General features: G+C 40.7%; 3 protein-coding genes across 3 annotated transcripts in view; all 3 read right to left on the bottom strand.

Annotated features, from left to right (window-relative positions):
• Positions 1-1,656, bottom strand: part of LOC124146886 — a 10,039-nt gene extending 8,383 nt beyond the window's left edge. The window contains exon 1 of the mRNA XM_046517408.2: positions 1,564-1,656. The gene's annotated coding sequence lies outside the window, so the exon portion shown is untranslated. The remainder of the gene's footprint in view (positions 1-1,563) is intronic.
• An 11,616-nt stretch (positions 1,657-13,272) lies between these two features.
• On the bottom strand, positions 13,273-37,423 carry LOC124146852 (beta-1,3-galactosyltransferase 5-like). Its single transcript, XM_046517335.2, has 2 exons — positions 37,333-37,423; positions 13,273-14,953 (listed from the first exon to the last, which is right to left on the bottom strand). The coding sequence occupies exon 2, from the start codon at positions 14,942-14,944 to the stop codon at positions 13,805-13,807; it is 1,140 nt and encodes a 379-aa protein (XP_046373291.2). The 5' UTR covers positions 14,945-14,953; positions 37,333-37,423; the 3' UTR covers positions 13,273-13,804.
• A 4,491-nt stretch (positions 37,424-41,914) lies between these two features.
• Positions 41,915-67,908, bottom strand: LOC124146885 (sulfotransferase 1B1-like). Its single transcript, XM_048386723.1, has 6 exons — positions 67,813-67,908; positions 57,364-57,542; positions 53,377-53,706; positions 52,268-52,371; positions 48,304-48,466; positions 41,915-44,963 (listed from the first exon to the last, which is right to left on the bottom strand). The coding sequence occupies exons 2-6, from the start codon at positions 57,530-57,532 to the stop codon at positions 44,836-44,838; spliced, it is 894 nt and encodes a 297-aa protein (XP_048242680.1). The 5' UTR covers positions 57,533-57,542; positions 67,813-67,908; the 3' UTR covers positions 41,915-44,835.
• Between the last annotated feature and the right edge of the window lie 4,181 nt (positions 67,909-72,089).

Genomic DNA, 72,089 nt, shown 5'->3' with positions numbered 1-72,089 from the left:
AAAAATATGTCAACTTACTGTTACACTGAAACACTTTGAACACGCTTTGTTTTAAATATTGATATATTTGTCAAAATGGCAACACAAACCAATTAAGTTGCTCTGTGTATTTAGATAATCAAAAACAACAACGTCGTTCGGGTTTCAATTTCATTCGATGTGATTCGACTTGAGCACAAAAAACACAATTATGATGAAGAGTTATTATTGTGTGTCAGCATATGATATTAAAAGATTACTGTACTATCATCTGAATGAATACATAGGCGGATCAAGAGGGGTGGGTGGGGTTGGGTGAGGGTTGGGTTTGGGGAGTGTGGATATTTGATATTTTGGTCCCCTCCCTTTTGAAAAGGCTGGATCCGCCCTTGGAATAGTATGTGTATGACATCATTAGAGCTGTTAATAGTTCATACATTGCTTGGTGTAAAATGCGTTTTCAGGAAACCTTAAGATTTGTTTGTTTTTTAATATACATATCATTCATTTTTTATTTTGCTTTGGATGTATATTTTATCATGTTACAGATAAATAGACGAATCAAATACTTCGCACTAACTGTAAACAACACATGTGAAAACACTCAATTATTAATAATAATAATAATAATAATAATATAGTTTATTAATGTGTCATGTTTACATAATACACCTGGCCATTACTGGCCTAAACGACACCTAAAATTATACAATCAATAAAATACATAAATAAAATATTATAACTAACAATTTCTTCATATGTATACAGCAAACCCCATTATTGAGTGTGAGTTCCACTGATTCAAACACAATAATCATGTCACGTTAGTTGATATTTCGTTTGAAGAAAAAGTGTCTGTATAATATTATTTTCAAACGGGTTCGACTAAATGTGGGGTGTATGACCTCGCGCTCTCGACAATGACTGCACATGAGGGAATTCTCACATTCAAGCTCCGTATCACGCGAGGATGGAGATTTGATTACGGGCGTGAGCGGCTGGGCGTGACGGAACAGTCACCACACAAAGAACCGTCACTATTATCATTCCACTCACAACAAACTCCCTGTCCTTGCGCCAGTACAACGGACGAGCTGGCCTCACAGATTTCCAAGTGACCTTGACATTGGTCGGAAAATCAATAACCCGAGTACCACAGTTGATGGAGATAATACAGTTCTAACTCATCATATACATCTCACGCGTTGCACGTATCGTGTCGCAGATCACGTGACCAACACGCGTTCATTGTCAAAACAGACATATAAAATAATCGATAATTTCAATTTATAAAACTTTCAAAATTTCAAAAATGGTCATTATCCCTGATCCGACATAATAAAGGATTTTTATGAAAGGTTTGATACTGTTTGGGCCTTGGACGCTGCCTTACAGAATCCCTTATGATTGATAATCTCTGGACGAGGACGTGGTGTTTTTTTGCTATGCAAATTAAACTGTATATATACATATTTCTAAACAATGACCCTCACACACAAGCAGATGTACCTATATACGGTAATCAATATGGCCACGATCAGACTCGGAAACAAACTAAATCGATGAACGATCAATATATCTTACCGTGTGGATGATATATCAAAGATATACGTTTCTTAGTCCGATTATATGGATGACCCCCTTAGAACCATTAACTCCTCATCTGTGTAGAAAAACGCTCAGACTACTGCACATGCGCAGTGAGAACAGCAGCCGTTATCGATTTTCACATCGCCCGAGTTTACAGAACGCTCATTATGCCAGACAATCTATTTATAGCTCATAGAAGAAAGGGGGAAGTCTTTGAATCGATTTTCTGGTATTTCCTTCGGAGTGGCGTGTTCCTTCAAATAAACAAAAGCGAGAAAAAACATTTTTATAATTATATTAAATCTATTCTAAAAGCAGAGTCCATTTTATGGTTCCAACCTAATCAGGATTATGCGTTTAGGATCAGCGTTCCATTATCGAGTCATGTGACCTACTACAGCGTACGAGTCACGTGATCCGTCGTGACCTGTAATGGATTATTTTCATGTTGTTTTTATCTTGTCAGCTGAATGTTTTTATTTTATACTACTATTGCCCATTAATCGTTACAATTTACGTAATTCGAGTGATTAAATCTATTGTGGGTGTAACAAAAGCGAAAGTAAACAACGATTGATAGAACACTATCGTAGGACGCGATTAACATGGTAACAAGAGTTCTCTCCCTTCTCACAGTTTCAACAATGAGTTGGTTTCAGTAATGGCGATATTTCTACACACAGACGTGTCGTTGTCGTGGTTCACTCTGGTATACTTCTACTATGTGGTATGTGCATAAAATGTCCTTCTATCCTGTTTTGACGGTTATTATGTAATTTGGGCCGTAGGTTAGCCTTGTTGTGAAATGGTTGTGAAATGGAAATTGATCTTCAGCAACCCATGCTTGCCTAAAAGGCGACTAACGGGAGCGGGTGGTCAGGCTCGCTGACTTGGTTCATGCATGTCATTGTATCCCAACTGCGTGGATCGAGGCTCATGATGTCAACCACTGGATTGTCTGGTCCAACCTCGATTATTTACAGACCGCCGTCATATAGCTGGAATATTGCTGAGTGCGGCGTTAAACAACAATGTTGCTGAGTGCGGTGTTAAACAACAATGTTGCTGAATGAGGCGTTAAACAATAAACAACAACAACTAAATGGGTTCACTGTGAAACACCCGTTATTGACATTCACTAACTTTCCCCTCGTTCTCCTTACCTCCCTCCCTTACTCACCCACGAACCACTCACTCACTCACTCACTCACACACTCACTCAGTTGAATGCTTTCTCATCCAATCTATGAGTGAGTGAGTGAGTGAGTATGGTTTTACGCCGTTTTTTAGCAATATTCCAGCAATATCACGGCGGGGGACACCAGAAATGGGCTTCACACATTGTACCCATGTCGGGAATCGAACCCGGGTCTTCGGCGTGACGAGCGAACGCTTTAACCACTAGGCTACCCGACCGCCCCTCCAATCTATGTCTTTGTCAAGGGAGGAAGCAGCCGTTTCTTTGTAAAGGAGGAGTGAATGTTGTGCCCATATCTTTATTGAAGCAAATCATCAAATTAGTTACTTATAAATACAAAATACCTTTCGGGAAGTGGTCAAATGCAACAAATGTCATATTTCGGATAACATGTTCTTTGTAAACTTTTTTCAACTTCCGTCCGGGATTCGAATCCAAACACTCAGACTCAACCCAAAAAGGTACGAGAACTTGTACTTAACTAAGAAAGTGTTCAAACCCAGATATAAACCCTGGTATGCCAGTCCACGTGGCAATGTACAGGGTCATGTAAAGTCGTGGACAATTACCATGAATAAATGATGTCAAAAAAATAAAAAATAAATAAAACTAAGAAAGTGTAATCCCCAAAATAAGATCTGTTGAAATATAGTTAGTTATAGTTTTGTCATATGTTTACACTTATTTAGACACATAAATGACGTCACATGTTTCTAAATACCGATAAACACGAATTCACTCACTCATTCACTGACTCACGCATCATCTATCCAACACCCCGTGGCGGGATGTATATATATACATATTATACAGCTGTCTGCATTGACGTCACTGAGAATGGAGGGTCAAATCAGGGTCAAGCACTTGGCTATGGTAACTTCATGCATATTCATGATTATCCATGCATATTAATCGTCCATCCTCCAAACCAAATACGTTCAATTGGTAGATGCGTGTGTCCGCCCCACTTGATCTGTATCAACCAGAAGCCAGCTGTTGTCTTTAGCTAGCCAGACAGCTGTGTCGTTTTAGAAATATGCCTGATCGATTCAAGAATCATGCCTCATGACAGGCTTACCGCTAGTCACAAGAATTGGAACTCATATTGTCGGCAAAATTGGCCGACGTGAACATACAGAATATATTCAACCTCGCCACTTAGTGTAAATACGAAATCTTTTTACAGCAAAATACAAGATATTCTTATGGGAAAATATCTTATAAGCTGGCAGGAACTTTTATGGAGAAAGAAAGTTTATACTGGTACAAGCAAACTCGGTAGGTGTAGAATTTTTTAAGATTGTTTTTGCTGTGAAAATTAAGCCAAGAGCTGAAAACCTTGGATTTATCGTTCTTCCTTTGCTAAATATAGATGTGGCGGTGCACCTTTAAGAAACGAAACAGGCAGATATATAGACTTAAAACTTGAAGACAGAGTGTGTTTTTACTGTTAACATCTTATTAAAGATGAGGAATGTGTTTTACTGCAATGTCCCCTGTACCGTTATATTAGATTTACGGGGCGGTGGGGTAGCCTAGTGTTTAAAGCGTTCTCTCGTCATGCCGAAGACCCGGGTTCGATTCCCGACATGGGTACAATGTGTGAAGCCCATTTTTCTGGTGTCCCCCGCCGTGATATTGCTGGAATATTGCTAAAAGCGGTGTAAAACCATACTCACTCACTCACTCACTTACATTAAATTTACATTAATAATGAACATAACGGCTACAATGTCCAACCTATTAACCTGTCAAACAACGACATAGTGTGTGTCCTTTTAAACATAGGTTATATTTCACATATTTAATATTTTATTATATTTAGCATTTGTCAATTTGGTTAACCATTTGTATACGTGTATATCATTTAGTTTCGTATCGTCCCTCATTCCTTTATATGAGTGGTGCTGTATTATTATTTTAATGTATAAATTCCTATTTTATGCATGTTTTTATGCTGCCTGTCATACATCAGCAGACTAGTCTTTATCTGTCGGAAGCCAGCTGTTGTGTTTTTGTGAGGATTGTTAAAGGGGAAGTGTACACGCAAAAATCACTTTCTTTCTTTTTCTAAACAAAACGCAATTTTAGAATTAATTAGTATCTGTGTTTGAAAATATACACTCATTTTTTTCACAGTGAAAGTAGGAAGCTCACAATAGTGTGAAAATGATATGCCGTTATGAGGCCTTCGTTTTTCGAGCTAAACAGGCCTGAGTTATCCCCCTTAGATTATGACGTAATTGGTGCCAATTCAACTGGGTCCCTGTCTATTCTCAACGCAAAAGATATCAAGTACCAGTTTGCGGTAAAACAACATGGCCTACGACACACTCCGGCGCAGTGGTGACTCAGCATAACACTATGCTGGCTGGCATCTGAGGCGCTAGAATCACACACCTAGACCTACACCACGTGAAGCGGCTCTAACAAAGCATGATGACGTCATAATGTTTATCAATTGGCACCAATGACGTCATATTGCAAGGGGCATAAGCCATGGTGTTTTTGTTGTGGAAATAGAACACTTGGTAAATGTGAAAAATATAAATCGTTTTAATGCGAAAAATATGTTAATTAATTGTGATATTTTTATATTTTTGTCTATGACACTTCTAGGTTAACACTTTTAATGTGGAAAAAGTACAAGAAAAATAGGTTCATTTCCGTGTGAACTTGCCCTTTAATACAAATCGTCAAATAACTCGACCGGCTGTGTGATACTCGTCCAGTGCTGAACACACATTATGTATCCCAGATACGCTGTCAATAAACTTGTGCACTGAGAGTGCGTGAGTTACAATATTTCAGCCACATCGCGACGAGAACTTAAACATAATAAATATATTTACATGCATATGGGTGAATGAGTGAGTTAAAATTTAACGACGCATCGGCATTATTCAAGCCATATAGCGACGAGACCAAGTTAATATGTTAACAATTGAGTCATCTATGCAAAGTAATATTTAAAATCAATTCATGCATGCTATTTTAAAAACAATTTATGAAACATATTTGAGCATAACAATATAATACAGTTTTAAGACACGGGCTATAGGCCACTACATGCATATGGAATAAAAACCTGTCTGCGAAGGACGGTTGAGTAACTAGAGTATCGGAGTTTCGATTTTGAAACTAGTTGAGAGAATACATTTTCAATCAACAATACACTATTAAAATGGGCTATAGATCACCAGCAACCAAAGTTAGGCCAGCTTACTAGGGATGTTCACTGTGAATATTGAGTGGAAATGTCGTCACCCGACTCCTGATACACATGCATGTCACAATGGCTTCCGACCGCCTCCGTGGTCTAGTGGTAGAGCGTCCGCCCGGAGAGCAGAAGTTCCGGGGTTCGATCCCCAGCCGCGTCATACTAAAAGACGTTATAAGATGGTACTTGTTGTTACCCTGTCTGGCGCTCGGCATTAAGGGGCTAAACAAGGACTGGTCGGCTCGGAGTCAGTATACTGTGTCTGAGTGGGGTATTCATGTTAAACTGCGGCATGGTTTCTCAGTGTCAGTGGTGACGTCACAATCAAATGTCTTCACTAATTTGTTTACCATTGAAGCTGATAACCTGTATTTTTTACAATCAAGACACCGCAAAATTTGAAGAATGATTTTGGATGATAGGTATAATCTCACCATTGTATGACGAAGTTTTAAACTTTTGTCGACTCTTTTTGATTATGTTTCATGTCAAAAGACACTCGGGTGAGATTGTGTATTTACACAATTACCTTGTGGGCACAGGTGGCGCCCTCATCTCAAGGACTTGTTTGGTATCAAATGCCATGAACACCTTGTATAATACATTTTCTGTTAATTCACTATACATTGTGTTGTTAAATACACTGCATGGTATACGTACATTGCAAGATGTCTCATTATACATGGATCAGCGGAAGACATCAGTACAGTTCATTTTCAACGAGGAGGGTAACATACAGGAATGACAAATGTATTTTCCCCGAATTGCATTTGAAGCATTGCAAATCATAACAAAACGAAATTAATGTTCAATAGTGTTAGAGTTAAATAATTCACACCCTCGTAGTTCTCTTGGTTGCCGAATATATCCTCCTGTTTGTTTGGTTTTTTTTAATTTTGGTGTGAACTACATCTACAACTTGCAAGGGCTCCTCTAAAATTTAAAAAATCAAAATTTTAAGGTACAAGTCCGAGAAAATGGATTGTTTTTAAAGGGAACAATTATGGTTTTGGTGCCAGGTTGGAGCGCAGCGTGCCAGTCTTGCGCGTAAATCGCCTTCACACGAAATATGATTTTTGAGATAAAAGTTGAAGTAGTATGTGCAAAATGTTGCTACCATATCTAGTCAAATCCCACAGGAAAGATTAATATTTTTACTTTTAAAGCACAATTAATTGTAACAAACATGGACATTTTCAAAAGCATCACTCACACACACACACATACGCACGCACGCACGCACGCACGCACGCACGCACGCACAAACACACACACACACACACACACAAACAAACAAACACACACACACACACACACACCAACATCCCACGCTTTAGACAAACGTAACTTAATTCGGCTGTCTTTCGCCTCCAATTGGATAGGTTTTAGAATTACTGTGACTTAATAATACCATACATTATTTTACTGGTTTGAAGTGAAACATTTACAATATAATCGAATCGACCGTGCCATTGTCTTCAAAAAGAGAATATTTGTATTTAGAATTTTTCCGTGTTCAGATGTAATACCCCAAGTCATAGCTTTTGTTTTATCAAGATTTCAGTTAAACGGTAATCTATACAAAACTTTTCTGGTGTATAAACATGTTTCTATAAACCATATACAGAATCATAGATAAATATATACTATTCGTATAACGTGGAGAAAATCTTATATCATTGACAATAACAACATAAAAATTGGTCTTTCGTCTGAACAATGTTTTATCATAACACATGCAATGGCAAAACCTATAGCTCGTAACAGGACACAAAGCGACACGCCCGACAAGAGGTATCGTATAGCAACTCAATTAACAATGTGAATATCGGGTGTGACCTCCATTTGCGTTTGTACAGGCGAGGCAGCGGTGGCGCATCGGATGCATCAGATGGTTGAAAACAGCCAGGTGGATGTTGTTCCAAAGATTGATTAATATGAGCTGCTGGTTCTGGTCCTGTCGTAGGCGTCGACCATCTCATCCCGGACATGTTCTGTGGGGAGAGGTCTGGAGAAATGTGTTGTCATGTCAGTACAGCAATGTTATGCTTAATGAAAATGTCTGTTAAAACAAGTGCAACATGTCAGAGGGCGCTATCCTGCAGCAACGTCACGTTACGTCCGTGCTTTTGCACAAAGGGTAGAACATGACCTCTTATGATGTCGTCCATGTACCATACGCAATTGCAATTAACAATGATAAATTGTGTTCCTCAATGGCTTGAGATGCCAGTTCATACAATGACACCTCCACCTAAAAACTGACGACGTTGAGTAGCGTAAGAGTCGCTAAACCGTTCGCCTTGACACATATAGGCCCTTGCACCACCATCAGAGCTGTCCAGATGAAACATGGACTCATCTGGGAACAGTATGCTCTCCCAGTCTTGTCTTCTGAACCTCAGGTGCTGTCTACAGGCTAGGCATGCCTAACGATGACGTGGAAGCAAAATTGGGCGTATCGCTGGACGTCGGGGTCGGATGTTGTGCTCCCTCCACCGGTTGCATACATCGCTTTCATTAATTGGCCTCAACTCAGGAACTGTCCCAGCTGTTAATATGGCAGTTTAGTTTTAATTCCGTAGACGTCTTGTTGCCCTGATGTAGATATCGTCGCCTAGGATATATATGATATTGTGTTTCGATGAAACAATAAGTCTGGTAACTTCGTTTTACGCCATTCTTGTTTGCAGCAAACTCACGGCGCGTGACGTTGATTTTCAGCGTTGGCGGTGTTTACGGTTAAACAAAAGTGCCTTTATAAGCACATGATAGCTAATCAATCCTTGATCGCAGCGCATGAACATGCACGTGAAAATTGTGAATCACAATCTTAAAGTAGGGGAGATGTCTTGATGAATATGCATTGAAATATGCATTGTTTAATTTCATGATACATCTATTTTTATTAAACTTATATGAAGCACGTGTTAAGCGCATTTCTTGTTTTCCCCGCTGTGATGTTGCTAGAATATTGCTAAAAGCGGCGTAAAACCATACTCACTAACCCACTATATGAAGCACAGCTACCGTTTCCTATTACTATATGCCATCTTCAGCAAAGAGTTAAGGAAATAATTGCTGATACTAAGGAATAACGAACGAAAAACAACCAATGAAAATTAAGCCCGTTTATTACCCCAAAACTGTGTACAATATGTACAAACTACAGCTCCATCACACGTGCAGGTTTCACAATGAAATACAAACATTCAGTTATTGTACAATATAATATTACCCTGTTAAGGCAAAATCATATGTCAAAATATGACCTATTTACAAAATCAAAGGCTTTTTAAAAAAACACCAATGCAACAAAAAATCTCCCAATCTTTACAAACGCTGGATAAGTGCCAGCGAAATAAGTATATTATCAACGATGTTATAACTATATACCATTCTACAATTTTAGCACATGTATTTGTCCAGAACACAAATTGATTGACAATAGATGTGTATAATTTACAATGTACACCTACCAATTGTATGCCTCTCTATATATAAAAGGGGGGGGGGGGGGGGCACGGGTGGCCTAGTCGTCTAAGGCGCCGCGATTCGCTGTGCGTCCCGTTGGCACGCCAGAAATCTATGACTGTGGGTTCGAATCCCGGTTCGCCCTGATTATGTTTCTAGGTTTGTCAGCACCTTACCCGTGCTCGTCGGTTTCACCGAAGTAGTAAACGTCTGAGACCTGCATCACTTCGGGCTTTCCTCCCACATTAAGCTGACACGCCGTGACTAGAATAATGTTAAAAGCGACGTTAACTCAACTTACTCACTATATATAAAAGTAAGATGTTAAAGTCAGCACACAATGTAAAAAAGCCACCGAAAAAACTATGGTGTAGTCAACAAGGCTGGTTCCAACAAAAAGTATGAAAATTAAGTCGCAAATTCCTGCATGTGCTTCAACTCTTCCTTTTAATATGGAAATACCCAAAGTAGAGCAATGTTCTAATATTTTTTTAAGAAATGTATAGTTTTATCATAAGAGCATGAGCATTTTTATATTGTGCAAACGGATAGCCAAAATTTATCATATAATGGGTAGGATTCTCGGCAGGATAAAGCCAACGGATAAAAACGATATCCCTTGGGGTCACATGCGGATAGAGATTCCAATATCAAAGGTCAAGTAGGGACTACTTTCAGTGTTTATAAAGAAACATGGCGTCGCCCTAGTCATTCGGCAGTCAGAATTAACCATCGGGAATTTCGATAAACTACAGAGATAATTGCTATCATTATCAAAAGAACAGTCTAATATACTGAAAATCAGTGTCTAACTGTGACGTAGCCAAGGCATTTTATAAGTTTTTGCAACTTTGGCGATATAAATTTCGAAACAATTTTGCGAGGGCACTAGGCCTAGCCAAGCGGGATCAGTAGCCATATCTGTGCTTGTAGACCTCTGTGGCTTGAAACCTTTTCCACAAATTAAAATAGTTGGATTTGTCCGAAATATGTTTGAATTGTTACCTTGTTTCGTTTTTGGGGCTGTGTGTACATCTGACTACACTTCTTAACGTTGTGACAGGACAGACCGACTGTCAACAACGTCTGACCGTGCCCGTGACGTCGCATAGACTAGGGTTAGAGTAGCTTCCCTTTGACAAAGGGCAGTTGCTCTAGCGGACAGACCGATGGATTGCCGCGAAAGGCAAGTAAAAACAATTTTTGTTTTGCGTACATGTTGCTTCGCCACTGTATAAGAAACAGATTTCAGTTGAAACTATATTGGCTACTGTCACTGTCCGACTGACACATCACTTACCCTGTGACGTAATAAATATTAATGCGCGCATTCCAGGAAAACTCGCAAAGTTAAGGTAATGTTTGCGAGAGAGGGAAAGCGATTTCCAAGTACAGAATTAAAGAATGACATTATATGATAAAGAGGTTATCACGTTTGTGTGTTTGGGGATGGTAAAATTTACAATTCCCAAACACTGTCGCATGATAACCTCTATGTATGTTACCCAGTCTCCCTGCTATTTCGTCTTCTATAAAATCTTGTTCTGTTTTGGTCCATGCATTCAAGTCTCCACCAATCCCCAAACATACGTCACCAATCATTTGAAGGATATATACTGATAACTCTCTAAGCGAGGAGTTGCTCCACATATTGTCCCTCTATGGATATACCAAGTTGATAATTGTGGGTTTATATATCTACAAACGTAAAATAACAAACAAAGTATTTTTCACAAACATTTAACCATTTTTTAAGTAAACCAACTCTTGGTCTTTCAACTCTGAGTGTACTTCTTTGCTTGTGGGCTAAATCACTTGTGACTGCATGGTGCTTCGTGTTCGTGTTACAAGTTTCTGATTTCAAGTCTTGATCTAATGTCAACAAAACAAACAAACTGATTTAATCTCTCATAAACTCAGATTACACAGCAACAACATCAGCGTCGCCGTTTTTACCATTAGGTCCAGGGTTCTGTTGAACAACAGGAGGAAAGAGCTTGTTGCACAATTATTGAGACTGCGTTTACCGAGACTAGTCCGTAGCGCAGACTTACAAAGGCCATCACATCGCGTGCTGGATGTCGATCAAGCACCCATTTACCTTCTAGGTTACTGAAAACACCCACATCTGCTAGCCAATGGATCCCTTAGCGAGGACATTAAGTATGATAAGTAGTTTACACTTCAACCAGTACTGGGTCTGAATTCCCTGCTTCCTCGCAGGTGTAGAGGTCTGATGTTAAACTTAACGGTAGGGCTGTGAGTGAGTGAGTGAGTGAGTTGTGTTTAACGCCGCTTTTAACAGTATTCTAGTTATATCACGGCGTGTCAGCTCAATGTGGGAGGAAAGCCCCAAGAGATGCAGGTCTTAGACGTTTACTACTTCGGTGAAACCCACGAGCACGGGTATGGTGCTGACAAACCTAGAAACATAATCGGGGCGAACCGGGATTCGAACCCACAATCATAGGTTTCTGGCGTGCCCAAGGGACCTTAGACGACTGGGCCCCCCGTGCCCCCCGGTAGGGCTGTGAGCTCATGAGAAGATTTTACACGAAGTAAAAATTCAAACATGAAGCTTGCAATGTTGCTTGCAAATAGATGTGTCAATAACTTTCCAAGTCCAGTAGAGAACCAGCGTTTAACTGTTGCCGAGTTAGTCGTACCGTTATCTAACATTAATAAGTTGTGACATTTGTTTTTACTTACACCTGCTGTCATCACTGACTTTTAGTGACCATGCATATAGTTTCCACACCTGTTTTGCCTTAATGAGTTTGTTTCGGCGGAAAATCCAGATACAGTATACTACATTTATAACGAACACGCTTCTAACGAACTGACGGATATAACGAAAGGTGTTTTGATCACCTCCATTTGCTGAATATATGCTGTATATATGCTTATAACAAACTACGGTTATAACGAACTAAAATTAGTGGTCCCTTTGAGTTCGTTATAACCGTAGTTTACTGTGTTCTCATTCATTCAAGGGGCGGTCGGGTAGCCTAGTAGTTAAAGCGTTCGTTCGTCACGCCGAAGACCCGGGTTCGATTCCCGACAATATTTATGGAACAATATTTAAGGGAACCCCCAAATATTTTCAGAAATCATTGTGTAAAAAAAATATTTGTGTAATTACATCTTCATAGTAGAGTCATGGCCCGTGAACATCGAGCACCTTCTGGACATAATCTATATGAAACACCGGATTGTCTCCCATGGTATCCTTCGCCATTCTTCTCGTAAGGTCTGACCAAGCCGTTGAAAATTTTGGGGACGCTGAGGTCGGTTGCGAACCCTTTGGTCCAGAACATCCCAAAAGTGTTCTATCAGTTACATACATGTCTGGAAACTTGGCTAGTAATTACAACGTTGTGAAACCTTGCTGCTTTAGGCAGTCGACTACAACACGATATCTCTGGGATCATCCTGGAACTCAAAGCCACCATCATACATTTCGTGCTCTTGGACTGCTACGGGATAGTACCTCCCTCAGCGCCGCCTTCAAACACGATGTCTACCATTTTTAAAGCATAACGCAACCTCGATTGCTCAGAAACCATGGTGCATCTCAAGCGCCGCTGTTGTCGAACTCCAAACTGTTGTGCCCACTAGTGTCAAAATTCAGATTTCTGAGTCAGGCTTGTAGTTCTGGTGCAGACAAGAATCTATTCCCGGTGAGTACGTGTCGATCATTCCTGGTAGTGGGCTTTCTAGACCTTCCTCTACCCACCCTGATGTTTAACAAATACCCCACACCACACAATCCCCTCCCCACCCCACCCCACCCCTCCCCACCCCACCCCCGTTTAACGATATCGTTCCATCAGTCGAGATATCAGAAGTTAAGATTTACCAAAGTGTCTGGAAACTGAATCTTGTGATTGGCCAACTTCAATCATGCCTATTGCGCGCAATAGTTTCTCGTCGTCGTGTTGTATTTATCAGATTACCGAAAATCAGTGATGACACCAGGTGTCTGCGTAATCGGTAAGCCGGTAGCACCGGCCATTCACACAATTTGCTTAAAACAGTATGTGTCATCTTCCCGAGGTAAAAGAGTTGAGTTTCCAGTTTCCCTCCTTGCCGAACTAGGCTGGAAGTCTGGGCTCGATCGCAGCGCCACCATGTTGGTGCATTTTTAGCTACACGTTTGATTGGACTATGTATAGACTCGTGAGTCCAGCAAACTGTTACTCCATGATAACAGCCTAGTTCGGCAAGGGTGGAAACTGCACTTTGATATTCAGTTAACTCTCTTGCCTCGGGAAGATGAGTATGCGTTAGTTGCCTGACACTTCGCATCAGAAAGGTACATTAGTGTGACTCTCACATGTTCATCAACACTTTCTCTGTCCTAATATAATCTTCCAAATTTCCCTAGCCATATTTGGAGTCACCTTCTGCGATGCAAATTTGAATGGTTGGTTAAAATCACATATTCTGTTGAAAGGTCCCTGTGGCAGGTAGGCTGCTGGGGAAACACCAATATGTTTGCCCCCGATGACTTTCATTAGAATCCCCGTGATGAAGGCGTCCTCTATGGAGACATAGGGCATGTGTTCCGCTGCTTCCAGAACTCTGAATGCCAGTTCTGTCGGCATTACGTAAAAGTTCCCCTTCACATGCGGAGGATAGAAGTTGAAAGGATAACCCTCCTTGCCCAACTGATGCTTGCCTCCTCTTTCAACTGCTGCTGTTTCAAAATACGGTCCCATGACAGTGTTTTTCAAATCTAAAGTTCCCAGAATTTTCACAAGTGCGGCCATATTGATAAACGTGTCCTCGTCCACCTTGAGAATGTACTTTGCCGCAGGACAGAACTGTTTTGCCCATTTATATCCCATTAAAACTTTATAGGTCAGATTATAATAGGATTCTCTAAAGTCTGCTTCGACGATATCGTGGTGTACTTCATTCTCCTGACGAATGCGATCGGATTTTGAACTGTTGTCTGGATTTCCCAGCAAGAACAATATCATGGTATTTTCATGAATGTCCGCATCTCCCCATTTTTTGGTCTTGACAACGCTGCCCCACGTGTCACGAATTGCCTCCCTTTCTTCCACATGGTCGTGCATTGTCATCACCAGCACAAGCAGCAAAGGATAGGGGTTGCTATGGCAACCAGGTGACCCAGTAACAGTAAAATTAAAATCAAGATGGGTAATTTGTTTGGGGCTCTTGGCAAAATATTGTTCCTCACTAAGTACTTTGTCTTGGTGAACCTGTTTCTTTGGGTTAGCTGTTGTACTCGTGTGGGCAACAGCACCTGTATCTTTTGTTTTGACCTCTGGCTTCTTTGGCTGTTCTTGGATGTTTCCCGTGCGAGAACCTATTACGTTAGATCTCGTCAAATCCCGGTGAATGGTAGAGCTGGTGATGCCAGGTGACCGTGTGTATCGTACGACTGCCAATGTGAGGACAACGACGACCATAGCTATTCCAAACTGTCGGCGACGGCGAACAGCTACTGCCATCGTTAGGTTCTGAAACATTAACGGGATGGAGGTGAGTAAGTGAGTGAGTGAGTTGTGTTTAACGCCGCTTTTAACAATATTCCAGTTATATCGCGGCGTGTCAGCTTAATGTGGGAGGAAAGCCCGAAGTGATGCAGGTCTCAGAAGTTTACCACTTCGGTGAAACCCACGAGCACGGGTATGGTGCTGACAAACCTAGAAACATAATCGGGGCGAACCGGGATTCGAACCCACAATCATAGGTTTCCTGCGTTTCCAAGGGACACAACTCTGCACAGCGAATCGCGGCGCCTTAGACGACTGAGCCACCCGTGCCCCCCGGGATGGAGGTGAGTTTCTGTGATAGGGTCATCAATATTTCCATGCCTGTATGTGGAATCTACAATTGGCGTGTGTTAGTTTGTGTTTTGTTTGTTTGTTGTTTAACGCTGCACACAGCAATATTCCAACTATATGACGGCGGTCTGTAAATAATAGAGTCTGGACCAGACAATCCAGTGATTGACATCATGAGCATAAATCCACGCAATTGGGATACGATGTCATGCATGCATAAGACCTGCATCACATCGGACTGTCCTCCAACATTAAGCTGACCGCCGTGATACAACTGGAATACTGTCAAAAGCGGCGTTAAATCCAACTCACTCACTCACTCTTACACGTTTTATGGGGACTACACAGAGTGTATTTATGAAAAACGTTGTATTTTGGTACCATACATGTCCCCAGGTAACCCATCCTGCAACACGAGTATGGCAGAAACATTTAATACAGTACCAGGTGTATCTGTGAAACATCCCATCTCGTACCCGCTGTGTCTGTGCAACATCCCATATCGTACCAGGTGTATCTGTGAAACATCCCAACCCGTACCAGGTGTATCTGTGCAACATCCCATCCCGTACCAGGTGTATCTGTGCAACATCCCATCTCGTACCAGCTGTGTCTGTGCAACATCCCATCCCGTACCCGCTGTGTCTGTGCAACATCCCATCCCGTACCCGCTGTGTCTGTGCAACATCCCATCCCGTACCCGCTGTGTCTGTGCAACATCCCATCTCGTACCCGCTGTGTCTGTGCAACATCCCATCTCGTACCCGATGTGTATGTGCAACATCCCATCACGTACCCGCTGTGTCTGTGCAACATCCCATCTCGTACCCGATGTGTCTGTGCAACATCCCATCTCGTACCCGATGTGTATGTGCAACATCCCATCCCATACCCGCTGTGTCTGTGCAACATCCCATCCCGTACCCGCTGTGTCTGTGCAACATCCCATCTCGTACCCGCTGTGTCTCTGCAACATCCCATATCGTACCAGGTGTATCTGTAAAACATCCCATCTCGTACCCGCTGTGTCTGTGCCACATCCTATCCCGTACCCACTGTGTCTGTGCAACATCCCATCCCGTACCCGCTGTGTCTGTGCAACATTCAATCTCGTACCCGGTGTATCTGTAAAACATCCCATCCCGTACCAGTTGTATCTGTAAAACATCCCATCTCTTACCCGGTGTATATGTAAAACATCCCATCCCGTACCAGGTGTATCTGTGCAATATTCAATCTCATACCCGGTGTATCTGTAAAACATCCCATCACGTACCAGGTGTATCTGTAAAACATCCCATCTCGTACCCGGTGTATCTGTAAAACATCCCATCCCGTACCGGCAAGTGTATCTGTGCAACATTCAATCTCGTACCAGGTGTATCTATAAAACATCCCATTCCGTACCAGGTGTATCTGTAAAACACCCCATCTCGTACCCGATGTATCTATAAAACATCCAATCCCGTACCGGCAAGTGTATCTGTGCAACATTCAATCTCGTACCAGGTGTATCTATAAAACATCCCATCACGTACCAGGTGTATCTGTAAAACATCCCATCCCGTACCAGGTGAATCTGTAAAACATCCCATCCCGTACCAGCAAGTGTATCTGTGCAACATTCAATCTCGTACCCGGTGTATCTGTAAAACATCCCATCCCGTAAAAGGTGTATCTGTTAAACATCCCATCCCGTACCAGGGGAATCTGTAAAACATCCCATCCCGTACCAGGTGAATCTCAAAAACATCCCATCCCGTACCAGGTGAATCTGTAAAACGACCCATCCCGTAACAGGTGAATCTGTAAAACATCCCATCCCGTAACAGGTGTATCGGTAAAACTTCCCATCCCGTATCAGGTGAATCTGTAAAACATCCCACCACGTAACAGGTGTATCTGTAAAACATCCCATCCACGTACCAGGTGTATCTGTAAAACATCCCACCACGTACCAGGTGTATCTATAAAACATCAAATCCTGTACCAGGTGTATCTATAAAACATCCAATCCCGTACCAGGTGTTTCTGTAAAACATCCCATCCCGTACCAGGTGTATCTGTCCAACATCTTATCTCGTATCCGGTGTGTCTTTAAAACATCCCATCTCGTACCAAGTGTATCTGTAAAATATCCCATCACGTACTCGGTCTATCTGTAAAACATCCCACCACGTACCAGGTGTATCTGTAAAACATCCCATCCCGTACCAGGTGTATCGGTAAAACATCCCACCACGTACCAGGTGTATCTGTAAAACATCCCATCTCGTACTCGGTCTATCTGTAAAATATCCCATCACGTACCAGGTGTATCTGTAAAACATCCCATCACGTACTCGGTCTATCTGTAAAACATCCCACCCCGTACCAGGTGTATCTGTAAAACATCCCATCACATACCAGGTGTATCTGTAAAACATCCAATCTCGTACTCGGTCTATCTGTAAAACATCCCATCACGTACCAGGTGTATCTGTAAAACATCCCATCTCGTACTCGGTCTATCTGTAAAATATCCCACCAGATACCAGGTCTATCTGTAAAACATCCCATCTCGTACCAGGTGTATCTGTAAAACATCCCATCACGTACAAGGTGTATCTGTAAAACATCCAATCTCGTACCAGGTGTATCAGTAAAACATCCCATCACGTACCAGGTGTATCTGTAAAACATCCCATCCCGTACCAGGTGTATCTGTAAAACACCCCATCTCGTACCCGATGTATCTATAAAACATCCAATCCCGTACCGGCAAGTGTATCTGTGCAACATTCAATCTCGTACCAGGTGTATCTGTAAAACATCCCATCCCGTAACAGGTGTATCTGTTAAACATCCCATCCCGTACCAGGGGAATCTGTAAAACATCCCATCCCGTACCAGCAAGTGTATCTGTGCAACATTCAATCTCGTACCCGGTGTATCTGTAAAACATCCCATCCCGTAAAAGGTGTATCTGTTAAACATCCCATCCCGTACCAGGGGAATCTGTAAAACATCCCATCCCGTACCAGGTGAATCTCAAAAACATCCCATCCCGCACCAGGTGAATCTGTAAAACGACCCATCCCGTAACAGGTGAATCTGTAAAACATCCCATCCCGTAACAGGTGTATCTGTAAAACTTCCCATCCCGTATCAGGTGAATCTGTAAAACATCCCACCACGTACCAGGTGTATCTGTAAAACATCCCATCCAGTACCAGGTGTATCTGTAAAACATCCCACCACGTACCAGGTGTATCTATAAAACATCCAATCCCGTACCAGGTGTTTCTGTAAAACATCCCATCCCGTACCAGGTGTATCTGTCCAACATCTTATCTCGTATCCGGTGTGTCTTTAAAACATCCCATCTCGTACCAGGTGTATCTGTAAAATATCCCATCACGTACTCGGTCTATCTGTAAAACATCCCACCACGTACCAGGTGTATCTGTAAAACATCCCATCCCGTACCAGGTATATCTGTAAAACATCCCACCACGTACTCGGTCTATCTGTAAAACATCCCACCCCGTACCAGGTGTATCTGAAAAACATCCCATCACATACCAGGTGTATCTGTAAAACATCCAATCTCGTACTCGGTCTATCTGTAAAACATCCCATCACGTACCAGGTGTATCTATAAATCATCCCATCTCGTACTCGGTCTATCTGTAAAACATCCCACCCCGTACCAGGTGTATCTGAAAAACATCCCATCACATACCAGGTGTATCTGTAAAACATCCAATCTCGTACTCGGTCTATCTGTAAAACATCCCATCACGTACCAGGTGTATCTATAAATCATCCCATCTCGTACTCGGTCTATCTGTAAAATATCCCACCAGGTACCAGGTCTATCAGTAAAACATCCCATCTCGTACCAGGTGTATCTGTAAAACATCCCATCACGTACCAGGTGTATCTGTAAAACATCCCATCACGTACTCGGTCTATCTGTAAAACATCCCACCCCGTACCAGGTGTATCTGAAAAACATCCCATCACATACCAGGTGTATCTGTAAAACATCCAATCTCGTACTCGGTCTATCTGTAAAACATCCCATCACGTACCAGGTGTATCTATAAATCATCCCATCTCGTACTCGGTCTATCTGTAAAATATCCCACCAGGTACCAGGTCTATCAGTAAAACATCCCATCTCGTACCAGGTGTATCTGTAAAACATCCCATCACGTACCAGGTGTATCTGTAAAACATCCAATCTCGTACCAGGTGTATCAGTAAAACATCCCATCACGTACCAGGTGTATCTGTAAAACATCCCATCACGTACCAGGTGTATCTGTAAAACATCCCATCACGTACCAGGTGTATCTGTAAAACATCCCATCACGTACCAGGTGTATCTGTAAAACATCCCATCACGTACCAGGTGTATCTGTAACACATCCCATCACGTACCAGGTGTATCTGTAAAACATCCCATCCCGTGCCAGGTGTATCTGTAAAACATCCCATCTCGTACTCGGTCTATCTGTAAAACATCCCACCACGTACCAGGTGTATCTGTAAAACATCCCATCTCGTACCAGGTGTATCTGTGAAACATCCCATCTCGTACTCGGTCTATCTCTAAAACATTCCACCACGTACCAGGTGTATCTGTAAAACATCCCATCACGTACCAGGTGTATCTGTAAAACATCCCATCATGTAATTGGTCTATCTGTAAAACATCCCACCACGTACCAGGTGTATCTGTAAAACATCCCACCACGTACCAAGTGTATCTATAAAACATCCAATCCTGTACTATGTGTATCTATAAAACATCCAATCCCGTACCAGGTGTTTCTGTAAAACATCCCATCCCGTACCAGGTGTATCTGTGCAACATCTTATCTCGTATCCGGTGTGTCTTTAAAACATCCCATCTCGTACCAGGTGTATCTGTAAAACATCCCATCACGTACTCGGTCTATCTGTAAAACATACCACCACGTACCAGGTGTATCTGTAAAACATCTCATCCCGTACCAGGTGTATCTGTAAAACATCCCATCACGTACCAGGTCTATCTGTAAAACATCCCATCTCGTACTCGGTCTATCCGTAAAACATCCCATCACGTACCAGGTGTATCTGTAAAACATCCCATCTCGTACTCGGTCTATCTGTAAAACATCCCACCCCGTACCAGGTGTATCTGTAAAACATCCCATCACATACTAGGTGTATCTGTAAAACATCCAATCTCGTACTCGGTCTATCTGTAAAACATCCCTACACGTACCAGGTGTATCTGTAAAACATCCCATCACGTACTCGGTCTATCTGTAAAACATCCCACCAGGTACCAGGTGTATCTGTAAAACATCCAATCACGTACTAGGTGTATCTGTAAAACATCCCATCTCGTATCAGGTGTATCTGTAAAACATCCCATCACGTACTCGGTCTATCTGTAAAACATCCCATCACGTACCAGGTGTATCTGTAAAACATCCCATCTCGTACTCGGTCTATCTGTAAAACATCCCACCAGGTACCAGGTCTATCTGTAAAACATCCCATCTCGTACCAGGTGTATCTGTAAAACATCCCATCACGTACCAGGTGTATCTGTAAAACATCCCATCACGTACCAGGTGTATCTGTAAAACATCCCATCACATACCAGGTGTATCTGTAAAACATCCCATCACGTACCAGGTGTATCTGTAAAACATCCCATCACGTACCAGGTGTATCTGTAAAACGTCCCATCACGTACCAGGTGTATCTGTAAAACATCCGATCCCGTACCAGGTGTATCTGTAAAACATCCCATCTCGTACTCGGTCTATCTGTAAAACATCCCACCACGTACCAGGTGTATCTGTAAAACATCCCATCACGTACCAGGTGTATCTGTAAAACATCCCATCACGTACTCGGTCTATCTGTAAAACATCCCATCTCGTACCAGGTGCATCTGTGAAACATCCCATCATGTACCAGGTGTATCTGTAAAACATCCCATCCCGTACCAGGTGTATCTGTAAAACATCCCATCACGTACTCGGTCTATCTGTAAAACATCCCATCACGTACCAGGTGTATCTGTAAAACATCCCATCACATACCAGGTGTATCTGTAAAACATCCCATCCCGTACTCGGTTTATCTGTAAAACATCCCACCACGTACCAGGTGTATCTGTAAAACATCCAATCCCGTACCAGGTGTATCTGTAAAACATCCAATCTCGTACCCGGTGTATCTGTAAAACATCCCACCACGTACCAGGTCTATCTGTAAAACATCCATTCCCGTACCAGGTGTATCTGTAAAACATCCAATCTCGTACCAGGTGTATCTGTAAAACATCCCTACACGTACCAGGTCTATCTGTAAAACATCCCATCTCGTACTCGGTCTATCTGTAAAACATCCCACCAGGTACCCGGTGTATCTGTAAAACATCCAATCACGTACCAGTTGTATCTGTAAAACATCCCACCACGTAACAGGTGTATCTGTAAAATATCCCATCACGTACCAGGTGTATCTTTAAAACATCCCATCTCGTACCAGGTGTATCTGTAAATCATCCCATCCCGTACCAGGTGTATCTGTGCAACATCCCACCCCGTAATAGGTGTATCTGTGCAACATCCCACCCCGTACCAGGTGTATCTATAAAACATCCAATCCTGTACCAGGTGTATCTATAAAACATCCAATCCCGTACCAGGTGTATCTGTGCAACATCCCACCCCGTAATAGGTGTATCTGTGCAACATTGCACCCCGTACCAGGTGTATCTATAAAACATCCCATCCCGTACCAGGTGTATCTGTCAGTCATATCGCATCCTGTGTCATGCTCGCGGCGACACATGACACCACGCGTTGGTGGGTATGAAGTAAAACCACAAAATCAAAATCCAAACAGCGTTGATAATAACACAAAACTTAAGATATCAACACGTTTTTAAATTCAAGCTGGAAAACAAGAGGACCAACCCCACGAAACTGCTATATTAAACTCATCCGTTACCAGAATTGATGTGAGTCAACCGTGGTTTCTAAAAGTATGCTCAATTGCGACAGCGTAAACGCAGCTCTCTAATCATGTTCTACACTCGCGTGCCCTCCGTCCGATTTAATATTTAGACGGACATTAATTATTTGTAAAATGTCTGGGGCATAATGAAATTTCCTAACTCATTACCATTTGCGAGCAGTACGCCTATCCCCATTGGTACCTGACTGGTGATGTCTGCCGGGGGTCATTAATTAATAAGAATCAGTTCTAGGTAGATGATGATGCAGAGGACAACGGAGAAATCTGGTGGCTTCAATATTATCCATATGATGCCCCTACAACATCTGGCAACTACCAGTCAAGCGTTGTCACTACTTCATATGTAAATAAGTGTATTAGATATATGGAACCTACTGAACATATCCTTATTCTTAGACCTGCTATGACCCATAGTTAACAGAAAGGTTGGGATTCTGGGGCAACTGCTAATGGGAATATGTTTATGAAATGGATTCACATCTGTGGACTGGTATTATATCTACCTATATACCACTTTATAGTGTCTCCGATCGCGGTATTTAAAGAAAACACGAGCTCAAAGTGAAGCCATTCTCAACAATGCCTCTATCAGAAGTGTTTGGCTTGTGTTGGGTCCGACTTGGCCTGGGCTGTCAATATCAACTTAGAGGGGCGGTCGGGTAGCCTAGTGGTTAAAGCGTTCGCTCATCACGCCGAAGACCCGGGTTCGATTCCCGACATGGGTACAGTGTGTGAAGCCCATTTCTGGTGTCCCCTGCCGTGATATTGCTGGAATATTGCTAAAAGCGGCGTAAAACATACTCACTCACTCACTCAACTTAGACCTCACAGATGCATCATCAAATGGATTTACATCTATAGACTAGTATTATAATTACTTAAAAAACACTTCTTGTTGATCTTTCCATGTTTTATATTCAAAAGCAAATTTCAAATAATTTAAATAACGAAAAGTTTAGATTTATTAAAATAGAAATATGCTACATGTACGAAAAAAAGTGGCACCATCAAGTTTTTGTAGATCTTGGAGAGGGTTTTCTGTCCTGGTATTCCCTAGGGCCATGTACGAGTATATAGCCCATCACTTTATGACATGCCGCTCTATGGTTGGGTATGATAATATAAGCGACAAAACCCATTCCAAATTCCTTGTTCCTATGAGAAAACACCGGAATCAAAATAGGGGTTGCATCGGACATCATTTTTGCAACTGATGCGTCAAATATGGAAATGTCCTCCACATGTCCACCATAAAAAAATATTGAAAACTGAGCCCTTGAAGGGATTTTTTCTTGATAAAGAAAAAGTCGTTCCACGTGCTTATAAATCTTCGAAGAAAGAGCATGCTTGATTGTACTTCAAGCACACAGCGGTTGTGAGGTGAGGTGAGGTGAGGTGAGGTGAAATGGGGTTTAACGTTGCGTCCAAGATTATTGCACTTATATAGCGACGTGCATGTACGTGTGTGTGTTTGTGTGGCTGCTTGTACTAGTCCGGTGGTGAGGTGAAATGGGGTTTAACGTCGCGTCCAAGATTATTGCACTTATATAGCGACGTGCATGTACGTGTGTGTGTTTGTGTGGCTGCTTGTACTAGTCCGGTGGTGAGGTGAAATGGGGTTTAACGTCGCGTCCAAGATTATTGCACTTATATAGCGACGTGCATGTACGTGTGTGTGTTTGTGTGGCTGCTTGTACTAGTCCGGTGGTGAGGTGAAATGGGGTTTAACGTCGCGTCCAAGATTATTGCACTTATATAGCGACGTGCATGTACGTGTGTGTGTTTGTGTGGCTGCTTGTACTAGTCCGGTGGTGAGGTGAAATGGGGTTTAACGTCGCGTCCAAGATTATTGCACTTATATAGCGACGTGCATGCACGTGTGTGTGTTTGTGTGGCTGCTTGTACTAGTCCGGTGGTGAGGTGAAATGGGGTTTAACGTCGCGTCCAAGATTATTGCACTTATATAGCGACGTGCATGTACGTGTGTGTGTTTGTGTGGCTGCTTGTACTAGTCCGGTGGTGAGGTGAAATGGGGTTTAACGTCGCGTCCAAGATTATTGCACTTATATAGCGACGTGCATGTACGTGTGTGTGTTTGTGTGGCTGCTTGTACTAGTCCGGTGGTGAGGTGAAATGGGGTTTAACGTCGCGTCCAAGATTATTGCACTTATATAGCGACGTGCATGCACGTGTGTGTGTTTGTGTGGCTGCTGGTACTAGTCCGGTGGTGAGGTGAAATGGGGTTTAACGTCGCGTCCAAGATTATTGCACTTATATAGCGACGTGCATGTACGTGTGTGTGTTTGTGTGGCTGCTTGTACTAGTCCGGTGGTGAGGTGAAATGGGGTTTAACGTCGCGTCCAAGATTATTGCACTTATATAGCGACGTGCATGCACGTGTGTGTGTTTGTGTGGCTGCTGGTACTAGTCCGGTGGTGAGGTGAAATGGGGTTTAACGTCGCGTCCAAGATTATTGCACTTATATAGCGACGTGCATGTACGTGTGTGTGTTTGAGTGGCTGCTTGTACTAGTCCGGTGGTGAGGTGAAATGGGGTTTAACGTCGCGTCCAAGATTATTGCACTTATATAGCGACGTGCATGTACGTGTGTGTGTTTGTGTGGCTGCTTGTACTAGTCCGGTGGTGAGGTGAAATGGGGTTTAACGTCGCGTCCAAGATTATTGCACTTATATAGCGACGTGCATGTACGTGTGTGTGTTTGTGTGGCTGCTTGTACTAGTCCGGTGGTGAGGTGAAATGGGGTTTAACGTCGCGTCCAAGATTATTGCACTTATATAGCGACGTGCATGCACGTGTGTGTGTTTGTGTGGCTGCTTGTACTAGTCCGGTGGTGAGGTGAAATGGGGTTTAACGTCGCGTCCAAGATTATTGCACTTATATAGCGACGTGCATGTACGTGTGTGTGTTTGTGTGGCTGCTTGTACTAGTCCGGTGGTGAGGTGAAATTGGGTTTAACGTCGCGTCCAAGATTATTGCACTTATATAGCGACGTGCATGTACGTGTGTGTGTTTGTGTGGCTGCTTGTACTAGTCCGGTGGTGAGGTGAAATGGGGTTTAACGTCGCGTCCAAGATTATTGCACTTATATAGCGACGTGCATGTACGTGTGTGTGTTTGTGTGGCTGCTTGTACTAGTCCGGGGGTGAGGTGAAATGGGGTTTAACGTCGCGTCCAAGATTATTGCACTTATATAGCGACGTGCATGCACGTGTGTGTGTTTGTGTGGCTGCTGGTACTAGTCCGGTGGTGAGGTGAAATGGGGTTTAACGTCGCGTCCAAGATTATTGCACTTATATAGCGACGTGCATGTACGTGTGTGTGTTTGTGTGGCTGCTTGTACTAGTCCGGTGGTGAGGTGAAATGGGGTTTAACGTCGCGTCCAAGATTATTGCACTTATATAGCGACGTGCATGTACGTGTGTGTGTTTGTGTGGCTGCTTGTACTAGTCCGGTGGTGAGGTGAAATGGGGTTTAACGTCGCGTCCAAGATTATTGCACTTATATAGCGACGTGCATGTACGTGTGTGTGTTTGTACGGCTGCTTGTACCTGTACTAGTCCGGATGTCGATTTATAGTGCTAGCTCACTGAGATACCATGCCGCAGTTTAACATAAATACCCCACTCAGACACAGTATACTGACTCCGAGCCGACCAGTCCTTGTTTTAGCCCCTCAATGCCGAGCGCCAGACAGGGTAACAACAAGTACCATCTTTTAACGTCTTTTGGTATGACGCGGCCGGGGATCGAACCCCGGACCTTCCGCTCTCCGGGCGGACGCTCTACCACTAGACCACGGAGGCGGTTGTGAAAAGAAAGCACTTTTGTTTCAATCATCCAGCATGCACATTCCATTATGCTGTTGCTGTTCACAGCTAATGGGGCTGTTAATCCAAACGTGTTTCATTGTTTCGCGTGAGAATGTACCGTTACAGATGTTTATCAACTTTAATTATCGCGTGACAATTAGTTGCCATGGAGATGACTATCCAATTAATCTCTCACGCCGGTAAATACATAATTAATCAGTACCGTTGCAATCAGATTACCTCGGTATAGTGAACACGGGACTGGGAAACTTCGTAACAGGCATTACCTTCCACAACAATACAAGGTTAATCTGACCCTAGGGTTGTTTTACTCGAACAATAGGTTTACCTCGTACTTAGCACTGTGTTGTTTAACTGTACTAGTGTACATGACAAATGGGAAGGACCTTCCACAATACATGCAGAATTACTCACTGAGGAATGTAGAATGTGACAGACAGATTGTTTATTTGAGTCTCACCTCACAAAAATATTTACAGATATACACATTACAGCAAATGCACCGAGCCACCTGTTAAGGGTTACACGCGACTTTAAATATATCACAGTATATACAACATAATTATATAACTTCTTTCAGTGGCATTTAGAAGTTGGTGTGATGAAGTAAGACAAGTTCTATGGATGAATAACTTCTTTATTACAATTAGAGCGACGTTTCGGTGTAGAAACGTTTGCTTGACAAAGGTGTTAGGATCTACACCGAAACGTCGCCCTAAATGTAATAAAGAAGTTGTTCATCCATAAAACTTGTCTTACTTCATAAATATATAAGTGTAAAGGAGTATTTAAACTGTACTCCTGTCACTAGCAATTTAAATTTTTTTCTTCGTTCGAGAATATAAAAGCAGGTTTTGGATGACCAAATATACATAATATGTAAAAAGTAAATTACGTTTATCAGTATTGCATAACTCTAGGAAGTTGGGATAACTTAAGCTGACCTGATGCGTGTGTCGATAGTAACACACCGGCTTTGAGCAATTCCATCACATTATGATTGAGCAATTCCATCACATTATGATTGAGCAATTCCATCACATTATGATTGAGCATTTCCATCACGTTATGATTGAGCATTTTTATCACATTATGATTGAGCAATTTCCATCACATTATGATTGAGCATTTCCATCACATTATGATTGAGCAATTCCATCACATTATGGTGGAGCATTTCCATCACATTATGATTGAGCATTTCCATCACATGATGTTGTCACTATTTCAAAAGTGCCATTCTAATAAACACGGAATGAGAGTCTTAAGGCGGCTTCCAATTCTAATTAACAAGGCTTTATGAAACATTTGATTACGGTACACACTCCAATTCGTTTGCAATTTCAAAATATGCTTGGAATTGGTGGAAGTGATAGGATTCCTGGATTCCTATGTCTGACTGTGCCTTCTCCTTTTGCAGTCCACAGTTATGGAAATCTTTGCCTTTGAATCTGAGAAACTCTGCTTCTAAGGAAACGTTTAAGTCTCTCCTCAAAACCCACTTCTTCACTTCAGCTTTTCAATAGATCTCCTGATATATGGCAAATGTACATAGACATTACTTTAAACTTTGTCACAGCTCCAGTGAGCAACTGTCGATGGATATTAGGCGCTTTACAAATCAATTATTATTATTTATATTATTATTATTATTATTATATTCATGTGCGACTACCCCTCAGAGGTAACGTTCAGAATGACCGTTCATTTCATGTTATCTTCACATATGAAAAGAAAGATCGATGTTTCGTTCACGGAATAGTATGATGTTTTGAAAAACAAATTGAATGCAACGGACATATCAAATTTTGATTTGAATTCGATACATGTTGAAGATAAATACTAATTATGGTGGAACTTTGACAGTTACATATTTACTTATTGAATACAATGATATGTTATTACTGTTACATCATAGAGATTATGACGCCACAAATACCACTGTTGTGCGTTGCCTAGGACTATTATGTAAGTTAAAATTTTCACGACACATGAAGTGTCGTTGAACGGCGAAAGATCTTGTATGGGTGAAGGAGTGTTGGCAAGTACGAATATCTGGACTATATATAATCATTCCTACAGAGAGACCGGTCCCTCTTTACAAGGCTACAACATAGGTGTGTTGTAATCAGTTTAAGTATTGTTGTGGTATTAAATAATATCTTAGTTTAAGTTCTTTACAAACACGCCGAAATAACCTAAATCACGAGCGACGTGGGTGTTTTGTATGGGAATATATTCATCAATGCGTAACAGAGACATAATCAGCGTAGATGTGCACGGAGTCACCAGTGCATGTACAAATGATAAAATGATATAAAAAAGTGTGTGTATATATTAAAAACATATGACTGAATATGACTGAAGCAAGATTGTCGAGGGTGGAAGGTAATCACTAACGAGACCACACAAATGAAAAACAAGCGCATATCACTTACCTCTGACTACTGTGGTGCTACCTGTAAAGGTGACCCAATGTGACTTTTACAATCCAATACAATTGTTCCAACATTCCCGATACCACCTGACTTTACTCGTCCTGCCTCAACGTGTATTACAACTCCAACAGCTCAACTTAATCCTTAATCCTGGATTAAAGCGTTAAACGTTGTTGTGGTACTTACTCCATCACTTCAGGCAGCGGGAATATACGCCCAAGAAGTATGGTCCGAAACTCTACATATAAATTATGAAAGGCTGGCAACGCGTCATTGTTCTGTACAGAGGAGGCAAAGACGTCTACCTCCGTTTCTAAAGGGTATGTGGAGGCAGAGATTGCACATATGGGGAACGTGGTTTCTGGGTGAACGGCTTCGCCTTGACTATTCACTGCCCCTTCACTCGCCTTCACTCGCCTTCACTCGCCTTCACTCGCCTTCACGTACAATAGCTCATTGGATCTCGGCAGTCGATAGTAGCCGATTCAGGGATAGGACATATGATCCCCCGGGTCCACATCGTAGGAACATGACAGCTACTGACACACATTATATAGTCTGTGTAAAACTTGGATGACTGCTTCTCCCTTCACCAGTTGACAAGGAATCTCATCAATGCCAGGTGCCTTCCCTTCTTTTGCATTCACAGCTATTTGGACTTCCTGGAAACAATTTCTTCATTAAAAGATAAATTCCTTGCCTTGCTTTGGTCGTATGTGAGAAGACAAGTTACACGGCCCACCATTGGCAATTCTAGCCTCTTGTCAGAAAGGTTACTGAGGTGTGGAGGCAAACTAATCTTAACAAGAGATGATTCAATGTTGCTCCTTCATAATATTGAAATTACAATAATTATGACTGCTGTATTTCTTAAATAATGCACATCTTTTCTATTGAAATGTTTGCGACAGAGGAGAGTGTTACGCTTGAATTGTTTAAACTTTGAACTTCACTTGGAATAGGAAGTTTACCTGACCCTGAAATATTATCATACACAACACCTGTTTGCAGATATAGAGTTAATATTAACGAACGAGCTACGAGGACTTATATGTCCCGGGTGAACTTAGCATTTACAGTCTCGAGCCTTGGGACCCGAGTTTCGAGTGATTTACACTCATTAATCAGTCTCGTTTATCCGACACAGTGATCAGCGTACTCCGTGGTCATCTGCCCGCGAGTACACAGCCCGTGTTTTGATGCGAGATGAGTCGGCTGGTAGCTGCATATTACAACGGCTGCAAAGATAAACTTGCTTTACAATAAACAATTAATGTTTTAAATAAACAAAACAGGATTAATCACATGCTTAGATTACCTCAATATCATTAAAATCAGATGCAAGTTCTCGCTACCGCTGAGGACATCCAATTACAGGTCACGCGCGCCAGAACGACCTTTCGTTTCGGTCGGCCTATTTTGCCGAAACACGTGAGGTTCTAGTTCTTTTGATTGGCTGAAAGCCTTTCCGACCATAAAAAAAACAACATGTTTATTCAGGCATATTTCTAAAACGACACCACTGTCAAGCTATTCACATCCACTGTCATCCACCCTGTATCCCCATTAAGAGCCAAATTAGGTGCATATATACCCACGCCAAGAAAAAAACTAATAGCACGGTGGTACGGTGTTCTGCATTAACAGCAGATACATCACGGTTACCCCCTACAGATGAGCCATAGCTAAGGACAGACCACACCATAGTGTCATACAAGTGCTAAAAGTGCTAAAGTGCATACCGCCTGTTGTCTTAAACTTGGAAATAAGTAGGCCTAACGCTCTGTTAGCTGATTTGGCCGCAGTTTTTGCCATTGTGTTATAATCAATATGCTCAGTCAACACTAAACCCAGGTAGCTGTGACCGTTAACAATATTTAAAGCCGAACTACCAATACAAAACTGTTGTGTAGTTCTTGGAACGCTAGGGTTTCTAAAATGTACAAAATGAGACTTATCAGCGTTAATACCAGCATCATTGGTTTCACACCAGTTATTCAATATTTGTAACAATTTTTTCAAGTCATCTTCAGATTCTGCAAATAATATAATATCATCAGCATACGCTAAGGCAGAAATAATAGTACCATCAATATTAATGCCACGTTTGGAATCAGTCATAACATTCAGCAAGTCATTGATGAAAAAATTAAACATTATAGGAGACAGTAAACACCCTTGTTTCAAGCCACGATTAACATCGAACAAGGACGTAAGCATACCATTTACAATCACACATTTGACATTGCGATAAAGTGACTGATACATCTTAATTTCGTTTATCACACTCATTAATCCGACATAATGCAACCAACCATGTCGGATTAAAGGTACTTGACTCTATATAGAGAGGTTATCACGCGAGTGTCTTTGGGGATGGTAAATATCCTGCATTAGGAATAAACATTGTATTAAGCGAGCCTTGGCGAGACAGCCACATCCAGACAATTCACCTCCGGAACCGCTTCGTCACGGCGACGTTAACGGCAGCGACGGCGACACAGGGTCACACGACAAACCGTGTACAGGAGAGCCCATGGTATCAGAGCACATCGACCCTACCGAAGAGTGTGTTGACACCTCCACATCGCCTCGACAGATTCATATTGGCCAGGAGACTTCAACGTTGGCAACTGCGTGACTGGGAACGTGTTACGTCATCCGACGTTTAAAGTCATCGGCCCGTCGACGTGCTCTTGCGTGCATTAATGATAAGGGTAACATACCTTGGACAGGACATCCCCCCCACCAATGTGTATTGCACATTTAATGCTGAGGTGCAACTAAAATATGCTTGTTATACTCTGGAATTCTCATTTTGCTGTCAGGAACCCGGAAGTAAGTGAACCGGCTGGTGCATTTCAGAAATAGATTGTACCAGAGGTGAAATGAGGTTTAACGTCGCGTCAAAGATTATTGCACTTATAAATAGTATGTGGCTGCTTGTACTAGTCCGAACTGATGCCGATTTATAGTGCTGAGATACCATGCCGTATAGTCTGTCTTAAAGACCCTGATACAAATATATATCAAATACAGCCCATGCAAGTCTATAATGTTTGGCAAGTCTAGATCACTGCAGTATCAGTATCTGAAAATGAAGAGAGTCACTGAGCTCCTTTTTATTATATTTTTATTAAGATAACTGAACAACTGTTTTTTTATGTACGATATGTTCATTTCAGAGACTAGATTTTAGTCTACCATGCCGTAGTTTAACATGAATACCCCACTCAAGCACACTGACACCGAGCCGACCAGTCGTTGTTTTAGCCCCTTAATGCCGAGCGCCAGACAGGGTAACAACAAGTACCATCTTTCAACGTTTTTTTGGTATGACGCGGCCGGGGATCGAAACCCGGACCTTCCGCTATCCGGGATGACGCACTACCACTAGTCCTCAGAGGCGGTCGATTGTATCATAACCTCGGCGGCATTTGTTTACACTGTGATAGTATATTCATTCATCTGAATGGTAAATCAGCCGCACTACATGAAACTCTTCCATGTATTTTGCTATTTCGGTATCACGAATGGCTCAGTGACGAACTCGGGATCGTCATGTTTATTTCTCGAGTTTTAAATTTGCTGCACCGCTCAATACAGTTTTGACATGAGGGCAGTAGACATAAGGCACTTTTCTGATATGGTGTTCATCCCAACATATTACGATGTGAATGAAAAAAGTGTACAAAATAACTCGTGTCTCAAACTATACTGATTGATAGTTTAGACAATATCATGCGCTAAATACATCGTTAACGCCTGAAGAAATACAGACTTGAGAATTGATACCTGTAACAGTTTCTGCACACAAACGAAAACATTTTGATTCCACTTATGCGCACGAAGTTGTTTCATATTTTAAAGTTCACCTGTGTCTGTTTAAAGTGAAAATGCACTTTTACAGACTGTTTTCAACCCAACATATACACACGTTCTTGGAAAGGTACTATATATCATAAATTCACTTCCATGTAGATTTAAAATATAAACAAAATATTTTATAAGAATTAGAAAACACACCGTAAAATATTACTGTTCAACAAGTTTGTGTACATTTTCTTAAACATAAACGATAAAACCTTCTCCATTATCATAATAAATCTCTGCTAAATCCACAGATGCTTCCTTCCACCTGACACATTTTGTGAGTGGCTGATGCTACCGACATAGCTGGACATGCTTCTGTGAGATTTGCTGATCTCACATTATTTCCCGGAACAATGCCTCCTGGATTATATTGATTTTTGTGTGTCTATAGCAGCAAACCAAACATATGCCTTATTTGTTACAAAACCTAGAATACCCGTTACTCGTGCAATATTTATAGCTCAACAAATTTTAGCAGCCGCAGGATATGATCAACACTTGTTCAAGAGTGACTCCTTTAGGATCGGGGCAGCCACATCTTACACTTTTCCTGTTTAATTGGCTACATGTCCCATTGGCTTCCACCTATGTGTTCTCTGTCCATCGTGTTGTGACAGTATTATCCTTCTGTTGTCAACACTTACTTATGTTATCCCACTCATGTACGCAATTTTTGTTACTGTTAATCCTCTACTGTTAATCCTCCACCTACACACACCTAACAACACCAACCACATACGCCTCCAATAAATTGAAGAATTTGTACACAAACATACCAGAACATAAAATCAAACACGTATATTTGCAATAGTAAGGCGAATGATTTGAAACCGGGTCCTTTTGGCCTACGAGGGTGGAGTGCTCTTAGCCTTGAAAGGGTGGGTGGGGTGACTTGATCCTAGGATCTAATACCCTTGATTGAGTGAGTGAGTGAGTTGGGTTTAACGCCGCTTTTAACAGTATTCCAGTTATATCGCGGCGTGTCAGCTTAATGTGGGAGGAAAGCCCGAAGTGATGCAGGTCTCAGACGTTTACCACTTCGGTGAAACCAACGAGCACGGGTATGGTGCTGACAAACCTAGAAACATAATCAGGGCGAACCGGGATTCGAACCCACAATCATAGGTTTCTGGCGTGCCCAAGGGACGCAACTGCCCCCGTGCCCCCCTCTAGATTGAACTCAGCCTAGGCCCAAATCACTCTTAAGCGATTTAAGCCGGAGATTGAGTAGCATCTTTCAGGGAGAACAGTTTACTGGATCCTGGCCAAAAGAGCTACTTCACGCAGCCGAGGTCGTTCTGTCCTGTGGTTGCCTGCAAATGAATCCCATCAGTGGGCCACCGGTGGGCCAACAAAAACTTTAGACTTTTGTGTAACAATATGCCAACTGAGCAGACATTACCGAAATCTTGATGAAGTTCATCATTAATAACGTGTATACTTATACATTAGTGTTAACTGCGACTATGCATAACTTTGTGTTTAGTGCATGCCACGTCCCTGGTAGACTGAATGTCAAAGCAGATGCATTGTCTCGTTTTCAGATGGCCAAGATTCGCCAACTTGCTCCCAGAGTAGACACGTTCACAACATCATGGCCCAAACAGCTTACCATGCCACCACCACAGATGTAGACAGTCTGTGGAGCCATGCAGTCTTAGAGTGAAGCAGTGTTGCGTGTCGCTCAGGGTTTACCCCCACTTTCCCAACAATAGAAGGATCAACTCGGGTATTCCACCGTCAGGGGTGGCTGCCAGTGAGATCAGTTCACCCTGCGCTTAGAGTTGACTTTCTCACTGACCGCCTCCGTGGTCTAGTGGGAGAGCGTCCGGCCGGAGAGCGGAAGGTCCGGTGTTCGCTTGCGTTATTTCATTTCTCCCGTGCGGAGAATTTACCTGTGACAAGTACAATGCTTCCTTCCACCTGACACATTTTGTGAGTGGCTGATGCTACGGACATAGCTGGACATGCTTCTGTGAGATTTGCTGATCTCACGTTATTTCCCGGAACAATGCCTCCTGGATTATATTGATTTTTGTGTGTCTATAGCAGCAAACAAAACATATGCCTTATTTGTTACAAAACCTAGAATACCCGTTACTCGTGCAATATTTATAGCTCAACAAATTTTAGCAGCCGCAGGATATGATCAACACTTGTTCAAGAGTGACTCCTTTAGGATCGGGGCAGCCACATCTTACACTTTTCCTGTTTAATTGGCTACATGTCCCATTGGCTTCCACCTATGTGTTCTCTGTCCATCGTGTTGTGACAGTATTATCCTTTTGTTGTCAACACTAACTTATGTTATCCCACTCATGTATGCACTTTTTGTTACTGTTAATCCTCTACTGTTAATCCTCCACCTACAATATATATTCTGTTCAATGTCCCTCATTCAGTCTTGCTTGACAACGTATAAGGATCTATTACCGAAACGTAGCTTTTTAGAGTATTAAAGAAGTTGTTATCTATAGAGTTGTGTCTACCTAGCCACATCTGCTTCCAAAGCAGTGGACCATCTTGCTAAGACATTGGGTGGATGGTCATCTGACTGCTATGTTACATCCATAATGGTTATAAAATCCTCTATTGCCCGGGCTCAGTCCTCTAGAGTTAACTTGCTGTTCTGTTTTTCCTTTGGGTATTATCCTCGTCATGCTCAATAGGATTTCCCCTCAGTCACAAGTGGTTGAGGGTATGCACTGGACAAGCAGTAATAGGTTTGGGTAATCATTAAATACAACATGAGATAATTTTGCTCAGTAGTGTAGTTGGTTGTGGACAAAGATTACAAACAATCCACAACTGATCCCAAGCTGCTGCTTAGTACATATTCCTAAGTCTCTGTGTCCGGTGCATACTATCTCAAATACAGAAGTGTCGTCAACTGTACATGTCGCGGACTGAACATTTAAGCCCCTAAATGGGGTTCATGTCATGTACACACATTTGCTGTGTTATTTCCTGTTTGTACAATGTTTGCCTGTTGTTTTTAAGACATACATTTGTTATTTTACAAGCAAACTAGTTTGATATTCACAATCTGGGTTTGAGTTAACAAGACCTTACACCAACATTGCAACCTACATACTGAAGGATAAACAGCCCATTTGTAAACAGCTGCAATGGATCAATCGTTTTATGGACTGACTTTTACATTGAATATATATGTACTATATAAGTTGTTCTTTAAAATATTAAAATATTTTTACATAGTATTACCTAATCACATTGGAATCACCAAGTATGTCCACGAAGGAACTAGCGTTGTACACCTATATGTAAGGTAACAGTAATGAATCAATCTACGTAACAGATAATTTATATGTGTACTGGTCGCTAGGACAACCAAGGTCATCTCTTGTGTTGATATGGTGTACTTGTGTTACACGCTTTTATCAGCCCAATTTGGCTTCCACGGGATATATCGCTTGGGTGATATCACTCGATAAATTCTAGGAGATATTGTTGCAATGAAATTGCATCACAATGCTTTGCATGCCCTTGTGGCGTCATCACCATGACGTCAGAATCAATTGATCCGGGGGGGCGTTGCAAACAGTCAATCGCTTGAAAGCGATGTACAGCGATTCGCCTTACAAGCTGAGATCGCTTCGATCTCAAACCAAAATGGCGGCTGACAGAAATTTGAGTTTGACAGCGGAACAAGAAATTCATGACAACTATCATGTATAACCCAAAACTTGCTTCCACGGGCGATATCGATTGGGTGAGATATGTTATCTTCAATGCAGGACGCTGTGACGTCATCGGCTACCATGAATCAAATGATATCACTCATCTCTATCACTGACGCTGGTTACCTGTACGTTTACACACACGGTACTTGTGATTACTGTTTACACATTGAATGGTTGGCGGAATGATTTTGGATAATAATATGATTCTCTATCTACTTTAGAAGACAATGGGCAGGATATATATACGCAAGCCTTAAGGCAGGTGCTGGTGCTAACGGTAGAGCGACTTGTAAGAAGAGGACTTTAGCAACCCATGCTTGCTGTAAAAGGCGACTATGCTTGTCGTAAGAGGCGCAAACGGGATCGAGTGGTCAGACTCGCTGACTTGGTTGACGCGTGTCATCGTATCCAAATAGCGTAGATTGATGCTCATAATATCAATCACTTGATTGTCTGTTCCAGACTCGATTATGTAAAGGCAGCCGTCATATAGCTGGAATAATGATGAATAACACAACACACAAACTTCTTCTTTTCGCGAGAGCCTGGTGACGTCGCAAGATTTCGGTAATCCATTTTTGTGGTTTTCTCCGCTGTTTCGCAGTTTTCGCCAGTGGAGACTGTTTAGGAGGATGGTCTGGACTGATTATTCTCTGGCGTTGATGTTTTGTATTATATTAATATGCATTTTAGTATTATACTAAAATGCATTTTAGTATTATATTTATATGCATTTTTGTATTATATTAATATGCATTTTAGTATCATATTAATATGCATTTTAGCATTATATCAATATGCATTTTTGTTTTATATCAAAATGCATGAGTTATTAATACACCTACATAAAAATACCAATTATGAATGAAGGTTCAGATACATAAATTTACTTACACACTTATCAAAAACTGTCTATTGTTTCTCTGCATCTGAGTGTGTGTAGTTTAATACGACGCAGACCCGTTTTTTCATAGCAGTCTTGAATAAGCATATCATACCCATGCTCATTTGTAAGAAGATATTTCCACGTCGCTGATGATAACTGTACATGTTTCCAGCATATTTCATGTTTTTCATACATTTTTCACATAACAAAAATCCGCTTTCATTTTGAAGGAATAGAGTAAAAAACGGCGTTAAAGCTTACTCACCCACGCAGTCAGAATAGTGGCCTTCACACTCCTGATGTTGATTCTGGAGAATCTTATCCAGATAAACACCAACCACCTTGCACCTCGGCCTCGTTCGTCGTTATCACGACGATAACACCAAACACGACATGGCGATAAGTTCGTGATAACACGCTTGTGTATGTGTACTATTCTTGGATTTGTGTTTGTATGAGTTCAAACAAATACTTGTTGACTACTTACAACAAACATGGCGCAGTCACCAATGTATCAAACTTATATTCCTATTACTATTTCAAATCCATTTTAAATATTGAAACTGATTACATGTATATATGGACCCGTGAGGATCCTGGGTGGCCCCATCTTCCCGAGGCAAGTGAGTTAACTGACTATAAAAGTCCAGTTTCCACCCTTGCCGAACTAGGCTGGTATTATGGAGTTACATTTTGGCTGGACTAACGAGTCTATGCATAGTCCAATCAAACCGCGCACTGAAATCGAAATCCGGTTCGTAAAGTGTCATGCAGAATTCGGTCGACTGCAGGATTTGCAAAGCATGTGCACCGCTAACTCGTTGTCAACAGATATTTTCTAAATCTGTTCATGCTTTTAATCAAGGTGCTCACGTGATTTGATGTACTTCGCGATGTAAGATGTATCACAATATAGATCTTGATTATCAATCAGATCGTCTTGACTGGGCGCCACCGTTTTGTTTGAAGCAAATGCAAGTGATACGAGAGGTGGAATCTGATTGGTCAATAGCAGAGGCATAGAAAGGACATAACTCGTAAAAGCCACTGGTGGTGCTACGATCGAGCCGAGTAATTCCAGCCTAGCTCGGCAAGGATGGAAACTGGAATTTTAAAGTCAGTTAACTCCCTTGCCTTGGGAAGATGGGGTAGTTTAGATCTTCAGCAATCCACGCTTGACGTGAAAAGCGACTATGCGTGTCGTATGAGGCGACTAACGGGGTCGGGTGGTCAGGCTCGCTGACTTGGTTCGTGCCTGTCATCGTATCCCAATTGCATGGATCGATACTCATGATGTCAATCACTGAATCACTGCCTGGTCCAGACTCGATTATTTTCAGACCGCCGTCATATAGCTGGAATATTGCTTAGAGCGGCGTCTAAACAACAAACAACGAAAGAAACAAGCATGTATCTAAAAGATATATCAATCACATATTCCAGTGAAAAGTCACAATATGACTGACTGATGTTTGCGTGTGGAGAAGGTGAAATTATGTGCAGCGTTGCGTGCATGCAAGTGTTTTGGTATGTGTGCGTGCATACGTGCGTGTGCGCGCGCAACTCAAGTCTATAGGTGGGAGGTGGGCGGTTTGCTTGCACTAGTCAGGACGATTGACGGTTTTATAGTGCTAGCCCATTGAGATACCACTCCGTAGTTTAACATGAATACCAAACTCTGACACAGCATACTGACTCCGAGCCGACCAGACCTTGTTTTTCCCCTTATGCCGAGCGCCAGACAGGGTAACAACAAGTATCATCCCTTAACGTCTTTTGGTATGACGGGGATCGAACCACCAACCTTCCGCTTTCCGGGCAGACGCTCTATCAACTAGACCACAGGGGCGGTAGTAGATGAATCGACTGTATAATATGTTTTTAGAAACGTCATCGAATATTAATACATGTTTTCAAGTTTAACCTTCGAGTGGACTCGGGGAATGGATGAGTCAGCAAGACGCATCTGTTTGAATCCCTTCTTCCCACGTGAGTGTTTACAAGTTATGCGTCTATACTGTGAGTCTGTCTCCAAGACCTCAGTGATTTAATTAAAACTGAATCCTACTCAAGCCTAGAATTATTTGGCAAGTCTACATTGCCTCAGTTCTTGGACGAAAGCTCGACTGAAGTGATGCAGGTCTTAGACGTTTACCTCTTTGGGGAACTCACGAGCACGGGTATGATACAGACCTCGGAATATAGTCGGGGCGAGTTGTGATTCAAACCCATAATCATAGGATTCTGGCGTGTCCAAGGGACGCAACTCTTCACAGCGCCTTAGAAGACTGGCGGCTCATGTCGATGTCACATTAGTAAACACATAAACCGGGAATGTTTTCGTAGCGATCAGTCTTCCTAAACCTGAAAATTATTACAGACAGAAATGATCCATAATGGCGCCACTCTGCTCAAGGTCGATCGATCTCACAGGTCTGACAATGCCTTAGCAACACAATTTAATACGTTTTTAACCTGTTCACGTGAGCGGATATTTCCCACACATGGTTTGATTGATATCATGTTTCGTATTTTCGTTCGCACTAATGGGAAAATCACAATCACATGGGAACCAAATAGAAGGATTCCACCATTATTCCCATGTTCCATGTGCGGCCTGTCATAATTTAACATCTTTGGCTCCTCATCTAACACGGCCTTTAAGAAAAGGTCTTCAGCAACCCATGCTTGTTGTAAAAGGCGACTATGCTTGTCGTAAAAGGCGACTATGCTTGTCGTAAGAGGCGACTAACGGGACCGGGTTGTCATGCTTGCTGACTTGGTTGATGCATGTCATCGTATCCCAATTGCGTAGAACGATGCTTATGATGTCAATCACTGGATTGTATTATAGACTGCCGTCATATAGCTGAAATATTGCTAAGTACGGCCTTAAACAACAAACAAACTAAAATTGTAGTAACGCATTTTAATAGACTGGGCGATGTCACAAAGGGCACACCCACAACATAAATCAGATATCACTGAGAGTTGTACACTGATATCCTTGTAAATTTACGTGTGTGAAATACTAGCGAGCGTTTTGCCAAGAATATGACTTTGGATATATCCCCTTTCTGCAAATTGCAATTTGTAAATGATAATATATCTAACATACAACTTGAAAATAAATAATGCTTAAGCTCTTTTAATTGACGTATTAGGTGACCTGGGGTTTTTTAATTCACAAACGCCTATTAGATAAAACTCATTTTAAGGTAGCAATACAGTCTAATCAATTCACCCACATTAATCATGAAAGAATATGTTGCCTTTAGTCAAGCAACGCTGACGCTTTCTCTCATCTCTTATACTCCGAAAGCTTCCCTTTACTCTTTAATTGGCTCAACCAAATTTGAAATGATAAAGGTCAAATAAATGGAAATAAACTTCGCACTTATCGTATAATTAAAAGTTCTTTTCATGCAGAGCGTTATGTTTCTGCTCCAATAGAAAGAAATCATAGAAGCATATTATGTTAACTGCGTTGTGGCACTCTGCCGGTAGAAATAGAAATCCGTAGTTTTTCAAAAATTCCTTTACAAAACCTCTGTAAATACTATAAAAGTAATATTGTTGAAGATGAAGTTCACTTCTTGACCACATGTGACTTGTATTCTGATTTAAGATATGAGTTATGGAAATATATTTTGAATATTGATCCACTATTTATATAGCTTCCACCAATTGACCAGTTTATTTATTTAATGCAAATTTGTGATAGTTATTCATGTAAACTCCCAGCTGCTCCAACGTTTCAACGTCGTAAAATCTTTGTTAACAGAAGAAGAAGAAGAAAAATAGTTTATTTAAGTGTCCAGCGGTGTATACATAAAATTACATCAATTTATACAGTAGATAAAATATATTAAAAGATATACATCGCCCGGCCAGCGTGGGCCTATTAGACACTAATGTTCTTAAAAGCAAGTGCTAAAATATTTATAGTGGACAGTGATGAATTTATTTATTATTGGTGCACAAAATACGTGATAAAAGTATAATACTCATAAATTTATAACAAGCATTGCCATACAATGACATGTTTTATAAAATATACATTAATACTTTACGTTAACATTAATACTTTACGTTAACATTAACACTCTACGTTAACATTAATACTTTACGTTAACATTAATACTCAATAAGAGGTTTTAAAATGTTAAATATTTTAACAATTATTTAACTACATGCATTTTGTGCATTTATATTGTTATCTTAGTGATACGAGTGTCTCGTAGGCCTCTTTGGCCGGATGTTGTATGTTTTTTATGTGAATAAAATGTAATTTATCTGCTTATGTACAACATGTGACGCTTTAATAAAATATCATTCTTCTTCTTTTTCCTTTTACGTACCATTTTTTTATTAGGTTTATCTTAGTTGTTTCTTTTTTTGTCCTTTAAAATATATTTCTACGTGTCTGAAACGAACAATAGTTGATAGTACTGACAGATTTCTAGAAGACGTTTTACGTAGTTAACATCCTAACCATATGTGTGACATTATTTGACATGTCATTGTCACTTATACCAATTATAATACGCATGCCACCTGTTTACAAATAAGATGATCTATACATACAAGTAGTTCAGAGTAGATCTTTGAAAGGTATTTAGATGTGATACACATAAGGAAGAGAATATATGGATGTCAACTTCTTTATGCTTACTCCTTCATCAGGTGATGAAGGAGTAAGCATATATTCCGTTCCTCATAACAAAGAAGTTGACATCCATATATTCTCTTCCTTAGTTCAGAGTAGTTTTAAACAATGACGGTAAAATATATATATCATGAATACCGGCAAATATGAATATATACAATTAAATATATAAAACTATGTTTCTGTTTTGTCATGGTATGGTGATTCTAAATCTAAAATATAGCTTGATATGGTTCAACAAACAGTGTGTGCACTGTCCATTGTGATACTTCTACTTAAGTATATTAAAAAGAATGTTTAGTCAATTGACATGTGTTCATTGTAAACAAGGATTAGTGTCACAGGATTACTAAGTTTTTCATCTGGTATAATGCACTTCCTCGATTAGCATAATTAGAACAGAGTTTGTAATTAATTAGTTATATGCGGATTCGAGTTAACCAAGGCAGCTAGCATTAGTGGAGAGTGTGAGCAGCTGGAGAAGAGGCGAGCAGCTCAATGTGATTTATGAATTTGTGGAATTTTAATAAATAAACGAACGCCTATAACAAAAAATGCAGTCGAACATTGAACACACATGTACAGAATCGCAAATTATTCCATCGTACATTTGAGGGTAAACTAGAACGAAGCCGTGCAGGATGCCTTACAGCGATTTGACTTCAGAACACACAGTGAGCTCCTTGAAGTTTATTAATGATGATATTTTCATTCATATGGCAATTATGAGCGCTGACTCTATATGTGTTCGCAATAGAACAACATCAAAACCTATATTTGTTAAATGCAACAGGTTTAACGCATTCAGTATTGTACAATCATTATTATAAAATACAGCATGTTTATATATGTGTGTTGCTACCCCTCTCATGTCAAATACATAAATGAATAAAAAAAAAAAAAATTACTATTAATTTTACATTATAACTAAAATTATGGAGCCTAGCATGTCGCGCCAACAAACTATTGTATATATAATTCCCCTTGGGATTTCTGTTTACTGTGTTTGCGGCTGGGTCCAGACAATTCCCCAAATGGACCATCCCAAATACTACTGTGTAAAGTGCAAAACCTAACCTTAAAATGAAAGGTTTTTTTATCAATGACTTTGGGAATAATATGTCAGTCAGATTGTTTATGGCATTCAGATATAGTTGAAACGGTAAGCCCTATGATTAGCCTAAGAAGTCTTAAATCGATGTCATGCTTACATAAAATAGTTATGGTTTGAGATCACAAACTTTTCATGTAGGACAGTCAGACTTTGGGTGGGACAGAGAGGGTTTGTTCAGCCTCTACTTCAGTTTGTACATTCTACCAATGGCAGCATCTCACACTGGCGTAACCTACTTTGAAAGACATACGACAGGTTTATCTTGTCTATTGGACCATTTCTTGGCATATGCTTCGACAGCATCCCTAATGATTTTAAAGTTGTGCTCCCAATTTTTCGGGTTTGTTCGCGATATTTCAGTTTGAATAAGCGACGAAAAGAATTAGCATTGAATTTAATTTCCGAAGACTGAAAGATTCAAAGGAATTATAAGAAATTAGTTGGGGTTTTCAAATAATGTTTACAATGCATTCCATTTCTATTGTCCAAGGAATGAGGTTACCGGTTAATGAGGTTAAAATTCATTTAGGTATACTTTTAAAAGTGACTGGAGAAAATCTTAGTTCTCTTTTATGAAAACAATCACCTCAGTCCCCAAAAATGAAGAACACCACAACATGACACATCCCCCTCACCACCACCCGCCACTGTATCCACATATCACATAGTCAACCCCTTAATGATACTTTGTTTGTTTGTTTGTTGTTTAACGCCGCAATCAGCAATCTTAATTATACTAGTTTATCAATTCATTACTGTTTGTTTTACGTATACACTTTTCATCTTATGGAAACACAAAACACATGCGCCCCCAATTTGTGGTCAAGGGGGAATATTGCTTTACAGCGAGACAGCGGTAACAGGAGATATACATATCGCTTTCTCGTCTTGTGCTATCGCTCTCTCGGCTCGTGTTATCGCTTTCTCGGCTCGTGTTATCGCTTTATAGTCTTGTGTTATCGCTTTCTCGCGGCCATAATTGAAGGCAAGAAAGCGATGTCCCCTCTCGGCTACCATACATTTTGCAGAGTGCTACAACAACATGGCCACACGGACCCCAGCAGAATATCAAAATTAATATTCTTGTAAGACTTTTTAACTGGTATTAACGTAGAAAATATTATGCATGTATAAATGATTCCCCAACCTCGCGTCCAAGTAGGCATTGAACATTGAACTGAATAATGTCTTTATAGAATGGAATGTTGAATTTTATTGACACAGGAAGTCCTGAATTGTCAGGAGTTGTAAATTGTAACATGTTGTTTGTTGTTATGTAATTTGAAATGATTACTAAATGCATTGATCAACAATATTATTCTTTGCAAAAGGCTCCAAAGACAAATATATGTGATTGTGAGATAAGAGACAGTGTGGGTGAAAAATCACATTTTGACTTTTAAACATATTTTAAAACTAAGGCTGAAATATATTTATTACAAAGCTACATGGCATCTAACATTTGGACTCATTTTCCGACTTATGCCTGTTTATGCAATAATTGCAGTTTTCAGTCATGTCTGATGAATTGATACTTAAAGGCTTTGAAATAATGTGTTTATTTCATTACGCACTAACGAGAGAAAAATAAGATATTTGTGTACAGTCCGATCTTGGCGATCTTCAATGAAGTTAGTTGACGTCAAATGTCTTTATGACGTCACAGCACAATTGTATCCTAGCACCCATAAGGTCCCTTGGTGGGTCACAGTTAACACTAATACTGTTTAACATATCAAGCCATTGTAAAGTCCATTGCCCCATTGACATGCGCCTTTTGGAGACGTTCTGAGGGTGAATGTTTGTCTCCAAAAGTATGAAGGTTAGTTCATATATATTTAGAGTGAGTGAGTGAGTGAGTATGGTTTTCAGCCGCTTTTAGCAATATTCCAGCAATATCACGGCGGGGGACACCAGAAATTGGATTCACACATTGTACCCATGTGGGGAATCGAACCCGGGTCTTCGGCGTGACGCTTTAACCACTAGGCTACCCCACCGCCCCTTATATATTTAGAATGGAATCTGGAATATCTCATTTTCTTGTGGTAAACCTGGTTGAAGTGATCGCTCATCTCCCTCGTAAACCACGCTCGCCACGATCCTACCTGTCCTGAAAACAGAATCAAACTCAGTTATGGGTCCAGACTCGATTATTTACAGACTGCCGCCATATAGCTGGAATATGGCTGTGTGCGGCGTTAAACAACAAAAAAAAACAAAAAAACTTATCAACCTCCAGTGACGTCATCCTATTGTTCTCCAGTCGGGTTAAATCTCATAAACAGGGACTTTGTAATGTCCCTGGGATTTTATAGGATATTCAAGTCATATTTGCTATATATTTTGTTGTAATATCCCAGGGATTTTTTATAATGTTCTGGGTATTTTATTAATATAACTTCCGTTCAGATTGTAACATGTAATTAAATGTAAAATCAAATGACAAATGTTTTCTTTATATTCCCGAGGATCAAACTCGCAACCTTCATATCTGTAGCCCAGTGAGTGTACCACAAGGCTAGAGAGGTGTTGATAGGTCGCACTGCTTTTTAGAATGTCCTTTTCAAGATCCGTACGCCAGCAACAGATATGTTCGAAACATGTTGATAAATGTTGTTTTAAGGTTCAAAATCGGTTTATAAGTAAGATAAAACTATTCCCCTCGAGATGCGGGTTTTAAATATCATAACAACCCTCGGACGTGTTTTATCCTATACAAACAGACTCAGTTGTAAATAAAGTGTACTGCTTTGAAGGAGGATAAGGTGACAATATGGGCAGTTGAAGACATGTCTGATGTCATCCTAAACCAACTTAAAAGAAAACTATTTGTTCGAAGTGGGCACCTCATGCCTTCAGTGTAGGCATACAGTGATACAGAAGTGCACTTACTTACCGTCAAAAGAAACGACGTCGTGAATATCATACATGTTGGTAATTATAAGATTTACTCAAATAATGTGAATTAACAAAATAAGTGAGTGAGTGAGTGAGTATGGTTTTACGCCGCTTTAAGCAATATTCCAGCAATATCACGGCGGGGGACACCAGAAATGGGCTTCACACATTGAACTCATGTCGGGAATCGAACCCGGGTCTTCGGCGTGACGAGCGAACGTTTTAACCACTAGGCTACCCGACCGCCCCAACAAAATAAGAAATGTTTCGGCCGAGACATTAAAACTTCTCCCTACTGTGATGGAAAACGAACATATATAAATGTTGGGGTTTTTTTAACGTATAAGCAGCAGAATATCTGCACTAATACCAAAAGACGTAATTCAAAATTTATAAATTGTTATCCATTTCAACGAAATCAGCAAATGCTCTATCGTGTGATCACTTGATCGTCTGCTTTGTTTACATGTCGCCGTTGCCTCGCACGAGTACCGTTGAGAGGTATCAGGCAAGAAACACATACCTGTTTATGCAAATTGTGTGAGTGACGTGTGATACCGGTGGGGCATGACATTCGTACCCTTTTCAAGAATACCTAGTGCCATCACTGATTGTCGGTGATCCATTCATCAATCTCATTAAAATCAGATCTTGGTTCTCGCTACCGCTAAACAAAGATCTGAGGACATCCCATTACGGGTCCCGTCAGCACGACCTTTAATCCAACCAATGAGAGCGTCGCTTACCAGATCCTGAAAGTGACAGTCGGAATGTGTTTTATATCATGCAACCTCGAGATATTTAACACGGGGTATTCCGAACGACAGTTACGGGTTTAATGATTATATCCATACAATCTAGGCCATCTATAAGCCATTCCAGAATGTTGTTTTGGTCAGTTTAAAAAGTTTTAATCGAGAATACGTCAAAATATGTTTCGAAGCGTAATGGCCAGTTTGAAACTAGTGCCGTAAAGCTCGAGATAGCTGCCTTCTGATTGGCAAATGTCGATTTCTTGTCAGTCATTTCATTGCTCGGTCAATGTTCGCGAAAGGTCGTGCTGACGTGACCCGTAATGGGATGTCCTCAGATCTTAAATTTTGCCTTTGCCAATAGCATCTGTTTGGTAGAATAATCGTGACTGGTTATGCGTTGGCGTTAACCTTCTTTATTCTTTGTCGAATCAAGTGACTGGGATACGAGTAGGAGTTTCCCCCGGGAACATTTCAGCCCAAAATGAGGTAATTATCCTTCCGCTGGGAAATGCGTACAAACAAACAATCAGTTGCTCCCTTGTTTGTATATATTTCTAAAAGAAACTGAAAATGCTGATGCTCTGATTTTGGTCGCATCCTCAGCTGCAGATGGAGACCCTTTAAAACGTGATCATTAACGTGACAAATGCAAGGTAACATACAATGGGATTGGCCACAGGGACTTTCTGTATGTCTTGTTCGGCCAACTAAACAGACATACATATATGGGTGCTTGATGTGAACTGTGTCAGTATAGGCCGCACTCAGCAATATTCCAGCTATATGACGGCGGTCTGTAAATAATCGAGTCTGGATAAGAAAATCCAGTGATTGACATCATAAGCATCGATCTACGCAATTGGGATACGATGATATTCATCAACCAAGTCAGCGAGCCTGACCACCCGATCCCGTTAGTCGCCTCCTTCGACAAGCGTAGACGCCTTTTACGGCAAGCATGGGTTGCTGAAGACCTATTCTATCCCGTACCCTATTCGACCATCGTATGCTACCGGGGATACATTTTACCCCGGAATTTCCACTGGCTAACAATTCTTAACCAGAATCCCAACTTGGTAACAAGCATAGGGTTGCAGGGGGCAATTATAAACCAGAATCCCAACTGGGTAACAAGCATAGGGTTGCAGGGGGCAATTATAAACTAGAATCCCAACTGGGTAACAAACATAGGGTTGCAGGGGGCAATTATAAACCAGAATCCCAACTGGGTAACAAGCATAGGGTTGCAGGGGGCAATTTTAAACCAGAATTCCCACTGGGTAACAAGCATAGGGGTGCAGGATGCAATTATAAACCAGAATCCCAACTGGGTAACAAGCATAGGGTTGCAGGGGACAATTATAAACCAGAATCCCAACTGGGTAACAAACATAGGGTTGCAGGGGGCAATTATAAACCAGAATCCCCACTGGGTAACCAGCATAGGGTTGCAGGGTGCAATTATAAACCAGAATCCCAACTGGGTAACAAGCACAGGGTTGCAGGGGGCACAATTATAAACCAGAATCCCAACTGGGTAACAAGCATAGGGTTGCAGGGGGCAATTATAAACCAGAATCCCAACTGGGTAACAAGCATAGGGTTGCAGGGGGCAATTATAAACCAGAATCCCAACTGGGTATCAAGCATAGGGTTGCAGGGGGCAATTATAAACCAGAATCCCAACTGGGTAACAAGCATAGGGTTGCAGGGGGCAATTATAAACCAGAATCCCCACCGTGGAATGGGTAAAGGTAAAGGGTTAATTAGAATGTTCTGATTTCCTATTTTTTTTACCTTTATTGTAGTTAACGCTCTCTCCATTCAGTACCTCGGTGATGTTATATTTATTCTTCTTCATGTTCGAGATATGACACGCCGCTGCTACCTGACCACAAAACTCGTCATCAGCGTCCATGCCAAGAAATCTATTCATTCGAATTATTTCTCCTCTCGGATCCTGAAAACGGTAATGGTTCACATTATTGTTATATCGAAGCTATCAAGGGTAGAAGTATCTTGGGGGCGTCAGTGATGAAAGTCGGTATCGGCACGATAATGAAAACAAACGCATATCGCTCATTCGACTGGGTTGGAAGTTTACCTTTATATTTCTGTATGTTTGTTGTTTAACGCCGCACTTAGCAATATTCCAGCTGCATGACGGCAGTCTATAAATAATCGAGTCTGGACCAGATAATCCTGTGATTGACATCATGAGCATCGATCCACGCAATTGGGATACGATGACATGCATCAACCAAGTTCGCGAGCCTGGCCACCCGATCCCGTTAGTCGCCTCTTAAGGGGCATTCACACGGTACAACTAGTTGTATACAATTTGTTGCATGCAACACATTGCATCGTGTGAACGGGCAAGTCGGTCCAACTTTTGACGTATGCAACTTAATGGACGCGAGTTGTACGAAATAGGACATGCTCTATTTTCATGCGACAAGTTGCATGAACGCAGCCAATCAAAACGCGTATGAAAATCACGTGACACTTACACGTCAATTTGTAAACAAAAATGGCGACGCCGATTCACGTCGGTAACTCCTGTTTTTCGGTATCCTAAGTGTCACCACTCAATAAAGCACCTATGAAAACCTAAAAAAAACCTGTCATTCAGTCATCACAACCAAGTCCATGGTCTAGAGGGAAGGGTATCTGCCCGGAGAGCGGGAAGCCAGTGGTTCGATCCCCTGCCAGCAGCCAACAAGCCACATTTAAGGATTGTACTTGTTATTACCCTGTCTGGTGCTCTGAAGTGAGGGGAGGCAACAAGAACTGACTCGGGGTCAGTGTACTGTCTGGATGGGTATTCATGTTAAACTGGGGACACGGGTGGCCCAGTCGTCTAAGGCGCCGCGATTCGCTGTGCAGAGTTGCGTCCCTTGGGCACGCCAGAAACCTTTGATTGTGGGTTCGAATCCCGGTTCGCCCCAATTATGTTTCTAGGTTTGTCAGCACCATACCCGTGCTCGTTGGTTTCACCGAAGAGGTAAACGTATGAGACCTGCATCACTTCGGGCTTTCCTCCCACATGAAGCTGACACGCCGCGATATAACTGGAATACTGTTAAAAGCGGCGTTAAACCCAACTCACTCATGTTAAACTGCGACATTGTATCTGATCGGTCCGTACAAGTACAAACACACACAAAGGCACAATATTTTACTGACGCTTCATTAGTCAAATTGATTGCTTCAGTTATATTGTTTGAAGTCTTTGGTTTGTACTTTTGGATAGCGTTAGGGTTGCTGTATTATTGCGTTTGAATTGCCACTGATTGTGGTACCAGAGGTCAATGTCCATCGACGTTCACGGTCAATGGATCAATTCGGAAGGTTCACTCTCGACGAAACTATTATACAACCCAATCATGATTGGTACTGAATGGAAGCTCGGTCAACAAGCTACCCAACTACCTGTCCCATACAATGAAACGGACATGCTTGTCGTAAGTAACGACTAACGGAATCAGATAGTCAGACTCGGTGACTTGGTTGACGCAATTCGTCGTATCCCACAGATCAATGCTGATGATGTCAGTCTTTTGTTTGTCTGGTCCAGACTCGATTATTTCCAGAACGCAACCATATAGATGGAATATTGCTGAGTGCGGCGTTACACAACAAACAAACTGCTTGGAATTCCAAAGATCAGTTTGACTGAACTGAGCTGAATTATATTTACACTCAGGCCGCTGCCAGCGCCATCAGGGGTACAAAATTATTTCAACAACATAATACATATCCATTTAAATATAGAATATATGCAAAAACATCTTGGCCGAGCATGCATGCATATTTATACAGATTCACTAGGGTAGCAATATATGTCCAATTCAGAAAGAGGGAGAGTTACTTGATAGGTTTAAACAATGACATGGTGATTTTATAGAATTTCGAAAGTTTTCTCAATGTTCCTAGTCGTGAATTATTGAAAAGTAAATTCATTTTATGCATATTGGGTTTAATGTAGTAGAATCTGTGTAAAAAATGGTTTCTTTCGTTTTCTAAAGATGGACAAATAAACAAATAATGGAATTCATCACCTATGTCAGATAATTTACAAAGTGGGCATTTCCTTTCGGTCAAAGGTATGTTACTCCATCTCACAGTTTCAATAGGTAGATTATGATTACAAGTTCTAAACTTAAGTAAGACTCGCCAAACGTTTTACGGCAGTACGTTTAAATAATATTCAAAATCATTTAGGCAATCATTTTTTATGATACTATTGATTCCTCTTTTATTTTCTATGTTTATCAATCAGTTGGAAGACTCATTACAGACATATGGTGGTAGAGGTATATTTGTCGGAGAAGATTTTAACGATCTGATTTTATTGCTGTATGCTGATGATCTATGTATATTTGATGACTCAGTTATTGGTTTGAAAAGAAAAAATAATATTTTATCTTCTTTTGTAAAAAGTGGGGTTAGAAAGTAAACTTTGATAAAACTGAAATATTAGTTTTCTGAAATGGTGGAAAATTTAAAAATGCTGAAAAATGGTTTTATGATGATGTACATATAAAGATAGGAACATTTTATAGTTATTTAGGTGTTGTATTTTCAAACCGATTATCATGGTCAAAATGTGGGCAAACTTTAGTCCAGAAAGCTAAAAAGCTCTAATTCCCATTAAGCAATTACACATTAAATTAACTCCCTTCCTTTACCAATATTGTTTCAAATGCTTGATACGCAAATAAAACCAATATTATTTTACTGTTCAGAAATCTGGGGAACCCATAATTTGAATGTTTTAGAAGTCATACAAACTAAATTTTGTAAATATTTACTTGGTGTCGGGAAATCTAGTACAAATGTTGCTATTTGGGGTGAATGTGGACGCTATAAATTGTATTGTGAGACTTATGTACATTGTTTGAAGTATTGCTGTAAACTAACCACTGTGTCAAATGAAAGATACCCTGGACAATGTTATAACATGATATATAGATTAGATCAAGTAGGAAGAGTAACCTGGTCTACTAACAGTAAGATTTTTATGTATTATATATGGTCTTGGTTTTGTAGGGGGAAATCAATCTGTTGGTCACACTGATTTATTTATATGTGAGTTTTCACAAAGAGTTAAAGATTGTTATATACAAACATGGCATTCACAAGTTAATGATTACACACATTTAGAATTGTTTTCGTCACTCAAAACAGCATTTGTTATTGAACCGTATATTTTAAAAATCACTTGTAAAGAACTAAGAAGAATGGTATCACTGTTAAGAATTGGACAATTAAATATCATGATGAATATTGGAAGAAAAAGTAATATTGATTTTAATTTTAGATTTTGTCCTTTTTGTAAGAACATCATTGAACTGAATTACACGTTATGCTATCATGTCCATTATATGATGATATCAGACAGAATCACATTCCAAATATATATTGTAAATCTCAGTTATTTAAGCATATAAGCTCAGGCAAACTAACTGATTTACTTCAATGCTGTAAATATATTAAAGAGACTATTGTATTACGTTCATCCCATTAGTAATACTTGTTTAATGTTGCACAAATATGTATATTCCATATGTCAATATTTGTTTGTACATGGGCCTGTGGCCTGTATACTGAATAAAGGAATTGATACTATACACTGTGTGTGCCTTTTGAAGACGCAGCGTACCAATCTGGGGAATGGAACCAGGAACTTCGGAATAACGAGCAAATGCTTAAACAATCGTTTACTCCAACCCCAAACGCTCAATGTGAAGGAACCTACTGATATGAGATCTTCATAGTGCACGACGAGAATGGGGTGATGTTGATGTTGCAACATAGCTTGTTCCCAGCTTTTCACGTGATCAAACCAGCTACCCCATTCCACTGAAACAGTTACAATGATTAATGATTATGGTTTTACGCCGCTTTTAGCGATATTCCAGCAATATCCCGTCGGGGGACACCAGAAAAGGGCTTCACACATTCTACCCATGTCAGCATTCGAACATGGGTCTTAGGCGTGACGAGCGAACGCTTTGACCGCGAGGCTACCCGACCGCCCCAAAAGAGAGCAGTAAACGTGAGAGAGAGAGACAAGACAGCCGTTCTTCATGCATATGAACTGTATTATTTATTTGTTTGTTTGTTTGTTTGTTTGTTTGTTTGTTTGTTTGTTTATAGTATTGTTTGTTGTTAGATGTTTAACGTCGCACTCAGCAATATTCCAGCTTGGAATTTATTGGATTGTATTGTTACCTTAAAAGGAGGTATGTCTAAAAGGTGTTAGTGAATAAACACACGTAACACGTCAATTAAAAGAACTAAAGCATATTTATTTTCAAGTTGTATCTTAGATATGTAATCATTCACAAATTGCAGTTGGCAGAAAGGGGATATATCCAAAATCATATGAATGGCAAAACGCTCACTATTATTTTTAGCGCATGTAAAATTTCACGGATATCTCTTTTCAACTCTCAGTAATATCTTATTAATTTGCAACTACAATCCATTCATGTTGTGTGTGTGTGACCTTTGTGACATCGCCCAGTCTATTAAAACGCGATACTACGATTCTGTTTTCATTGTTCGTTGTATAAAGCCGCACTTAGCAATATTCCAGCTATATGACGGCGGTCTGTATATAATCGAGTCTGGACCAGACAATCCAGTATTTGACATCATGAGCATCGATCTACGCAATTGGGATACGATACCATGCATCAACCAAGTCAGCGAGCCTGAACACCCGATCCCGTTAGTCGCAATTTACGGCAAGCATGGGTTGCTGAAGATCTATTCTACCCCGTATCTTCACGGGTGTAGTAGTAGTAGTGGTGGTAGTAGTAGCAGTAGTAGTAGTAGTAGTAGTAGTAGTTATAAACTCACACTCGCCGTCCATAAATAACTTCAGCCAATCAGGAAACGGGCAAATCGTAAGCCCGCCTCGGTACCTGAAGTTCTTCTCCATGAGCTGATACCATGACACGGCCACATCACGCGGGTCTCTTAGAAGGTAGATGACTTTCACACGTTTTTCCATGACCTGTTTCGGCAAGCGACAGAACTGCATGTGTCCATTGAATACTCGAGGGGAGGTCCGAGCTTCCAGTGTCTTCGAATTCACTTTCTCCACGTGCAGATCGTGTTTGGTGTGGGGAACAGTTTCCGTAGACTTGTTCAGAAGCATGTTGAGGATTTCGTAACACCAATGTGTACCTAAATTAGGAAAGTCAAGAAATCGGTAATAAACGACGATAACGAAGTCTTTGAAGGGCATTTAGAGTAAATGAGAGGGTATTCCAGTAATATCACGGCGGGGGCCACCAGAAATGGACTACCCACATTGTACTCATGACGGGAATCGAACCCGAGTCTTCGGCGTGACGAGTGAACGCTTTAAACACTAGGCTACCCGACCGCCCCAAAGGCATTTAGAAGTGATTTACATAAGGAAGGCTTCCTGTTGTCCATCGCTATCAACAGTCAGCACTAATTTACTGTTTTGATTTACTTGGCTTACATTTGTCCACATGTTGGCTTACATTTGATTGCTCATCACCTATCAGGGCAAATTATCAGTTGGTTTCCCTTGTTAAGTTTCCACCTTTGTTATCTTATTTCTTTGGTTGTTCTTACAGATACATATATATATGTTCTTTGCCTCAGAGCATTTATTCATCTGATGAAGGAGTAATATGTACTCCGAAACGTCGTGTTCCCCATAATAAAGACGTTGACATCCATAAATGTTCTTCCGAAGATAACGAACATTCAACAACGTAAACTCACAAGTTATAAAGAGCGGAGTGCCAGAAGACAGGAAGGTCAAACCAAAAGACGCTAAGAGATGGTACGTGTTTCTTTGTCTAGTGATTGGCATAATGATTGAAGGGGTAAAACAGGGACAGGTCGACTCGGAGTTATCTGTATCTTAATTGCGGCATAGTATCTCGGATGGCTGGCATTTTAAAACCAGACATTGGTCCGAACTAGTACAAGCAGCCCTTGCACATACACAACGTGCATTCACGTCGCTATATAAGTGCAATAATATGTTAAACCGCATTTCACCACACCTATAAAAAAGTAAATGAGAAGGTTTTGACAACAAATGTTTACCTCGTTCTTTCGACTACTGTCAGTCAAAAAACGTCCAATTACGGTCGATTACTGCGACAAACAAACACACGTCAACGTGTCCCCGCCGTGATATCGCTGGAATATTGCTTAAAGCGGCGTAAAATCATACTCACTCACTATTTGATGGTGAGGTGAGGTGAAATTGGGTTTAACGTCGCGTCCAAGATTATTGCGCTTATATAGCGACGTGCATGCACGTGTATGTGTGGCTGCTTGTACTAGTCCGGACTGATGCCGATTTATAGTGCTACCTCACTGAGATACCATGCCGCAGTTTAACATGAATACCCCACTCAGACACAGTATACTGACTCCGAGCCGACCAGTCCTTGTTTTATCCCCTTAATGCCCAGCGCCAGACAGGGTAACAACAAGTACAATCTTTTAACGTCTTTTTGTATGACGCGGCCCGGGATCGAACCCTGGACCTTCCGCTCTCCGGGCGGACGCTCTACCACAAGACCACGGAGGCGGTCACTATTTGATGGAGTCATAAGGACATGTGCATGGTAGAGACGGAACCGGAAGTGTACTCTCCTTTCAGACGATTATGATTACGGAAAACATATACACACTCTCATAGGGAATGCTTGTACATTCATACTGATGTATTCAGTCAATAATGGCATTGTTTGATTATGCATGAAGCTGCATACTTTGTTCCAGTTGAACCTTATGCAAACAGTGCACGGTAAAATGTGCCCATTTACTATGTTGTTTGTGTACTACAATGTATTTTATGAATATAATATTATGTAAATATAAATGTATACTACGGTTATAACGAACTCAAATGGACCACTAATTTTAATTCGTTATAACCGTAGTTCGTTATAAGCATTTGTCATCCAAAACTGGCTCTCACAGGAGATATCGCATGGCTGAGATCAAGCGATTTATTACTTGCCCGTGATAGATCACCTGTTTACTAAACATACAGCTGTATTACACATTGCGTAATATCAGAGTGCGTGCTTATGTACTACGGGAACACGTTACTCTAACAAACATTGAAAGTTCTCAACATCACTTGGCTTATTCAACGACATTGCGTGATAGATTATAGATCACTGAGAGGAGCTCCTGCACACTCAATGACCCCAGCAACCCCGTTGCTAGGCTGACGTCACATGACATTGTTTTGCCGGATGATCTTGCAACACAATTCCACAAACACGTCATAGAGTATTGTGACGAGATTGTAAACTTTGTGGTGCAGGTCCCATTCCACAAGGCGATCGTATTTTAGCGCAACGACAGTAGTAAGTTTCTGTACTAGTACTAGTATGTCAGGTACGATAACCTTAGCGCTACGATAACTTTGTGGAACGGATGCCTGAATTCTAAATGTAAGCCGTTGTATGATATTAAATGAATATGTGTCAACGTTTGACGTGTTTGAAGTATTATTCTGTTAAACTCAATTGGATAACGTTGTGGATCGCGTAGTTGTCTGCCTATTCATACACGACAGTGAAATTCTAAAAAGTTACAAATGGCAAGTAATAAATAAGATACTGAACTCGCTCCCGTGTAACACCAATTATATGAAACTCGTGAATAGTTCTGGTATCTGACTCGTTTTGGCTCGCCAAATACCAGAACTATTCATAAAATTGGTATTACACGGGAGCTCGTTCAGTATTCTATATATCTACATTGTAGATGTCGCTGCAATGACATTGCATCACAATGCGTTGGAGACCATTGTGACATCATTGGTTACAATGACGTCACAATCAAATGACATCACTAATGGCTCTGTTACTGAAGCTGTCAGCAGTACTTTGTACACTTAAGTTACTGCTTATTACTGTCTACAAACTGAAGAAGATGGAAGAATGATATCGGATGATAAATAAATTTTCACCTTCGTGTCTTTTGATATCAAATATATCAACACTCGTTGATATATTTTATATCAAAAGTCACTCGGGTGAGATTCTCTATATGTACAGCATACATACAACAAATGGACGGAACCAAGAAATAGTTCGTTATATCCTTCAGTTGGTTGTAAGCGTGTTCGTTATAAACGTTGTCTACTGTATAGACAAACTTTTAGCTGCAACCAGACCCCAAGCATAGGCTTCACAGTTAAACCCATAATAATCGAACCTTTCATCGAACTCTTTTATCATACTCTAACGTGGTAGACGTAAGCCAGTTCGCAGGTTCCTTGCTTGTTGTCAGCAATATTACAACCATGTCAGGAAGCCTGTAAATAATCAAGGGTGGGCCATACAAACCAAGGGTTGATAGTATGAGCAACAGTCCCCGCCTGGCCACCTGATCAATTCATTGACCTTCTGAGAAAAGCATATTTTGCTGGAGAGTAATTCTTAGCCTGATTTCCTACAGGGACGCAGCAGATATAAAGCTAAATAGATGTATAGCGGGTAGAGTGATACATATTGGTATAGCTGGTAGATAGATAAATTATGTATAGCAGGGAGATTAATACATCATGTATAGCGGGTAGATAGATAAATTATGTATAGCAGGGAGATTAATACATCATGTATAGCGGGTAGATAGATACATTACGGATAGCAGGTAGATAGATATATTATGTATGGCAGGTAGATAGATACATTATGTGTAGCAGGGAGATAGCTATATTATGTATGGCAGGTAGATGTAGGTATGGCTGGAAGATAGATGCATCATGTATAACGAGTAGATCGATGGAAGTTCGATACATGCATAAAGACATAACACTTGATTAATTACCAGATCGCATGTATCCACATATCATGACATCATCATCCCAACACGTCACTTCCGACATGTTCCTAATTACGTCCTCGCTGTAGAAGAATGGATACCGCATGCTGTCTACCTCCAATAGTGGTATTGCTAGTTCAGGGAAGTTCTTCGGCGATACGTTGACCTTCGGCATGTCTGGAAACCTGAAATAGATATCATAACAACCTTCCAGGTATATCACGGCATGTCAGCTTAACATGGGATGAAAGCCTGAAGAGATGCATGTCTGAGATATTGAACCTTTTGGTGAAACCCACGGGTATGGTGCTAACAAACCTAGAAACATAATCGGGGAAAACCGGGATTTTAACCAAGGGTCATAGGTTTCTGGCGTGCCCAGGTGACGCCACAATGCACAGTGAATTGCGGCATCTTAAGACCAGTGGCAATCACCATCTTGCAAAATAAAGGAGATGGTCTATCGGAGGTATGGCAAGATGTATTTGGTATCGTTGGAAAGGTTGGAACCTCTAGTTTTCCAAAACAGTTTGTGAGTTCTCTCAAATCCTGCACAGTGGTGATGCATTAATGTCGTGGTACTTCTTTTGTACTATTGTACTCTGGACTTATCAAAGGCAGTTGTTACATGCATTCTGGATACATACTCATCACAGTAACATCTAGGAAAAACGTGTATGTCTCCCAGCAATGCATGCTCTCACTGAGTACGATACAACACCACCACTACTTATAATAGGCAAGAAAACAGATTTCAAGACTGTGTGATCATATCGAATTTTGAATGGTTTATTAAAGTTTGGTCTGTGTATTTTGGATACATCACCAACTGTTGGGCGACAATACATCCTTGGTTTGAATGGAAAGGGTGGAGATTCTTGATGAAATATGGCTCCACATTGCAACCACCTCAGACAAACCTGCTTCGTCATTTGGATGCTATGTCTCGAAATCATCGTCCACTATAATGAACATATACTGACCTCGCCCATACATTTGTAAAGAAATGTCTGAAGGGAGTATAGCTGTAATATATAAGGATACGATACATAAATGTGTACAGTATAATCACCTGTGTTTGAAATAACCATAATAAGTGAGAAATGTTCAATTTTAGTCAGGATTTCCTACAAAACTGATTAATATCACCTTGACTTTTCCCCTTAACGATGCTTCTCCAAATGTATTAATGTCATGCAGGATAACATGTACACCTGTAAACATCCTTGAAAAGCAATGTTTAGTTAGCTAATGCTATTATATAATGTATTTCTATGATGCAATTAAAAATGCATGGTTAGCAATTTATTTATACATGCTGCTGTTCTGCTGTACTCAGCAGTTAAGAATGATGCATGATAAACATTCAATTTTATGTGAATAGCATCCAATGATTGTTTAGCTATCAGTACTCACAAAAGCACTTTAGTTTAACCGTAAATGATGCTTACGAAATGCCATGTTGCTGACAATCAACGTCTGTTTGCCGTGGGTAACAGGAATGGCGAAAAACGAAGTGGCCAGACATTAATTGTTCATCGCAACATAATACCATCTCTTTTATATGTTATCTACAGCAGGGCAACACTCATGGCTTGCCACGGGCCGGGCTTCCACGTGGGCGAACGTCGACAGGACAACCAGATGCGGTTGGTGCATCTGCGGAATCGATACCAAACTGTCCCATTCACAGTTTGGACAATTGCTGAGTTGAGACAAATTAGTGGCAACACCGTACAAAATCCGGACCTGTTATCCAGCGATACGAGTTTGCTTCCACGTCATCGGCAGGTACAGAAGACATGACTGGGGCAGTATACTGTTCACAGATGTGTCCACGTTGCACCTACAAGGGTCAACAGGTGTCCAAGAGAACGTTTCAGTGACGCTTGCGTTACTTAACGTCGTCAGTTTGCGTTGGTAGAACATGGGAGAAAGAAAGTCATCATTGTTAGTGGTTATTTGAACGTATCAAGGATGACAATGTTCGAGATCCTGGTCGACCCTTTGTGCAATCGCCCACATGTTGCACTTATTGTAACAGACTTTTGAAGCAGCATAACATTTCTGTACTGCCATGGCCGGCTGATGTCTGGGATCAGATGGATAACGCCTACGACAGGACCCGAACCAGCTGGTAACGCAAGCTCAGTTGGGCCAATCATTGATTGCAATTTGGAATAACATCCACCACACTACTTTCAATCAAAGGGTGTCTTCAAAGCGCCGCCGCTGCCATGCCTGTATGAACGCAAATGGTCTCCACACCCGATATTGACATTGTTAATTGCGATGTCATACCACCCCTCCTTTAAGGTGTACCGCTCTGTCTCCTGTTACCAGGTTTTGTAAGTGAATTTGTTGTGATAAAACATTGACCATGACCAATATCATGTTTATATTTTCCAGAACATAACATTTACACCACTGTTTTACAGTTACTTTTGTCAGTTACTATGTATATTAATATCAAACATACAAAGAGCAATAATGTTAGAAACTGTGTACCTATTCATGTACAAGACCCATAACAAACACTAACGTTATTGAGGCTTTCATCAAAGCTTGGACCAAAGATATCAATAAATGTTCATTTTTACATGTAAACCAATTATACTTAGACAATTAACAATAATGCATTATCAGTGCATTTTAACCAAAAATAAAGCATACAAGCAGATGTCATTTCGTTTGCACCAGTTATTCCATTATCCTACAACTGGTCCCTTAGGAGTCTAGTCGCATCGTATGTATATATTTATTTCAAGTACTGAGTCTTATGTTTACTTTTTCTTATTTTGGTCAGGGTAAATTTGGCTCTAATAAAGGTAAGTTCCAAATAAAATAAATACATAATTATAAGGTGTGGATATTTTAAATTAACAATAAGACCACACTGTTTCACACAGACACAGCTCTTTTTTTCTGTTTGATAGACCTTGTGTGCTGCAGGTACATGGCTGGTTCCCCGTTTTGAATAACTCATATGAGAAAGATTATCCTGCTTTGTGCCACTGCGCATCAACACATCTCCAAATTTAGAAGAAGTAAGTCTTTCACTTCTGGCATCTAAACACGGGTCAGTTTTATGTTGATCTCTTGTTAAATTCTCGATACGGTGGGCATCTTCCTCTAACCCATGCATACAATCAAATAATGCCTTCATTTCATCCTGACAATCACTGGAATGAAGGTCTACATGATCACAATATGAAACGGAAATGTTATGAAGGGGAGACAGAGAGGGTTTCATGTTTGATGGTGTAGAAGGATTAGAGACGGGATACGCGATCGAGGTCATAGATGCCAGCAGTAGGGAGACAGAGAGGGTTTCATGTTTGATGGCGTAGAAGGATTAGAGACGGGATACGCGATCGAGGTCACAGATGCCAGCAGTAGGGAGACAGAGAGGGTTTCATGTTTGATGGTGTAGAAGGATTAGAGATGGGATACGCGATCGAGGTCATAGATGCCAGCAGTAGGGAGAGAGAGGGTTTCATGTTTGATGGTGTAGACGGATTAGAGACGGGATACGCGATCGAGGTCACAGATGCCAGCAGTAGGGAGACAGAGAGGGTTTCATGTTTGATGGTGTAGAAGGATTAGAGACGGGATACGCGATCGAGGTCATAGATGCCAGCAGTAGGGAGACAGAGAGGGTTTCATGTTTGATGGTGTAGAAGGATTAGAGACGGGATACGCGATCGAGGTCATAGATGCCAGCAGTAGGAAGACAGAGAGGGTTTCATGTTTGATGGTGTAGACGGATTAGAGACGGGATACGCGATCGAGGTCATAGATGCCAGCAGTAGGGAGACAGAGAGGGTTTCATGTTGATGGTGTAGAAGGATTAGAGACGGGATACGTGATCGAGGTCATAGATGCCAGCAGTAGGGAGACAGAGATACGTGTAAGGATGTGGCCAGGGTCTATATACTAAATTTACTGCTCATCAAGAGATCACATCAAGTGAGAAAAGCGACAGTAATAATAGCAAGAAATATAAGTAAACAGATAATGACTTTGTCAAGAACACTATGTGTAAGTGTATGTGAAAACATTTGATATAATTGGTGTCACAGAAACTTGCTTGGGTAATGTAGAGGATGTAAAAGACACTTTCACGGACTTTACTCTTTACAGTAAAGATGCTAGAAGACTGACCAAGACAGGCATACGTTCAGGTGGGATAATAGTACATGTAAAGAATATTAATCAACTACATCGATAAATTAAATGGTTTAAAATAAAGGAAAATTGTATGTATGAATTTTTGTCTGTTGACTGTAAAAGTGGCATCGATATATTTCAAAATGGTTTGTTGGACATTTTATCAGAATTTAGAGATGCTAATGTCATTTGTGAGGGAGACCATAACACCAGAACAGGAACGAAGTTGGATTTTGTAGAAGATGACATTATTGAATATATCGAAGCGCTGGAATCTCAAGCTGGGATTTTATGTGCGATTGTTTCAGCTTAAATCAAGTTTCAAGTGATAAAAATGTAATCAATTTCGGTAAATGTTTGTTCGAGTTGTGCTCGTCATGCAACATTCATGTCATGAACGGAAGATCAGGAATTGACCGTAAAATTGGGGATTATACCTACATTGGCCAAAGGGGACAAGCGTTATCGACTATCGGCAGCATTTTTTGCCAATGACTTTTTTCTCCAATCACGTGCAGTCACCTCATCTCCCGCTCACCCTGAAGGTTACAACTTGTGAAGTTTGGGCAATAACACTGGTAACCATCAAAACTCATTCGGATTTAAATGGGTCTTTAAAAAGTGTGAATTACTTAGAGAAAACATCTTATCGGACCACTCACAAGAATTACGTGATAAATCTGTTGATATGATTTTGATAACATTGATAGAAGTATAGAGTTTATTACAGATGCATTATGTGTCGCGGCAAATGACATGAAAGAACCGGCTGGAGAAAGTAAACACCATAATGATTTTTTTATACTGAATGTGAACAGTTGAAACGTAAAAAATGTAGAGCATTGAATAGGTAAACTGAGTAAACTGACTTATCCTCTTCTACCTTGCCACGTTTCAGATGAAGAATGTTGCATTTGTCGAGTCCAAAGGACATGCCAATATCATTAGATAAGGAATCGACAATAAAAATATGTTTTTTAAGTGTGGATAACCTTCCTCTTTGCTAAGCAAAAAGCTTAAAGGATTTAGTGACAAACAGAGAAGCAAATCGCCCTTAAGTATTCCTCTTCTATTAGAAATGGGTTCCGAAGACACCACCGCCCCTCCAAATACATCTCAAGTTGAGTTGCCCAGCAATTCACTGAAGACTTGAGTACAAGTAGCTGTTCGGGGAGGTCAATACATTCCAGTGACTTCACAATCCATTCGTGAGGTACAGAATTATAAGCTTTTCTGTAGTCTATCCAACACATTGAGATGTACGGTTTAGCCTCTTAAAGGATCATTTTCTGAACCAGCAGTTGATCCTTTCAAACCCAACATCCCTATCGGCTTCTTTCTGCTCCATGTAAATAATGTTATTGGAAGCACAGTATGATGACAAAAGATCTGTAAGACACCCTGTGAATATTTTGTACTGTGTATTCAGACAAGTAATAGGGCAGAAGTTTTGAGGGTCAATCAAATCACCTTATCATTATTTTTGTTTACAGCTTAAAATAAAAATGCAGCAAAAAGGGTTTGGGTGATCTTGGCACAGTCAGGCTGGTTAAGCTCATCATCAGCTGAGGGCCCTCTACACGGAGCCCAGACAGCAAATGGGACTTCTCCCAGGAAGCGCTGCCTAGTCAAACCCACCCAGAACTTTTTGGAGAATGTGAAGAGACCCCAGCACTGCAGCCTTCTGCATTACCGAGATTCAGAAGGGCTGTATTCCTTGTACCTAACCCAGATACACACCCAGTGTCAGTCAACAGATTTGGAGGTACATTTGGCGTGACATTTCGAAAGCAAGGTATGCATATTTGCCATGTTTTCTCAGAATCTTGTCAATCACATGTGTGTTAAAAGGGACAGAAATTTCAATCATATAAATGATTTCATTGGATTTATCAAAAAAGGACAAGATCAGGTTTGTTGGCCTGGATAGGTCTGAGGTTGTACACCGGCTTATTCCAAAGAATTTTGTATTTGTCATCTTCCATGACGCCTTCTACATATTTTGGGTCGTACCATGGATGTTCCTCTGTGTCAAGACCACAAGAATTGTAAAGACGATAATATAACGATCGAGCCACTCCATCATGTCACTTAAGATAATGTGTTTGTGCTAAAGCTGGGCATCCACTGACGATATGTTGGTCAGCCTCAGGATCAGGTTTGTTTGCTATTATTATCATCATTATTATTTTTATCATTATTATAATCATTATTATTATTATTATTTACAGATTAAAATAAAACATGCAGCAAAGAGGGTTTGGGTGATTCTGGCACAGTCAGGCTGGTTAGGCTCATTATCAGCTCAGGGCCCTTGCCCCTTCTACACGCAGCCCAGAAAGTGAATGGGACTTCTCGCAGGAAGCGCTGCCTAGTCAAACCCACCCAGAACTTTGGGAGAATGTGAAGGCTCCCCAACACTGCAGCCCTCTGCATTACCCAGATTGTTAGAATTGCTGTATTCCAGAAAAGCAAATCGCTCTAAAATATTCTTTTTCTATTAGAAATGGGTTCCGAAGTCACCACCTGCCCCTGCGAATACATCTCAAGTTGAGTTGACCAGCAATTCATTACAGACTTGAGTAAAACAAGCAGTCACTCGAGGAGGTCAATACATTCAAGTGACTTCAAAATCCATTCGTGAGGTTATAAGCTTTTCTGAGGTCTATCCAACACATTAAAAGGTTACGGTGGTAAGTTTAAGTCTCTTCAAGGATCATTTTCTGAACCAGCAAATGATCTTTACAACCCCAACATCCCTTTCTGGCTCCTTTCTGCTCCATATAGATAATGTCATTCGAAGCACAGTACGATGACACGAGCTCTGTGAGACACCCTGTAAATAGTTTGTACTGTGTGTTCAAACAAGTAATAGGGCGGAATTTTTTAGAGTCAGTCAGAACACCTTTCTTTGGAAGAAGTATTGTTCGACCTTTGCAGAACCAAGGCGGAACATCCCCTGCATACACAAGAGAATTACAACAGTGAAGTAATGGCGTTTTGGACACAAGGGAACAGTTTCGAATACCGGTTTCTAATATTATCAGGCCCTGACGCCGTATTAGATTTGGACGTTTTAATGACATTTTTCAGGTGTTAGGAAATACACCAATGGTGACCTTACTTTTTCATGCACACTTTTATTGCAATCCTCTACCCATGGTTCCTCGAGGTTACAGTTGCTGGGTATAGACAACAACTGTTTCCAAAACCTTTCACTGGAATCAATGGTGGGTATTATTATTATTATTATTATCATTATTATTATTATTATTATTATTATTATTCAAGTAACTAATAAACACACCTGTCACTTAAGATGTTGGCTGTCGGGATTCAATTACGAACCAAGCGTGGTTGCTGTCCAATATGTTGGACAGTGGGACACAATTTAGTGTGTATTTTGCACGGTTGGAAATTGAAATTAACTATCCGGATCCGTAAAGTGAGTTTCCGGATAAAAGTAGCAGTTTATGTAGTATTTATTTCATTTCACATATATATTGTCCGGCAAAAACTTGTGTGCAGAACGAAGCTGCCGTATGACTCATATCGCCAGCTGACGAACACATGGCATGGATATGGCGATCAGACATACTAAGACATTCACACACACACACACACACGTGTTTGTTTCATGTAATGTTTAGTTTTTAATTGCTTTGAAAGGATATTTGAAATCACTCACTATATTGAAAACAGCATTATTTACAAGTAATTAGGTCCGATTCACAAGGTAAAGAAACTTTGTCGGCTTCACATCGTAAGTATTTATCTCCCTTTTCATATACGGCGGCCCATTCGCGCCACACGTTTTCAAGCTTATATAGTACATTTTCATCGCAAATTTCTCTATGTTCCCCTCAATGGATATTTCTAGACTTTTCGAATGTTAAACGTACATATATTCTGATTGAATTTCATCAGAAATTGTTTCTGTTGCAATTAGTTGGAGGTCAAACCGTAGAATGACTGGACTATTATAGTACCAAAAAAGGATAAGTTGATTGTTTAAGTTTAATGCTAATATATGAAGTAAGATCACGACTGAATGCCTAGAATAATGGTTAGTCTCTGCAAATATAGTATTTGGATAGCAATAAGCAACTACATTTAAAGGGAAAAGGAACCCCAGCGCCTTTGGAGATTCAGGACACGTAGAAAACCCTACATGCTTCATTTAGCTTCATAACATTATAGTAAAGGCTGAACGGAAGGGGAAATTAAATGGTTCCGAGACTGAGACGGACTACTTAATACCTAGGACCAATAGATGGGTCATCTGGGTCACGTGTAGTGCAATAATAATGTACTCTAAGTTTTGCTTGGAGTTTTACACTTTCGCCTCGGTGGAGTTGGGTCTCGAGGTCTTGTCTGTGCTCAAGACAGATAGAGGCTTCATGACAGTACTTCACAGGAATACACAGGCACAGCTGTTGCGCCTCGCGCTTTGTTCTCACAAATGTATCTTTTAATCCCCAAAAACTACTATCACTCATGCTCCATCTGTTACATGTCCTAAGGACGTCTTTGAGAATGGGTGTAACTGTAACAAGCATCTCACATCCAGCTTGTGGTCCCGTGTACTATACATTGTGTCGGTTGGTTGGTTTGTTGTTTAACGCCGCACTCAGCAATATTCCAGCTATATGACGACGGTCTGTAAATAATCGGGTCTGGACCAGACAATCCAGTGATTAAAATCATGAGCATCGAATCCACGCAATTGGGATCGATGACATGTTTCAACCAAGTCAGCAAGCCTGACCACCCGATCCCGTTAGTCGCCTTTTACGACAAGCATAGTTACCTTTGACGGCAAGCGTGGGTTGCTGAAGACCTATTCTACCCCGGAGTCTTCACGGGTCCTATACATTGTGTACAACAGGTGCTCATAATATTCCAGTTAACTACATTCTTACCTAATCGTGAAGCGGCGCCAGACGGATATACATCTACCAATTGCTCCAGCTTGTGTGCAAATCTACACTGCATGTGAGACGCTCAACAGACATGCTTGACGTGTGTTGATATTATATGTATGTAGATCATGTACGTACCTGTATGATGTATGTTGACGGCGAGGTTTTAAACACGACATAGGTCTCTACATGAATCTGGATCAATAGTCCCAGTGAGAGTTGCTGGAGTATAATGCAGTAGGGTTAATGTTGTTACATTTAGTAATACCGTCTGTAATTTAACCTTGGTTGAAATTGTCTCGGATGACAAGAGGGATGACTTCAAATTTCCAACAGTAAATAACATGTCACAACTTTTGAAGTACATTGGTCCTTATTTCAAAATCCAACTCTTACTCTTTATATGACTCTTGTCTTCAAAAGGTTTTGCGGTAGACGTTAGTCATCAGTACAAAAATTATGTTTGGTGCAATTTCTCATTTTCACCATGTGTTTCCGTGGAAGATTTTTCCAGTGACTAATTGACTTGCTTTTGCATGTGTTTGTGACGGTTGCAGAATACTGTCACCTTCTCGCGAACTCTTAGTTTCGTACAATGAAATCCATCAGATTTTTTTATTTATGTGAATGTGTGGGTATGTTTATCTGAGTGTGCAAGTATGTGTGTGTGTTTGAGTATGTGTATCTGAGTATGTGTGAGTGTGTGAGTATTTATGTGAGTATGTGCGTGTGTCAGTGCGTTTATCTGCGTGTGAGAGTGTGAAAGTATTTGTATTTGAGTGTGTAGGGTTGTAGTAAAGCAGACCTGGCGAGAGATGCAAAAACATCATATGTACCGTGTACAATTAGCATTTACAGTCTCGAGCCTTGGGACCCGAGTTTCGAGTGCTTTTTATATTATTACTTAACTTCATGCTCTGTGATCATCTCATACGAGTCGTGTCAGTTTTCGTCTATTTACTGTAAGGGATACGACCCTTCAGATACCACAAGCACCCACCCGGCTATAAAACATCATTTCTAATGCACAACGAGGCCGACTGATTATTCGTCCTCCAAATATTTCAATCGCAAACACAGAACTGTTATTTTTTACCATTCAATAGCCAAACAATCGAGTATCACTCACTTTGTCTTTTATTGTACCAGTGAAACTGAAAATGACTGCTACCCAAACAAAAGCCGTTTGACATGGATTTGGGACAGGTTGAAGGTGCTGTGAAACATATTCATTTAAATGAATCTGACCTCTAAAATCTGTGTCAGAAAGACGTTGCAAATGACATTATTCTCATGTAATACGACTTGTTCTTCATACTGATTATACTCAAGGCCTGACACAATACTGAAGATGTATATTTACCTTACAGAAACTTGTAAGTCGAATGAAAATGTTCCTGGTGTCACAATGTAAGGCACAAGCAACACATCGCCGGACGCTCGTCCAAACCTGTTTGACAAGGCCGTGAGACATGCAAGTTGTATACTTTAACGCTCTGCTTGCCGCATATATGTTATATGCATATATTACTTTTGTTTGCTTCAGGACCGACGTTGTTAAAAAAGCTGCTCACGCTGGTCTACACACAATGTATGTTTGAAATGTCATACTCTTTAACTCTTTAACTTCCCGAACAAGATGTGTAAATATGTAAATCCAATATTTGGTTCTAAGTTAGGGCTGCGTGATTTGTGTTCAACACCGCTTTGAACAAGATTCCAGTTATAGTGAGTGAGTATTGTGTTAAGCAGCTTTTAGCAATATTCCAGCAATATCAAGGCGGGGAACCCCCGAAATGGACTTCACACATTGTACCCATGTGAGGTATCCAATTCGGGCTTTCAGCATGACGAACGAACGCTTTAACTGGGCTACCCCGATACCCTTCCAGTTATTTATCCTATCCATATACCCTATCCAGTTTATTATGTACATATAAAATGCAGCAAAGAGGGTTTGGGTGATCCTGGCACAGTCAGGCTGATTAGGCTCATCATTATCTCAGGGCCCTTGCCCCCTCTACACGCAGCCCAGACAGCAAATGGGCTATCTCCCAGGAAGTGGTGCCTAGTCAAACCCACGCAGAACTTTTCGGAGTATGGGAAGACTCCCCAACACTGCAGCCTTCTGCATTACCCCGATTGTCAGAAGGGCTTATTCCTGGTAGCAAACCCGGGTTCTCTCCTAATGTCAGTCAACAGATTGGGAGGTACCAAACCTAAGGCAACAATGGTTAGTCGGACAACTTGTTACTTGGGATGAAAGCGTGACATTTTGAAAGTGAAGTCTGCATATTTGCAAGATTTTCCCAGAATCTTGTCAATCACATTTGTGTCAAAAGGGACAGAAAATTCAATAATCAGGGTTCCTGCTCTTCTTAACACACTGCACATAAATACAGTGGTCGTTCAGATAGCCTGTCAAAGTCTGGGCCGATTTGATATTGCACTTCGCTTTGACACTCATTTTGTACCGTCCAGCAGAACAGAACTATCAATAAATTGAACCTTTACATAGACATTTGTTCCACATCCTTGGCTCGCTTAAGAATGCTTGTTTTCATAATGAGTCTTGACATGCTTCACAAGAGGATCATCACACAAATAATAATAATTATTATTATTATTCATGTTACCAATTGACACAGTGATCGCATGACACCTGTCCCTTTAGATGTTGACCGTCGGGCTTGACATGCAACCCAAGCATCGTTGCTGTCCAGTAAGTAATATGTGTGTACAATAGTGTGTTTTTTGCACGGTTCATAAATGAAATTCACTGTCTGGATCCGGAAGCCTAATTTCCAGATATCAGAAGCATTTTATGTAGAACTGATTTCATTTCGCATAAATATTGTCCGGTAAAAATAAATATAATAGTTGAGCCGGCAGCATTTTAGACTGACCGCCGACTTGTCAAGGGGATTACCGTTATTTGTCAGCGTGTCAATCTGGAATTGACATGCAGCTAGTGACTGCAATGCGAACAGGCATCTATTGTCTAAATTATGTCTTGCGGCATGTTTTTACAACCTAAGTGAGTTACTGCCATTTATGTGAGATGTCCGAGGTTTGACTGCAAAGATACGTGAGTTAATTTTATAAATTTTGAATATAATTTTTATATTTTTATATGAATTTTTTAGCAAGTTTGCGTACTCTGACAATACACCTCTGTTTCGAGAAGCTTTTGTCTTCAAAAGAAATAAAATAATGATCTATGAGAATATTGTTCTTGAACCATCTTGATGAGGTTGTCACATGTAAATATTACAAATACAAGGAACATATTGAATCATACTAATGATGAAGGGATTCCTCCATAGGAAGGACCTCATACAAACCATGATGAGAGATGAAGATGTTTGTGGCAAAAGGTTGAGAGAGTATGACGTTTATACATCTTGCCATAAATGGTGAGATTCTAACTGAAAGCGGAATCTTTAATGATTGCTGGGTAAGCTTGTTAGAATTTTGGCCAGGTTACGTTGAGAGTAGGTCTAAGGTAGCTTGATATGTACAATTTTTTGACAATGGAAGGTGGGTGAATGTCCCAATATGATGAACACAATGATCGAGACATTATTGGCACTAGTTCGCATAAAGAACCAGTAGTAAGTTCTAACAAGATGAGAGTATGGTTTGATTTCTTAGTGAATACTTTATATAGGATAACCAAAAGCAGTACGAATGATATGGAAATAACTATCACTGGAATGTGGTCATACCTAGTATTAAGAATAGTATAGACATAACTGGGTGCTGGGGGAGTTGGTTCATGATATTCGATTGAGGGGATTGGAGTAGTTTTAACTGAAACAGTAGCTTGAAGGATGATGATAGTGGCAGTTAACGCTCTTATCTTAAAGAACATCCAAATAATTGCAGCTATGGCTAGGACTAATAGAACTGCCGCACCTAAAGGACTGATGGAGCTAAGATCAAACCAGGGAGATTAAAATAATTTTACCATCCGAAAGAGAGTCTGTTAGACTCTGAAAGATAACCTCATTCTTTTAAACACTTGTGGCCATACGTTTAAGACTAAGGTGATCCTTGTGGTCATTAGCAATAACTTTAGCAACCTGGTGTGTATAAAAATGAAAATCAGGGATCTTGACATTAACTGGTTCATTATAAAGGGTATTATCAGCAACCGTATCTAAAGTAGAGTCTTAAAAAAAATGCTGTTATAAAGCTAAGTTTACAGGATGTAGGTAGGTGATATCCTGGTGGGTAAGGGTTTGACATGTTCCCAGATGAGCAGGAAAGATGAGGTCAGTGATGATTCTTTGTCCATCAGGGCAAGTGAGGGTTAGTAATGGAGAATTATACACAAGTAATTTTGAAGTGGTGATTTCAATTAGTTGTTACTTTTGTTTTTGCATAAGGAACCAAAAAGTACACTGTGCTTTAATTTCTGCTTTATTGTTGCAATATGATGCTATTTCATACGAAGTGTGTGTTCTGGTTGCCAATGTACGTCTAAATGGACAGTGTAACGTAGAAGTGCCAAAGCATTGAGAAAGTTGGTCCATACTGACAGTTGTAGAGTATTGCTGGTTAAGCGATGTTGCTAAAAAGGGTGGGGGATTTAGTAGTTGTGTGGAGTGGTTAGTAGACTCATTTACAGGAACTGGCTTTGAAATGATTTTGTACAATTTGAAGGCAAGTTCATATAGTTTGCTTGATTTAGTCCTGGCATATATAAATTTAGCATTGTTGTAATAGAATTGTACGTCAGAATGTAACAATTTTAAACCATTGTATTTACTTTTAAGAAGATGCTGAACATGACTGATCGTTTTGCTAAGGATGGCAGGAGAGATAAAAAGTGGTGAACTATTGCCTTTTACTAGGTCTAAAGTTCTCAGTTTAAATTCCTGGTATCTGTGCTCAATAAGTGTAGTTTGTTCAATCTGATGAAGCAAAACTGACGATAAAGACATTAGCATTTTGAAGATTATTATATGAAGCTTTATAATTAAGCTTGCTGTAGCGTATCTGATTGCTTCATTGTTGTATTTTATGCATTTGAAAATCGAGTATCTTCATTTGCCATAATTGATGTGCTCATGCTCATGCTCTGTTAGTGCAATGCCCTAAGATATGCATGTTTTGTTCCTGCGTTGACTTGTTTTTTGCTAATATGTTGACATCATTAGTTGTTGCAGTGCCAAACAATAACTTGTGGAAATGATGAGATGGGTAGTAATTGATTTATTTGAAATACTTTTTCGTTCAACATTGCTGAACATCTCATCCTGATTGAATTTAGCATGATTATTAGTTGCATATGGATTAATTTGTCTAAATGACATGTTGTATTGTTATGATGACATCCACTGATCGAGGGGATATGAAAAGTGGAAGGGATGTCAAGTTGAACCTGACAACGCTCCACCGCACACAGCTCGTGTCACGGTTGACTACCTTCATAATGCAAACATCAACTACTTGTCGTGGCTGTCGAGATCTCCAGATCTCAACCCAATCGAACACCTCTATGATGAACTCGATCGACAGGACAGAATTCGTACACTTATCCAGTCAGTGCCAAGGAGATGCAGAGCCGTGATTGCTGCCTGAGGCGGTCACACGAGATACTGAGTTCAGCGCAACCTTGTGGTCTTATGTTAC

Source organism: Haliotis rufescens, unplaced genomic scaffold (assembly GCF_023055435.1).
Source record: "Haliotis rufescens isolate VD_foot unplaced genomic scaffold, xgHalRufe1.0.p SCAF_6, whole genome shotgun sequence".
In the NCBI taxonomy this organism is placed as follows: Eukaryota; Metazoa; Mollusca; class Gastropoda; order Lepetellida; family Haliotidae; genus Haliotis; species Haliotis rufescens.
This window is presented reverse-complemented; position numbering and strand designations above follow the sequence as displayed.

Excerpts from the sequence above, each read along its gene's own strand:
- LOC124146885 (XM_048386723.1), bottom strand. The coding sequence starts at position 57,532 with ATGCCGAAGGTCAACGTATCGCCGAAGAACTTCCCTGAACTAGCAATA. Across the intron at positions 52,372-53,376 it reads GTTATTTATGGACGGCGAGT|TGGAATGGGGTAGCTGGTTT; the intron begins GTGAGTTTATAA and ends TAACTGTTTCAG. Across the intron at positions 48,467-52,267 it reads ACTATGAAGATCTCATATCA|GATCCGAGAGGAGAAATAAT; the intron begins GTAGGTTCCTTC and ends TACCGTTTTCAG.
- LOC124146852 (XM_046517335.2), bottom strand. The coding sequence starts at position 14,944 with ATGGCAGTAGCTGTTCGCCGTCGCCGACAGTTTGGAATAGCTATGGTC.